The sequence below is a fragment of the Glycine soja genome, chromosome 2 (genome assembly GCF_004193775.1).
Source record: "Glycine soja cultivar W05 chromosome 2, ASM419377v2, whole genome shotgun sequence".
NCBI classification, from domain to species: Eukaryota; Viridiplantae; Streptophyta; class Magnoliopsida; order Fabales; family Fabaceae; genus Glycine; species Glycine soja.
In genome coordinates this window covers 24,444,769-24,516,857 of record NC_041003.1, presented here as the reverse complement: position 1 = coordinate 24,516,857, position 72,089 = coordinate 24,444,769, and the positions used below count along the sequence as shown (strand labels likewise).

At 39.7% G+C, this 72,089-nt stretch overlaps 2 protein-coding genes across 2 annotated transcripts; both read left to right on the top strand.

Annotated features, from left to right (window-relative positions):
* Positions 1-34,781: 34,781 nt before the first annotated feature.
* LOC114391533 (uncharacterized protein SYNPCC7002_A1590-like) lies at positions 34,782-56,861 on the top strand. The gene is made up of 7 exons (XM_028352532.1): positions 34,782-35,121; positions 35,778-35,968; positions 36,053-36,098; positions 36,766-36,820; positions 36,924-36,975; positions 37,066-37,182; positions 56,612-56,861. The coding sequence occupies exons 1-7, from the start codon at positions 34,944-34,946 to the stop codon at positions 56,681-56,683; spliced, it is 711 nt and encodes a 236-aa protein (XP_028208333.1). The 5' UTR covers positions 34,782-34,943; the 3' UTR covers positions 56,684-56,861.
* A 3,220-nt stretch (positions 56,862-60,081) lies between these two features.
* On the top strand, positions 60,082-61,809 carry LOC114371337. The gene is made up of 2 exons (XM_028328805.1): positions 60,082-61,470; positions 61,559-61,809. The coding sequence occupies exons 1-2, from the start codon at positions 61,060-61,062 to the stop codon at positions 61,733-61,735; spliced, it is 588 nt and encodes a 195-aa protein (XP_028184606.1). The 5' UTR covers positions 60,082-61,059; the 3' UTR covers positions 61,736-61,809.
* Positions 61,810-72,089: the final 10,280 nt, after the last annotated feature.

Here is a 72,089-nt window from a genome sequence, read left to right as displayed (position 1 = left end):
GGAAAACGTCGGAAAAACCGGAAAAGACGCGATCTACGAACTTTTAAGTGAAAGGTTCGGGAGTTGTATTTACGCACGGGGAAGGTGTTAGCATCCCATACGTCCGTCACAAGGGACGACAGCCTTTAATCGAATGTGCAAACATGACTTTGATTTTTACGTTCCCTTTTATGTCCTTATATCCTTTATATCCTTTTTATATTTTTTTCTTTTTTGTGGTCGACAAGGGTGTTTCCCTTTGCTCCTACGTATTCCTCAATTAGGGATGAGAAAATCAGACCTACGTAGTTCTTTCTTATCAAGTGATTCTTTTTACTTAAGTGGTGATCATTTTAAGGCGTTGGACCTTAAAAATGATCCATTTTACTTAGTGAGAAATTGAAATGACAAACTTCAAAAGCCTATTTTTTTATGGACGAGCTTGACTAGGCGAGTTGATTTTAGCCTTAGTTTCACTTTAGTTATTAATCAATTCGATTAAGAATGAGAAATCCCAAAGAGAAAACGCCCGATTGATTTTCCGCTTTATTTTGCTAAAAGATTTTTTTTTTATTATTATATTATTTTTTTACCTCTTTTTGATTTCCAACGTGGTTACGGCACGACCGAACGGTCGGAATTCATTTTAACCGAAGTTAACGGATAATACAATTCAAACGTTCGGTGGAAATTTATTTTATTTTTAAGTTAACCGAGAAAAGACTTAAGTAAAATGGCTTAAGCACGTCAAGAGGGGGTATGAAAAGTAAACAAAACGAGAATAAAAATGCACGGAACACAATGTGGACCACTACGGGTACATAGAATGAATCGAAAAGCTTGATTCGAGGTACTTACCCGTTGAAGATCGAAGAACGATGAAGAACGAATGAAGAACGTCGAAGAACGATCGAAACCTTCGCGAAATTCTTCACGGAAAACGTTACGGAAACGTTTCGGAAGCGCCTCGACTTAGATTTTCTTCACGGAAACAATTTTTCCAAGCAAATTCGAAAGAGAGAGAAGTGCCTAAGGGGCTCAACCCTTTTCTTCTTCACTTCCTCCCTATTTATAGCAAAATAGGGGAGGTGGTTGCCGCCCAGCTCGCCCAGGCGAGCCAGGTTGCTTCCTCCAGAAGCAACAGCCTTCTGGAGGAATATTCTGGAGGGCCCAAGTGGGCCTGGGTGCTATTTGCACCCCCATTTTTACTAAGTACACCCCCCTCTGCTTTTTTTTGGTGATTCTTTTTCGTAAAGTTACAGAAACTTACGAATTTCGTAACGATACTTGTTTTCTTTCCGTAATGTTACGGAACCTTGCGGATTACATAATCATCCCCTTTTTGACTTACGGAATGTTACGGAACCTCACTTAATTATGCAACGATGCTTCCATTTGATTTCCGGTGTGTCACGGAAACTTACGGATTGTGCATCAATATTTTTTTGGTTTTTCGGCATGTCCTGGAATTTCACAAATTGCCTAATGATGGATGCCAAGCACCTCACAAGGACTAAAGAAAGGTCGCATGTCATCAAGCAAAGGTCCCCGGACGAAATTAGGGTATGACAGTTGCCCCTCTTTACTTGTCTTTTATTGGAGATAAAAGGGAAGTAAAGATAAGACACTAATTTCGTTCCTCTCGATTTGACGAGAGTCGCTGGTGACCATAAAATCTCCACATGCAAATGACTTGTTGTTCCCGGAATTTTCACAAATTGCCTAATGATGGGTGCCAAGCACCTCACAAGGACCAAAGAAAGGTCGCATGTCATCAAGCAAAGGTCCCCGGACGAAAATTAGTGTATGACACTAATTTCGCTCCTCTCGGTTGACGAGAGTCGCGGGTGACCATGACTTGTCGTTCCCGGAATTTCACAAATTGCCTAATGATGGGTGCCAAGCACCTCACAAGGACCAAAGAAAGGTCGCATGTCATCAAGCAAAGGTCCCCGGACGAAAATTAGTGTATGACACTAATTTCGCTCCTCTCGGTTGACGAGAGTCGCGGGTGACCATAAAATTTCCGCATGTAAATGACTTGTTGTTCCCGGAGGAACAAAAGGTGCAGAAGACTATGTCAGTCTCTGCATGCTATCAAGCGTTCTGTCTTACATATAGCAAAAGAATGTTTATACGGATAACCACTCGGGTATTTCCGCGTATCATCGGGCCCACCGCCTCTGGATGACACAAGGGTGCGGATAACCGTAAGGTATCTCTGCGTATCATCGGGCCCACCGCCTCTGGATGACACAAGGGTGCGGATAACCGTAAGGTATCTCCGCGTATCATCGGGCCCGCCGCCTCTGGATGACACAAGGGTGCAAAATGACCAAATTTTGTCTCTGCTTGTCATCGGGCCTGCCGCCTCTGGATGACAAAAGGGTGCGGATAACCGTAAGGTATCTCCGCGTATCATCGGGCCCGCCGCCTCTGGATGACAAAAGGGTGCGGATAACCGTAAGGTATCTCCGCGTATCATCGGGCCCGCCGCCTCTGGATGACACAAGGGTGCGGATAACCGTAAGGTATCTCCGGGTATCATCGGGCCTGCCGCCTCTGGACGACAAAAGGGTGCGGATAACCGTAAGGTATCTCCGCGTATCATCGGGCCCGCCGCCTCTGGATGACACAAGGGTGCGGATAACCGTAAGGTATCTCCGCGTATCATCGGGCCCGCCGCCTCTGGATGACACAAGGGTGCATGTCACATGACCTCAGGGTCAGTATGACAAAGATTATGGGGCGGCCGACAAAAGCAAGGCTCTTGCTCCTACGTATCCTCCAATGAGGAACTCAGACCTACGTAGTTCTAGATAATTTGTGAGACTTGAAAAGTCTCCATCGGAAAATGCTGACATCTCCGGAAAGGGCATAGATGACCATATTGGCCTCTGCTCGTCAATCACACTTGGGGTGACTGAATGACGAGGTGCGGATAACCGTAAGGTGTCTCCGCGGGCTACCAGCTCTTGGGTCATGGCAACAAAAGGCGGTGTGGTCGACAAAAGCGAGGCTCTTGCTCCTACGTATCCTCCAATGAGGAACTCAGACCTACGTAGTTCTGGATAATTTGTGAGACTTGAAAAAGTCTCGGTGTTTTCTTCGCTAAAAATGCAAACATGCTAAGTAAAGAGATAAATATTCCAACTGATTAGAGCAGCATACGCTTTTTTTGAGTGAAAAACAATGCGTTTACCGGGGAAGGAGAGTCTGCTGATGAAATCCCCCATAACCTTAACTGAGATTTTGGATGTTAGCATTTCGTTTCTAAATGAACATTTAGAGGAAACACTGGGTCCGACAAAAATAGAAGAAAATCACTCAAAGTGTATCAATCTCGCACAGGTAAGTGTTTCATCCTAATTCCGAACCATATATATTTCATGACTTGACTTTGCAAATTATTTCCTATCAAATAAAAAATTACATGCGTGATCATGGATCAATAGGACTTCCCTTGGGAATGGGTTTTCTTGATGGGTTTTTCGGCTTTTGTGTGTTTTTGGCTTTTGATTTTTTTGTTGGCTTTTTCTTTTTCTGTTTTTGTTTAGTGCGGGGCGAAAAAGTCGCTAGCGCACGGGATTTTGGTTGGTAATCAAAGGGAGAAGACCATTTTAGGTCGTGGTTTCCTTTCCTTCTTTTTGTTCATTTGGTGACAATTCTGTATTGTTCAGATATTGTCCGGTCCAAAGACCTTTCTGCACATTTCTTCTGTTTTCCTTCGATCCCTGATCAGGAGCTTTCTTTCCTTCTTCTTCTTCCTTTTTTACTTTCTCCCATTCTTTGATTGGGAATTTTCTTTCTTTTCTTTTTGCTTTCTCCCACTCTTTGATTGGGGAATTTTCCTTCTTTTCTTTTTTTGCTTTCTCTTTGATTGGAAATCTTCCTTCTTTCCTTTTCTTTGATTGGAAATTTCCCTTCTATTCTTTCCGCTTCCGAAGGTAAGGATTGACATTCTCACCCTGGGTCAAGGTTTATGGTGAGTCAGGATTTTGGCTCAAAGCTTGTAGAATGGCTAGACATGATACATGTCAGGGCTTGGTTTGGTTCAAGGATAAAAGGGTTGCCCCACATTATTTCCATGACACAAATGCAAAAAATGATGATTTGGAAATTTTATGCAAAACCGGTCATGCATGCGCCTATGCGGACGCTCAAGTGTCAAATTTTTATGGTCATGTGATGCTAGGGCTCAGGATTCATTTCCTCTATTTTAAATCAACCCAATGTTTCCAAAATATGTTCTTTTATCAATTTGTGCATTCCTCCAAGTCCATTTCGGGCGTTCGGGGAAATTTTCACAGCATTCACCCTTCAGGTGTAGACACATTTTTTTTCTTCAAAAATCGGTTATGATCAATGAATTTTTTTTTTTTTTTTTCAAAGAAAAGTTGGAAATCATCTCTTTTCAAAAGCATGTCGGTTTTTAGCTGGACAACTTATTTTCTCTTTTTCCACCTTTTTCCTTACTTGCTTTCTTTTTTTCCTTATTTGCTCTCTTTTTCTTTACTTGCTCTCTTCTTTTCCCTTTTGTTCTCTTTTCCATTTCATTCATTTCATTTTTTTTCTTTTCTATTTTTATTTTTATCATGATTTTTGTTTATTTTACATATATATTTTTTGGACGATGTTCCTAAACGAAGAACTCTACACGGTTCCAGAATTTCAAACATCATCGATAGTAATGATATATAAACACTAACGCAGCAATCTAAAAAAATGTATGCGCTGTACAAATGACAATCGAAACAACAAAAACAAACATTAGTCTCTCAAGTCAAAACAATAACATAGAATAAAAATGATAAAAGAAATATGAAAGAAAACATGAATCTGGGGATCTCCCAGTCACGTATCTCCACTCCCTCCCAAGAAGTCAAGCAAATCGGCCATCTCCTCGTCCTCGTGGGCCTCTTCTCCATCGCCGGGAGCTTCTGGGGGTGCCTCTCCTGCTTGGGCCTCAGGCCAATCTCCGGGCCATGCAACCTCTGCCCTGAACTGGTCTGGAGTAGGGCATGAAAAAGAAGCGAAGCCCTGGCTCTGCATGCTAAGGCTCATCTGGTACAGACAATCATGGGTCTGTACATGTGCTCGGTGGTTGGCCGCCTGCTGGCGAACCAAATGCCGTAAATACTGCTCCATGTCAAATGCCCCAGCCTGGCCAGCCTGATGAGGTGGTGGTGGCGCGCCTGTGGCCTGTGGAGCATCACCCTGAGCCTGTCTCTGGGTACAGTACTTCTCAATAAAAGCCCGGGTGATGGGCGGCCGAATCACCTTGGTAGGTGCAACGGGGACTCCGAACGACTGGCAGAGTCCTGTGATCAGTGCGGGAAATCCCAGGGCCCTGTTGGACTTATCTGGGTCCAAAGGGTGCCTAGTAGGCGCCATACCTGCAAAAATATAGATGGCATCAGCGATCAACTGAGCCGCATGGATGCTCATCCGTGTCAGGATGGCGTACACCAGCTGACACTTTGGCATGGGAAGGTCGGAATTATGATCGGTGGGCAGGATGTTGCTGAGGAGCAACGTCATCCATATCTGGGTCAGGGTGGTCATGTTGGTGCGCATGATTCGCACTCGCCTCCCTGCAGCAGTCCGGGCAAAATCCTGCCCCGGTATACATAGCAGCTGGGCGATGGCCTCCTCATTGAACCCATCAGACCGGTTCCTCCTCTGGCCATACTCACATTCCTGGCCCTCTTCCAACACCAACGGATATCCCAGGAGCTGGCCGATAGCGTCGGCATCAAACGGGATCCACTGACCCCTTACCCAGGATCTCATGTCACGCACGCCCTCCTCTGTTGGCCAAGCATTGGCATAAAACTCAAGGACTATTTCTGGATCGAACTTGGCCATGGGAGTAACCAGTGATGCCCACCGCCGGCGCCCTATTTCCTCCTGGAAATCAGTATACTCGTCGTCCCTGAGCTGGACGCGTCGCTCCCGGAGAAACGACCATCCCTTGATGGCCTCGAAGCGCTGCTGGTGTACAGCGCTCCTAAAGCGGTGACTGTCGTACTCCGGAGCGGAACTAGTTCCTTCGGCCGCCTTGTCCTTCCTGGACCTCTTTGAGGCAAGCTTCCTCGGGGTCATTCCTGCGAAGGCAAACATTTGGGAAAGTTAGATTTTACCAAGAAATGCTACCCTTAAAACAAAAATGGCATACAACCCCCTCCAATAAATACAAACATCAATGTAAATTTAGAGCAACCTTATGCGCATACTTCTTCACGAACGTTCACTTGCACAAGACATTCTTATAACTAAGAAAAATGCACCCATATACAATCAAGGCACCTTCGTTACCTAGATTCTTTACATGTACTTCCAAGGTGTATTTGTTACCTACATCACACACATTTCCTTTGCTAAATTCACATACATGCATACTCTAAACACTTTGGCTATCAAAAATTGCATACGTGCACATCTTGGTATTTCTAATACCTATACATACACAAACTTCATGATGAATCTTGACTATCGACACAATAAGGTGCTACATTTCATGCTCTCCTTTTTTTCAAGTATTTTTACTACCTAAAGCCGCATGCAAATTCAAGTATATTTTCTTTTGCTCACTAAAATTGTATTCAAATTAAAAGGTATTTTTGTAATGTATTTTCTGCAACATATTTATAGATTTTTGTGAGACATTTTGATTACCAAAAATCCTATGGACATACATCCAAGTATTTTGCTATCATACCCAAAGTGTAAATTGCCAAAGGTATTTTGCTACCTATTCTAAACCTACACATTCATGACGAGCAAAATTCCTAGCCATCTAGGCATAGGGAAAATATTGTAGCGTGGCCCATAGCTGATTGCTGGCCAAAAAGGATAGCTTTACCCAACATGCACCTCCTCTTGTGTTCTTTTGCATAAAAACTTCGGTTCCTAGGCCTGGGATATATGTGGGGCAATTACTATAGCCTTTTTCAGGAATGAATACATGTCCCAAAAAAAGAAAATGTGTACAAACCAAAACGCCCCATGGGTTGTTTCCTTACAAAAGTCATGCGCTAATGCCATTGAGGCATTTCACCGAACACTTGGTGGGCGCGCGTTTAGGTAACAATAGCAAGAGAACGGGGACAATGTGGCATGTCCCATTGTTTCAAAATGCATTGTAGGCCTAGGGCCATCCCATACAAACCCCTAATTCAACCTAATCAAGCAAGAAAACAAACCAAAATTGCCCCATATATTTGAGCATATTCCCACAATTTAGAGCACCAAAAGGAGATCAAAATACACCAATGAAAAGCTAGAAAGCTTAGGGATGGAACACTTACTTGTTGGTGATGAACAAAAGCGCAAAACTGAATCAAAAAATGCGAAAAAGGATGACCCTAGGGTTGCAAACTCGTCAATCCCGTGGGTATGGCTTTTGAAAGGGGGGAAAAGAAGTTTTTGAATGCAAAAACGTCCCCCCTTTCGTCATTCTTATAATTTGGTGCAGGGGTGGCTCGCCCAGGCGAGCTCAGCTCGCCCAGGCGAGCTAACCTGCACATTTTTTTTTTTTTGAGAGGAACATTAACCATGTCCCCTCCTTCTTTTTAGCGTCTTGCTTAACTTGAACTTACTTAAGTTAGAGTTAGGCATTGATTACTTATTTTCAAAACAAACAAAAAGTAAAAGAAAACTGCGAATACAAAGGATACGGGGCTGCCTTGCAGCGACGTTCTCCGCTTGCGTAGTGTGGAGAAAGGGGCGACGATCAGTCGGTCGTGACCCCATCCTCACTTGCATCCGTTCCTGTGTACCTGCAAGTAAGAAACAACATAGTGTGGCCAATCTCGACCGCATCGCTGTCTTACCTTGATTGGTTTCTGCTGTTCATGTTCCGTCTCTACCCCAGAAGGTAGCTCAAGATGATCCCGCCCCTGTTTTACCACAACAATATGCATGCATATGCATATGCGTATGCATGAATGTTTTCAAATGCAACAAATTTGAGCGAAAGTTGGTTTAGGTTCAATTTTAATTAAGCGCTTGGGGCATCCCATGAACTGACCGGAAGGGCTCAGGTGATCACAAATTAACGCAAGGTTTGAAACTAACGTGAGGACTACAGCCTCGAATCCACGTCCATTTCTTTGAAAGATTGTAACGAGAGATACAACAGACAGGAAATCCCTGGGGGAAATCCAGAAAACGCATAAAGATAAAGAACATGCAGCGACATCCTTAATTGCCCCAGCTTCTAAGCATAATATTGTTTGACGACATCAGAGTTCACGGGTGAAGGTAGCTCTTCGCCATCCATGTTGGTAAGCACCAGGGCTCCTCCGGAAAAAGCCCTCTTCACAACAAAAGGCCCTTCGTAGTTCGGGGCCCATTTCCCTCGATGGTCCTTGATAGCATGGGACATTTTCTTTAGCACAAGGTCTCCCTCATGGAACTTGCATAAGCGTACTTTCTTGTCGAATGCACTCTTCATTCTTTGTTGGTATAAGCGCCCATGACTCATGGCCGTTAAGCGCTTACCCTCAATGAGGTTGAGATGGTCATAGCGCGTTTGAGCCCACTCTGATTCCTTTAATCCGGATTCTGCCAAGATCCTTAATGACGGGACTTCTACCTCAAACGGTAACACAGCCTCCATCCCATATACCAATGAGAACGGCGTTGCCCCAGTTGACGTTCGCACTGAAGTCCGGTAACCGTGTAACGCGAATGGGAGCATTTCGTGCCAATCCTTGTATGACACGGTCATCTTTTGGATAATCTTTTTGATATTCTTATTGGCCGCTTCCACGGCTCCATTCATTTTTTGCCGGTAGGGTGTGGAATTGTGATGCTGGATTTTAAACTCCTCGCACATTTCCCCCATCATCTTGTTATTCAGGTTGGTGCCGTTGTCCGTGATAATCTTCCTTGGCAAACCATATCGGCAGATGATCTCTTTCTTAATGAACCTGATCACTACATTCCTCGTGACATTGGTATATGAAGCCGCCTCGACCCACTTGGTGAAATAATCTATCGCTACGAGGATGAAGCGATGACCATTCGAGGCCTTGGGCTCAATGGCCCCGATGACATCTATTCCCCACATGGAGAAAGGCCAAGGGGCGGACATGACATTCAGAGGATGTGGTGGGGCATTAACATTATCTGAGAATGCTTGACATTTGTGGCATTTCCTCACATAGACACAACAATCACTTTCCATGGTAAGCCAGTAATAACCTGCTCTTAGGATCTTCCTGGCCATAGCATGCCCGTTGGCGTGCGTTCCAAACGAGCCCTCATGGACTTCCTTGATCATGTGATTTGCCTCCTTGGCATCCACACACCGCAAGAGTGTCATGTCGTGATTTCTTTTATACAGTATGCTTCCACTCATGAAGAAACCGGCTGCCAACCTTCTCAATGTCCTTTTATCGTTGTCGGCTATCTCTGGCGGGTATTCTTTGCTTACGACATATCGCTTGATGTCGAAATACCAAGGCTTTCCATCCCGTTCCTCTTCCACTTGGCAACAATGCGCGGGTTTGCCACGACACCAAAATTCAATGTAGGGTAGATCCCCGTGCGGTGTTAGCTGGAACATAGACGCCAACGTAGCAAGTGCATCCGCCATTTGATTTTCCTCGCGGGGAACATGATGGAAGGAGATCTCATCGAAGGTCTTAGCCAATTCCTTGATATAGGCTTTGTAGGGTATCAGCTTGGGATCTCTAGTTTCCCATTCCCCTCTCAGCTGATGGATTACCAACGCTGAGTCGCCGTACACTTTGAGTAGTTTGACATTGGAGTCAATTGCTGCCTGGACGGCTAGGGCACATGCTTCATATTCGGCCATGTTGTTGGTGCAGTCGAACCCTAGCCTGGCTGTGAAAGGTACACATTGATTGTCCGGAGAGACCAACACTGCCCCAACGCCATGACCTAGAATGTTTGACGCTCCGTCAAACCATACAGTCCATTTGTCCCGATCTTCGTCCAATTTTTCCTCGAACAAGGCCATGATGTCCTCATCCGGGAATTCAGGATGCATGGGCTGGTAGTCGTTAAGAGGCTGTTGAGCCAAATAATCTGCTAAAGCGCTTCCTTTTATCGCCTTTTGGGTGAGGTAGACTATATCAAACTCAGATAGCAGGACTTGCCACCGGGCGATTCGTCCCGTGAGAGCTGGCTTTTCAAAGATGTACTTAACCGGGTCCATTTTGGATATCAACCTGGCAATATAATTCAAGCGCCCCAGGAAACCTCGGACTTGCCTCTCTGTACGGGGTTCTGGCATCTCAAGGATAGCCTTCACTTTTTCGGGGTCTACGTCTATCCCTTTCTGGCTTACTATGAAACCAAGCAATTTCCCTGATTTGACCCCAAAGGTACACTTAGCGGGGTTCAACCTTAATTGATATTTCTTAAGCCTTTCGAACAACTTCCGCAGGTTGACAAGGTGTTCTTCCTCGGATTTAGACTTAGCAATTATGTCGTCCACGTAGACCTCGATCTCTTGATGCATCATATCATGGAACAAAGCTACCATGGCCCGTTGATAAGTTGCCCCGGCATTCTTGAGTCCAAAGGACATCACTTTGTAACAGAACGTCCCCCACAGGGTGACAAAAGTAGTCTTTTCCATATCCTCAGGCGCCATCTTTATCTGATTGTAACCAGAGAAACCGTCCATGAAGGAAAATAAAGCGAAATTGGTCGTGTTATCCACGAGGATATCAATGTGTGGTAAAGGAAAATTGTCCTTGGGACTGGCCCGATTCAGGTCCCGATAATCCACACACATTCGTACTTTCCCATCTTTTTTAGGAACTGGTACGATGTTGGCAACCCATTCTGGATACCGAGCGACGGCCAGAAATCCAGCGTCAAATTGCTTCTTCACTTCTTCTTTTATTTTCAAGGAGGTTTCGGGCTTCATCCTTCTCAGTTTCTGTTTTACCGGGGAACACTCGGGATTTAGAGGTAATCGGTGCTGTACAATGTCAGAACTCAAACCGGGCATATCTTGGTATGACCAAGCAAAGATGTCTTGGTAGTCTTTTAGCAGGATTATTAATTCTTCACGGATAGGTGCGGTAATACCTGTACCTATCTTTACTTCCCTCTTTCCACTGCCAATTCCTAAGTCTACTAGCTCTGTTTCTTCTTGATGAGGCCCCGTTTCTTGGTCCTCATGGGCGACCATTCTTTCTAGTTCTGGGGGAAGTCCCACATCCTCGTTTCCTTCATCTTCCGTTTGATTCATTTCTTGCTCGAAGTCGATGGGCGGGTCCCAGGTATTAGTACCTTCGGGGGACTCGTCATCGGATCTGCTGTTTCAGAAAAAGAAGTAAACATGCAAATGAATGAGAATGGGTAGAGACATAGGAACAGATGAAGAAAGATCCTTGTATTATAAATTCAAAAACAAAAGACACAAAGCCTTAACAAAAGGAAAAACTCTAAAGCCTAGGCCCAACTATAGAGCTTTTAAAACCGTAAAGGTTTACATTATGCTCATTGCGTAAATGCCGGGGCGTTCTTCCACTCGCCAATTTCCCAGCTGGAAATCAGGAGGGCATGGTCGTACCAAATCCAAAGTACTCGAAACATCATCTTCGCATATCGCGAACACTTGACCTTTGTCTCCCAGACCCGCGCTTATAAAGCTTCTACTTATGTGGCAGGGCGGGCTTCCTTCACTTTCTTGTCTCCAACGCGAGCTTTGACCACTGTTCTTCCTTCCCGCGATGCTTCTTTTCATGTCCGCCTGAGTGGGCTTATAGCCTAAACCATACTTCCCACGATTTCCTTGGGTATTTATCAGGCTAGTTATGCCGCCGTTGTCTTTGCCTAAACCCATCCCGGGTTCATAACCGTTCCCCAACATAACTCGGGCCATCATTACCGCTGCATCGGACAGACAAGGCTGCCCAAAGAGGGAGTCCACGGAGGAAATGCTGACCACCTCAAAAGACTGGAAAGCAGTTTCTAACGATTCTTCTGCGGCTTCCACATAAGGCATGGAGGATGGGCAGCTTACCAAGATGTCTTCCTCGCCTGACACGATGACCAAGTGCCCCTCCACTACGAATTTCAGCTTTTGGTAGAGTGTAGAAGGCACAACTCCCACTGAGTGGATCCACGGGCGCCCCAACAGACAGCTGTAAGGGGGGTTAATATCCATTATTTGGAAGGTGACTTGACAGGTGTGAGGGCCTATTTGTACTGGGAGATCGATCTCTCCCCTAACCTCTCGGCGAGTGCCGTCGAAGGCACGAACCACCATTGAACTTGGTTTTAAGTGGGAAGCATTGAATGGTAACTTCTCCAAAGTGCTCTTAGGCATCACGTTTAAACTGGAACCATTATCGATGAGCACCTTGGCTACGATATGGTCCATACACTTGACTGATACGTGTAAAGCCTTATTATGCCCTCTCCCCTCGGCGGGGATTTCTTCTTCGGCGAAGGCAAGATAGTTGTTGGCAGTGATATTGTTGACCAGCCCTCCGAAACCTTCTACCGAGATATCTTGGGCCACATGAGCCTCGTTCAGAACTTTTACTAGCAGAGCCCGATGAGGCTCGGAGCTCATAAGTAACTCCAACAGCGAGACCCTGGCTGGGGTTTTGTTGAGCTGTTCGATAACCTTGAATTCGCTCTGCTGAATTATCCGAAGGAACTCGCTGGCTTCCTCTAGCGACACCTCCTTTTTACCATCCTTTTTCTCCGGGGGGCCCTTTGCCGGAATATCTTTATTCGAAGCGTGGGGTGCTTCGCCATCTTGTTCCTCCACCACTTTTCCTTTTCCCTTGACGTCCGCGGGTTGGACTGGTAGGTCCGGAGGCGCGAACACACAACCACTACGGGTCACACCACTCAGTCCCGTGATATTTGTTACTTTAGCTGATAGCGAGCTGACGTCAGTGGCTTCTTCTTCCTTCTCCCTCGGAGGTGTATATCTCCACGGGACCGCGTGGCTATTTTGGTACGGGAAAGGAATAGGTTTGGCTACTAAGGGGTGTCCAGGCTTTTGCGAAGCCGCGCTTTTAGTGAAGTATATCACCAAGGGTTTGGGCTTCGCAATACCGCTCCCCTCCGTAGATTGCATGCATATATGCTGCTCTTCTTTTCCTTCAATGCCGACTTCCAGTCGACCTTGATCTATCATCCGCTGTAACAATTCCTCTACTCCCAAACACGTCTCCATGTCATGCAGCTCGCCAGAGTGTAGCAGACAGGAATCCTCCTTACACCCACTATGGGGAATCACACCTCCTTTTTGTAGGGCCTCAAAGATAAACCTCCTAGGGGTTGCCACATCCCTTAAAGGTTTAGACCTGTGCGGCCTATCAGACTCAACTGCATTAACCGCTCCCCCTCCATGATTGGCGAGCGGGTTGGTTCTCACATTGGGCCGATCCTCTTGGAAAGTTAGCCATCCAGCATCCATTAAATGTTGGACCTTGTATTTAAGGGCCAAGCATTTTTCAACGGAATGCCCTGGGACACCCCCATGGTACTTGCAGGTCGCGTTAGGGTCATACCACTTCGGGAAAGGGGGTTCGAGAACCCTTCCGGGAGTTACCACGGCCAAATGATTGGCGATGAGGGATGGCAAAAGATCTTCGTACGTCATTGGGAGTGGGGTGAATTCCGGAAATGGCCTCGGAGGGAAGTTCCTTGTCGTGTTGGAATTACTAGCCGGTCGAGTCGTGTTCGGAGTTGGGACTTGGGGAGCTTCCCTCTGGGTGGGTGCCTTAGGCTGCACGGGTGTTGAACTAGAGGCGTTCCCAGTATGAGCCGAGAAGCTTGGGTGATGTTGCGCGTACTGATGGGTACCATGAGGTGTTTGCTGGGGTTTGACCCACGCGGGTGTTGAAGAGACGGCATGGGCATCTCCTTCCTTCCTTTTTGCCCCTGTTGCCCCGATTCTTTTGGCATTCGCATTTGCGGAGGAAACGTAATCAAACTTTCCTCTTTTCAATCCTACCTCGATTCTTTCCCCGGCAAACACTAGATCCGCAAAGCTGGACGGCATGTAACCTACTAGCTTCTCATAGTAGAACACTGGCAGAGTGTCTACCATCATGGTGATCATCTCTCTCTCAACCATGGGAGGAGCTACTTGTGCCGCCAAATCCCTCCATCGCTGCGCATATTCTTTAAAGGTTTCACCCTCTTTCTTGAACATATTCTGCAGTTGAGTACGATCGGGAGCCATATCAGAATTGTACTGATACTGCCTTAGGAAGACAGTAATCAGATCCTTCCAAGTACGGATACGGAAAGCTTCCAAATTAGTGTACCACACTACCGCGGCTCCGGCCAAGCTATCTTGAAAGAAGTGTATTAATAGCTTTTCATCTTTAGAATGGGCGCCCATCTTACGGCAGTACATCTTGAGATGATTTTTGGGACAAGTCGTCCCTTTATACTTGTCGAAGTCTGGCACTTTGAACTTCGGGGGAATAACAACAACGGGTACTAAGCAAAGATCCGTCATGTCTGCGAACGGATAATCCCCAAATCCTTCCACGGCCCTCAATCTTTCCTCAAGGAGATCGAGCTTCCTCCTTTCTTCAGTTGCCGGAGGCGGCCCTTCCGTGGACAAAACTATTGGTGGTGCCGCGATGTTGGGTTGAGGCAACGTGCCTGGTGCCGGCCCTTTGGGGATCGGGGGATAGAACTCGACATCCCTTCGAGCATAGTCTTGAGGGTCTTTGTGGACTTCGTCGGGCTGCTGAGGAGGCTCTCTTTCAAGGACGGGAGAAGCAATGTGGCCCGCATCTTCTTGCAAGACGGGTGGTGAATAGTTGGGCGGCAATCCATAAGGGTAAGCCGCTCGGTTGTATCCCAGGTGAGGGCTGACATCATGCCCCAGTGTGTCCCTTCCCCGTCCTACTATGTTTGAGGGAGGATGGTGCACAGTTTCCAAGAGAGTCGGGTCTGCTTCGGCAGCCGAACTGACAGCGGCGGCGGTGGCCGCGTTCTTCTCTATGAGCTGCTTCATACTTAACATGGCCTCCATCATAGAGGCCATTTATTCTTTCAGAGCCGACATGTCAGCTTTCATCTGTTCCTGCGTCTCCTCTTGATCACCCATCGTTCTAGATTTGGATCTGGTGCGATAGGGATACCTTGCGGCGCGTTTAGTTATGGTGTTTTTTCCCTAAAAAACCAAACGTGAGGAGTGGGTAAAGAAAGAAAATGCATGCTAGAGATGAAATGTAGGAGTGATTTGCACAAGCTTTTTTGGAGTAGAAACATGGGACCAACTCATTTTATTTCAAAAAGGAAGTCGTATCTAGTCAAGGTCTAAGAGACCATACAAGTTTCCTAACGATTTCTAATTATGTGGGCCATTAAGTCTATCATATGCTGACAATAGCCGAGAAGCCCATGAATCTCTTCGGGGGCGGAGTAGGTGTCTACCATCGCCTTGGCCTTGGCTAACAAGCGGGGAAGTTCTTGACTCCCGTTCAAGGTAAGAGCAAACCGATCCATCCACATGGTTGCCTCTTGGTGTAAAGAGTCGATCACCCTTCCTCTAGCCTCTTTTTCCGCGTCTACTTGAGCATACTCGTCCGCGATTCTATGCTCGTGGGTCGTGGCTAGACCTAACTCTTCTTGGTACTTGGCGATGATAGCTAGCATGTTGGTCTCCGTCTCGCATAAACGCTGAGACAAGCTTCTTTTGGATTTTGAACAAGCAATTAACTCCTCTTTCAGAACCATGCTATGTGCTCGCGACTGGTCCCTTTCTTCCCTTCGCAACTTGAGTTCACTATTGCTACCCCATAGAGCTCCGCGAAATTTATTCCGGCCATACTCTTCCTTGCGAGCCCTCTTGGTCTCTTGTTCAAGGGCTCTTGCGGTAATCGCATTCTCTTCCCGTAACCCGGCACACTCCTTCCGAACGTGTGTAGCGGCCAACTTGAACTTCTCCTTGGCAAGTTTCGCCTTTCCTAACTCGCTTTTGAGAGCTTGGACTTCTTCGTCCTCTTCCGGTGCTTCAAAACTCTCTTCGCTGACGACTTTTAACTTGGGGAGCCAATCTAAACCTCGTATATGAACTTTCAGCCATTCGTGGTACCCACCAATGATGCCATTACGAATGCCTCTAAGTTCTTGATCTTTCCTTAATGGGGTTTCCCATGCCTTATGGATTCTTTGTATAGACTTGGAATTTTGTGCGCCGAAATCCCTCACAAGGAAAGGAGACATGCTTTCTTCCGTCGGTGCTCCCCTCATGGGGTACCCTAGTTGTCTTATAGCGAGCGCGGGATTGTAGTTAATACAACCCCTCGTTCCTACCAGCGGAATGTTTGGGTATCCTCCACATGAGAAAAGGACTCCTTCTTTTCCTTCCTTCCATCGGGGGAACCAACTGATTGTTCTACCTCCTATCCCGGCCAAAAGCTGGTCCCAATCTATTCCCCTCTTTTCAGTACACGAGCGATGGCTCAGGAGCGGACATGGATGTCTTGTGTCTTGTTGGAACAAGTGCGAAACCAACCAAACACAGAGGGCGGGCAAGCAACAGATGATCCGTGCGCTACTCTTTTCGCACCTTCGGTCAAATGTGTCAAATAGATCTGCCAAGACAGCTACCACCGGACTTTCCTTGCTATGGTGGTAGGCAAGGAAAGCGTCGATTGCTGCTAGGTCCACCAAACCATCCACGTTTGGAAAGAGGACGACCCCAAAAATTAGCAAAGCTAACACATCCATAAACGGGACCCAATCTCCTTGATTGGCCATACCCCTCGCCTTGTCTTCTAAGTACCTCCATGGTAGGCCCGCTATGCCGTTCCGAGTCTGTTTTATGCTGTCCAAACCTCTTGCTGAATCCTTGACCACAGTTGCAATTCTGCTCAAAGAGGGGAGACACCCGGATGAAAGATATGGTTTTCTTCCCCCGAGAGGACATCCTAGAATTTCCTCAAATTCTTCAATGGTTGGTACTAATTGGAAGTCTCCGAATGTGAAGCATCTCAAAGGCTGGTCGTAGTATTGGGTGAGTGATGCAATGGCTTCTATGGATACCTCTGCTAAGGTCAACTCTAAGATCTTTCCGTAAGTCTTGCGGAAAGCTTGCATTTGGAGAGGTTCCATCAACCGCCCTAATTCCTTGATGCTGGTGGTATCTAGGCTTTTAACCTTGACTTGGTAAAACCTCTTGCCGGTTTGATTTGTCCCCATGCTTACTAAAGTGAGACAAAAAGCTGGTGCAAATCAAAACTCCGATATCTCATGGGTGGAATGGATGAATGCATGAAGGAATGCATATAACACAGATGCAATCTAGGAATGCGGGGGTCCGGGGAATTTATCCCCTTCCTAGATACGACGTCTAGGGGTAGCAAAATGCCCCAACATACGTTTTTAAGAAGGCGACACGAACCCTCCGTTGGTTTGTTTACAGAAGGGATCAAGACAGAACCCATATGCGATGCCTATGCAAAAGACACAATGCGGGAATGTACACAGTATGACAATATTCACTGAACATAAGCAAAAGGGTATATGGTACTTATGCATGGCAGTTGTGAAAAATGGCACGCAGCGTATTCGCTCCGTGCCCCTATTTAAGGGACCTATAAGGGAGAGAACTAACTAGGCATTTTAGTGATAACCCCCCAAGGTAGTCATATCTCTTTTGATAGTTTCTAGAGGTATTATCCTCTTCGAAGAACATATTGTAGCAGTAGGGACTACTAGCAACAATAAGTTTTCAAAGAAAAAAGCTCTAGATGAGGGTTCACTGTAATCAAGCAAGTCGGAGACCTAGCATGATCACAGATTCACCTCCACTCCTTATGTTCCCACGAACCCGGGTATAGGGCCCTTTTTCACTCGCAGTGTGTGCAAATAGTGTTGGTGTTTGTGTGCATCAAATGAATAAATATTTACCTCATGCATACATTTTAAAACGCACTAAAAGCAATACAGAGCTTATACACATAAGAACATAATGAAGGAAAACTAACAAAGGGATACGTCATGGTAAAACATTGCACAAGATTAAATGGCCTAACTCTCTAAAAACAGTCCCCAGTGGAGTCGCCAACTGTCGCAACCTACCCTTCGGCGGGAGGGCGACGCGTGACTCGCGGGATGCGTGTTCCACGAAAGGAATGCGCGCAGAGTCGCCACCAACGTTTATTTGAGGAAAACGTCGGAAAAACCGGAAAAGACGCGATCTACGAACTTTTAAGTGAAAGGTTCGGGAGTTGTATTTACGCACGAGGAAGGTGTTAGCATCCCATACGTCCGTCACAAGGGACGACAGCCTTTAATCGAATGTGCAAACATGACTTTGATTTTTACGTTCCCTTTTATGTCCTTATATCCTTTATACCCTTTTTATATTTTTTTCTTTTTTGTGGTCGACAAGGGTGTTTCCCTTTGCTCCTACGTATTCCTCAATTTGGGATGAGAAAATCAGATCTACGTAGTTCTTTCTTATCAAGTGATTCTTTTTACTTAAGTGGTGATCATTTTAAGGCGTTGGACCTTAAAAATGATCCATTTTACTTAGTGAGAAATTGAAATGACAAACTTCAAAAGCCTATTTTTTTATGGACGAGCTTGACTAGGCGAGTTGATTTTAGCCTTAGTTTCACTTTAGTTATTAATCAATTCGATTAAGAATGAGAAATCCCAAAGAGAAAACGCCCGATTGATTTTCCGCTTTATTTTGCTAAAAGATGTTTTTTTTATTATTATATTATTTTTTTACCTCTTTTTGATTTCCAACGTGGTTACGGCACGACCGAACGGTCGGAATTCATTTTAACCGAAGTTAACGGATAATACAATTCAAATGTTCGGTGGAAATTTATTTTATTTTTAAGTTAAGCAAGAAATGACTTAAGTAAAATGGCTTAAGCACGTCAAGAGGGGGTATGAAAAGTAAACAAAACGAGAATAAAAATGCACGGAACACAATGTGGACCACTACGGGTACATAGAATGAATCGAAAAGCTTGATTCGAGGTACTTACCCGTTGAAGATCGAAGAACGATGAAGAACGAATGAAGAACGTCGAAGAACGGTCGAAACCTTCGCGAAATTCTTCACGGAAAACGTTACGGAAACGTTTCGGAAGCGCCTCGGCTTAGATTTTCTTCACGGAAACAATTTTTCCAAGCAAATTCGAAAGAGAGAGAAGTGCCTAAGGGGCTCAACCCTTTTCTTCTTCACTTCCTCCCTATTTATAGCAAAATAGGGGAGGTGGTTGCCGCCCAGCTCGCCCAGGCGAGCCAGGTTGCTTCCTCCAGAAGCAACAGCCTTCTGGAGGAATATTCTGGAGGGCCCAAGTGGGCCTGGGTGCTATTTGCACCCCCATTTTTACTAAGTACACCCCCCTCTGCTTTTTTTTGGTGATTCTTTTTCGTAAAGTTACGGAAACTTACGAATTTCGTAACGATGCTTGTTTTCTTTCCGTAATGTTATGGAACCTTGCGGATTACATAATCATCCCCTTTTTGACTTACGGAATGTTACGGAACCTCACTTAATTATGCAATGATGCTTCCATTTGATTTCCGGTGTGTCACGGAAACTTACGGATTGTGCATCAATATTTTTTTGGTTTTTCGGCATGTCCTGGAATTTCACAAATTGCCTAATGATGGATGCCAAGCACCTCACAAGGACCAAAGAAAGGTCGCATGTCATCAAGCAAAGGTCCCCGGACGAAATTAGGGTATGACAACTGTTTTTACCATAGAAGTAGTTTATTTCTGTTTTTAACCATTGATTATCAATGTTGTTCCAACAATGCCTTACTTCTGAATAAAACTCTGTCTAATAAGCAAGTTCCCTAAGTTTGATACTCGGATCACTCCGTTTTAATTTTAAATACTTGACGACCCGGTCAGTATTGGAGAAAAAGGAACCATATTGGAAAATGAACAGGTACATATACTCTGGTGGAAGAAGCTGAGTATTGGTGGGAGAATACTCGCCAATGCCTAGATGTTGAAGGTCAAGAGGTGACCTGGGATGTCTTCAAGAGGGTATTTTTGGAGAAATAATTTACCGAGGATGTTAGGAATAAGAAAGAGATGGTGAGGTACTTTCCCCATTATCAAGGGAGAGATGGTGAAAGTTCGAAGTGTGTGAAGTTTCTGAATGGCTTGCGACTTAAAGTGAAGCAAACTGTGAATTATTAGGGTGTCTATCAGTTTCCACTCTTAGTTAACATGTGCCAAATTTGGGACTCTCGAGATAGAGCAAGCTATTATAAGAGTATAGGTCCAATGAAGATCAATAAGAATGGACCTCAACATCGGGGAAAGCCGTACTCGATCCCTCCTAAGCAATATGGTAACTGCCCCAACAATCAGAGGACTGTTGGCAACGGGGTTGGCATGGGGTAGTGGTAGCAAACCCAATACTTTCCCCACTCAGATCACTTGTTATAGTAAGCCAAGACACATCTCCTCAAATTACCCATACAAAGGGATAATCTATTTTAATTGTAGACAAAGGAGGCATATTCAGAGAGATTGCCCATATCCCAAAAAGGAGCAGAATGGTGGAGGCCTGAATGACAAAACTGGACATCCGAAGGCCACGAGAAGAGTCTTTACCTTTAATGGTGTTGAAGCTTTGAAATCCAAAGATCTAATCCAAGGTAAGTGTTTCATAAATGGGGTTCCTTTACTTGTATTATTCGATTCAGGGGCAACCTTATATCCCATTTGTGTGTAGGAAAACTTAAGCTTCCTGTGTCTTCTTTAAATAAAAATCTGATTGTAGAAACCCCAACTAGTGGTTCTGTGTTAACTTCTAATGTGTGTTTGAGTTGTCCTATGGAAATTTCTGGTAGGACATTTGTGGTTGATCTGATTTGTTTGCCTTTGAGCCAAATTGATGTTTTTCTGGGAATGAACTAGTTATCTTCCAACCATGTCTTGTTGAATTGTTTTGATAAAACTGTTATTCAATGGTTCTGGAGTGAGTGAGGATTTGATGTTCATCTCTGCCAACCAAGTTGTGACATCTTTAAAAGAAGATGCTCAAGTGTACATGATCTTGCATAACCTAGAAATAGGGACAAAGGTTTCCATGTGTGACCTCTCTGTTGTTAGAGAGTTTCCTGAAGTATTCCCTGGGGACATATCCGGTCTACCACCCGAGAGAGAGATAGAGTTTTCCATAGACCTGGTACCTAGTGTTGGACCCATATCCATAGCCCCTTATAGGATGTCTCCTATAGAGTTAGCTGAGCTTAAGAAGCAGTTAGAGGACTTGTTGGAGAAGCGGTTTGTGAGACCCAGTGTGTCTCCATAGGGAGCACCAATGTTGTTAATAAAGAAGAAAGATGGGACCATGAGGTTGTGTATAGACTACCACTAGTTGAATAAGGTGACGATTAAGAGTAAGTACCCTTTGCCTAGAATAGATGACCTTATGGACCAGCTGGTAGGGGCTTGTGTGTTTAGCAAGATAGACCTTAGGTCAGGTTACCATCAGATTCGAGTGAAGTCTGAAGATATACCAAAGACTACTTTTAGGACCCATTAAGGTCACTATGAGTATCTAGTCATGCCCTTTGGTGTGACTAATTCTCTAGGCGTGTCTATGGATTACATGAATAGAGTCTTTCACCCTTACCTTGATAGTTTTGTGGTAGTATTCATAGATGATATTTTGGTATACTCAAAGACTAGAGAGGAATGTGAAGAGCACTTGAGGATTGTGCTCCATACCCTTAGGGACCGACAACTTTATGCTAAGTTGTCAAACTGTGAGTTTTGGTTAGAGAAAGTTAGTTTCCTAGGGCATGTGATATCTCAAGGGGGTATAGTTGTAGATCCCTCTAAGATAGAAGTTGTTCTTAAGTTGGGGAGTCCTAAATCTGTTTTTGAGATTAGGAGTTTTCTGGGCTTGGCAGGATACTACCGGAGATTCATAGAAGTTTTCTCCAAGTTAGCTTTACCTTTGACTAAACTGACTCGTAAGGGTCAAGCTTTTGTGTGGGATACCTAATGTGAGCATAGTTTCCAAACCCTTAAGGAAAAATTGACGACCGCTCCAGTGCTAGTTTTGCCTAACCCGAGAGAACCCTTTGAGGTGTATTGTGATGCATCAAAGATGGGTTTAGGAGGAGTGTTGATGCAAAATGGCCAAGTAGTGGCCTATGCTTCTAGACAACTTAAGACTCATGAGAGGAATTATCCCACCCATGATCTGGAGTTGGCTGCTGTGGTTTTTGCCCTTAAGATGTGGAGGCACTACCTGTTTGGCTCCAAGTTTGAGGTGTTTAGTGATCATAAGAGCCTTAAGTACTTGTTTAGTCAGAAAAAGATGAACATGCATCAAAGGACATGGTTAGAGTTTCTTAAAGATTATGATTTTGAGCTTAGCTACCATCCTGGCAAAGCCAATGTGGTGGCTGACGCCTTGAGTAGGAAATCCCTACATATATCTTCCTTGATGGTTAAAGAGATGGATCTCCTAGAGTAATTTAGAGACCTTAGTCTTGCATGTGAGGTTACTCCTAATAATTTGAGATTAGGGACTTTGAGGATCACCAGTGAGTTACTAGGAGATATCAGGGAAGGCCAGAAGACTGATCCTTTTCTAAGGACTCAGTTAGAAGCTATGAAGTCAGGAAGAGATAGTAGTTTCAATGTTGGATCGGATGGAGTCTTGAGACTTCAAGATAGGATTTATGTTCCCAATGTGCCTGAAATTAGGAAGATGATCCTAGAGGAAGGACATAGGAGTAATTTAAGTATCCATCCTGGTGCTACCAAAATGTATCAGGATTTAAAGATGATGTTTTGGTGGATCAACATGAAGAGAAAGGTTAGTGAGTTTATGTATGCATGTTTAGTCTATCAGAAGGCTAAGATAGAACATCAGAGACCTTCAAGGAAGTTACAACCCTAGGAGATACCCCAATGGAAGTGGGACAGTATTTCCACGGATTATGTTGTAGAACTACCTAGGACCCCCAGAGGTTTGGATTCTATCTGGGTTATTATTGATAGACTAACCTAGTCTGCTCACTTTATTCCCATTAATATCACATTTTCCTTGGAAAAGTTGACCTCCCTGTATATTAGTGAGATTGTCAGATTACATGGTGTGCCATCTAGCATAGTGTCTGATAGAGATCCTAGGTTTACCTCTAGATTTTGGGGGAGCCTGAACAGAGCGTTGGGGACCAAGCTTAGACTAAGTTTAGCCTACCATCCTCAGACTGATGGCCAAATTGAATGGACCATGTAGTCGCTGGAGGACCTTTTGAGGGCGTGTGTCTTAGAGCAATAGAGGAGTTGGGAGAGTTTTCTATCGTTGATAGAGGTCACTTATAACAATAGTTTTCACTCTACCATTGGCATGGCTCCCTATGAAGCTTTGTATGGTAGAAGGTGTAGGACACCTCTATGTTGGCTAAAGCCCGGAGAAGACCTCACCTTAGGACCTGAAGTGGTACAACAAACCACCGAGAAGGTCAAGTTGATCCAAGAAAGGATAAGGACTGCTCAAAGTAGGCAGAAAAGTTATCAGGATAAGAGGAGGAAAGACCTGGAATTCGAGGTTGGTGATCATGTATTCTTGATAGTCACTCCGTGGACTGGGGTTGGTCGAGCATTGAAATCCTGAAAACTCACACCTCGTTTTATCGGTCCTTTCCAAATTCTTAAAAGAGTCGGTCCTGTGGCATACCAAATTGCATTACCCCCATCTCTTTCTAATCTTTACAATGTCTTTCATGTGTCACAACTCTGTAAGTATATCCATGATCCATCACATATGGTCGAATTGGATGACGTACAAGTGAAGGAAAACTTGACATATGAAACATTGCCTTTGAGGATTGAGGATAGACGAACAAAGCACCTACGAGCGAAGGAGATTCCATTGGTCAAGGTGATCTGGGGAGGTGCATCAGGAGAAGATGCCACGTGGGAATTAGAGAGTTAGATGCGAGCAGCCTATCCATCCTTCTTTGAGTCAAGTAAATTTCGGGGATGAAATTTCTAAAAGGGTGGGAGAGTTGTAACACCCAGAAATATTTATAGTTATAAATTGATGTTTAATTGTATTTATCTTGTTATTTGACTATATGGTTGACTAGAATGATTTGAGGTATGACTTGAGTTATTCGTGTATGAATTTCTTGATGTGGATGCTGAGATTTGTGGAGTTTTGTTGAACTAAGTTGAAATTATGAGATTTCAGAATTTTCCCAAACCTATCCCAGTAAAATCACGATCCAGGATTCGTTAACCATTGGATCATATTCTGATTTTGTCTGGAGCTTCCTAAGACAGGTTTGCACAGTCTGACCATTGGGATTTGGAAAATAATAACTTTTGATGTCTCGCTAAGCGAGAAGGGCGTGCTAAGCGCAATTCCAACCAAAGAGGGAATTGCGTTGAGCGAGCAGGGGCGTGCTAAGCGAGGCATAGTGCAGTGGAAGTTGCGCTAAGCGCAAATTCTCACGCTAAGCGAGATCTGCAGGTTATAAATACGTTCTCAGCGTGAAAAACACGACTTTTCACTCTCCTCTTCTAAAAAACGTCACCCAAACCCTAAAACCTCATTTTCCACCACCCAAGACCACCGGTGGCCGCCCTGAGCCATTGTTGCTTTCCGTTGAACCCCTACACCAATAGGAATACTTTAATCGGAGCAGAATCCATAGAATCCTCCTCAAGGATTCGGTGGAGAAAATCCCCCAATCCTCCATTTCATAGTTTCTCTAAGGTAATCTTGATTTCTAAACCCTTCTCCTAGTTAATTTTAGTTCCTCTTAGTCGCTCTTGTGTGTTGGGTACTGTAATAGAGTGTTTTTAAACTTCCTTTGAAAAACCCTAGAGAATGAGACATTGTAAAATTTATCTTTTATAACATTGATGTTATTTTTGTGACTTTCACTAAGCCTCGGTCACATTGGTGTGATGAAAATTTCAAAATGATGTTCCCTTTAAGTTGCAGAAGCAAGCTTCATGATGATGAATCAAGTATGATTCAAGTAGTTTTGATGATGACAAAAAGCCCAAAAGAATGATGTCAAGATTGAGTCAGCAAGTTCAAGATCAAGATTAAAGAAAATACATCAAGAAGAATCAAGATTCAAGAGAAGAAACCAAAAAGCAACAAGTCAAGAATTCACAAGGGAAGTATTGAAAAAGATTTTTCAAAAACCAAACATAGCACAATTTTGTTTTACAAGAAAAGTTTTCTCAAATTTTTTTAAGTTACCAGAGTATTTACTCTCTGGTAATCGATTATCAATTACCTGTAATCGATTACCAATGGTAAAGTTTGATTTCAAAAGCTTTTAACTGAATTAGCAACGTTCCAAATGTTTTTTAATGGTGTAATCGATAATAATATATTGGTAATCGATTACCAGTGTATCCGAACGTTGGAATTCAAATTCAATTGTGAAGAGTCACATCTTTTCATAAAATGCATTGTGTAATCGATTACATGGTTATGGTAATCAATTACTAGTGACAAGTTCTGAATAAAAAGTCAAGAGATGTCACTCTTCCAATGGTTTTCTCAAGATTTTCTCAAGGTTATAACTCTTCCAATGGTTTTCTTGACCAGACATGAAGAGTCTATAAAAGCAAGACCTTGACTTGCATTCAAATAACTTTTTTACAACTTTTAGAATCTCTTGAACAACTTTTGAGAAATCTTGAAACCTTTACAACTCATCTTTCTTCTTCTTCCTTTTCCAAAAAGTTTTTTGAGTTTTTTGTTTCCCAAACCTTGTTCTTCTACAGAAAACAAAAGTGTGCTATATCTTTTCATTCTCTTCTCCCTTTGCCAAAAAGAATTCAATAAGGACTAATCGCCTGAATTCTTTTTGTGTCTCTCTTCTCCCTTTTCCAAAAGATCAAAGGACTAACCGCCTGAATTCTTTTGTGTCTCCCTTCTCCCTTTTCAAAGAATTCAAAAGGACACAGTATGAGAATTCTTTTGATTCTTCCATTTCCCTTAAACAAAATATTTCAAAGGACTAACCGCCTGAGATATCTTTTGTTTCCCCTTTACAAAGATTCAAAGGACTAATCACCTGAGAACTTTGTCTTAACACATTGGAGGGTACATCCTTTGTGGTACAAGTAGAGGGTACATCTACTTGGATTGTTGTAACTGAGAACAAGAGAGGGTACATCTCTTGTGGATCAGTTCAAGTGGAGGGTACATCCACTTAGTTGTTCAAAGAGAACAAGGGAGGGTACATCCCTTGTGGATCTTTGCTTGTAAAGGTTTTTACAAGGTTGAAAGAAATCTCAAGGACTGCAGGTTGCTTGGGGACTGGATGTAGGCACGGGTTGTTGCCGAACCAGTATAAAATTCTTGTGTTTGTCTTTTTCTTCCCTACACTCTTTAATTTCCGCTGTGCACTTTAATTATTGCTTTTACTTTTGGTTAAGTTTCTATTTCTTTTCTTTACTTTCTTAACTTAGTAGTAAAAGCCTAATTAAATCTAGTAACATTAAGAAGGATAAGTTTTTTAATTAGTCAAGGCACATTAATAATTAATTCAACCCCCCCTTCTTAATTATTCCGAGGCCACTTGATCCAACATTAATAAAATCCGAAACATCCTTCAGCCCTTATGTTTTGACAGGGGTATTTGACTCCAAACGTTGTTATTAACCTTGTTCCTAAAATCTATACTAAATTTCCTTCAATTTGGTATATAGAACCTCACATTTGGACTGACGAGCGTGAACGAGGGGGAATTTTGAGCAACACACAGAGGAACTAAAGGAGAGCTCGCAATAGGTGAGGGGAGTTCATTATAGTTACAGTTTTTAATGCCATAGTTAGGGGTCAGGGAACCTAACTATGGGAATGTATGCCTATCCCTGTTGCATGCTGGTTTTCAAGAAAAATAATGTTTTCGACTAATGGGATACAACATATATATCATTGCTTAATAACCTTAATGTTAGACTTGTGTGGTCTGAAGACCTAGGAAGTGTGAATCTCAGGCATGAACTATAGATTCATGTATAAGTGGAATGTGACTTATTGTTAATGTTGATATGATGTCATGAATTGATATGAGGTGATATTGATGTTTGTGATGATGTTATAGATGAATTGTGTCAATATGGGTTGATGATGTTATTGATGATTATGTTAATATGAGAAGATGTTTTTGTTATTGATAATGCCATTGAGAATGAAATAACATTCATGTTGAGAGTGATGCTGAGACAAGATGCTGATGATGTTGAAATTACATTGTGATGATGCAAGTTGTGTATGTACATGGGGGGTGCATTGACCTTGTCGGATGTCCCTAGTGGGGGGAAATAGAGTGCTTAGAGAGTCTAAGCATCTTTTGTGGGGGATGGCTTAGGATCTTTAATCTATCCATGGTCAGTGTACTTGATGATGCCATGTTTCATACATTGCATGTTGTGTATGTACATGGGGGGTGCATTGACCTTGTCAGATGTCCCTAGTGGGGAAAATAAAGTGGTTAGAGAGTCTAAGCATCTCTTGAGGGGGATGGCTTAGGATCTTTAATCTATCCATGGTCAGTGTACTTGATGATGCCATGTTTCATACGTTGGATGTTGTGTACATTCATGGAGGGTGTTTTGACCTTGTCGGATGTGATGCAATCCTCCCTAGGAAGGGACCAGTCACTAGAGCCATGAGCAAGAGGCTCCAAGAGGATTGGGCTAGAGCTGCTGAAGAAGGCCCTAGGGTTCTCATGAACCTCAGGGTAGATTTCTGAGCCCATGGGCCAAGTTTGGGCCCAATTCTCTTTGTACATATTAGACTAGGATGTCATTATATTTTATCCTTGTATTTACGGCTCCATATTGTAGGTAGGGTACCCTAGAAATATAGGATTTTTCAGCCCTTGTATTTTAGGGCACATAGACTAGTTTTTGTATTAGGGGTAGTTTTGTAATTTCACATGCACTAAGTGAATATTTGATGTGTGTGGTTGGAAATAAATTTAATTGAATTGGTAGAAGCCCAATCCAATTAAATTTTAGAGGGGGAGGTGAGCATTTGCTTACTACACCCCATTGCCACATCATATAGTCACACTTTGTGCATGTCCTACATGCTTTACATGCCTCATGACACCTAAGCACACTTAGTGGAGAATCTTGGAATTGATCTTGGAATAGTGGGCTGAACCATATCTGAAATTCACTAATCATAATTAGTGAAATTTTGGCTCCACAAATTCAATTTCAAATTCAAGTGAAATTTGAATAGAAATTCAAATTTCCCTCGAATTTTGTGTGACACTTAGGCTATAAATAGAGGCTATGTGTGTGCTATTTTTCAACTTTGATCATTTGAATATTAAACTTCAGATTTCAGAGCTCTTTTAGAGCACAAATTTTCGTGCTCTTCTCTTCCTCTCCCTTCATTCATCTCCTTCTTCTTCCAAGCTCTTATCTATGGCCTCCTATGATGGTGAGCTTCTTCTAGACTCATCTTCTCCTTGAAGTGGCGTCTCCTCTCTCTCTTCCTTCTCCATTCCACTGCCATTCATCTTCCAAGAAGCAAAGGAATCCATTGATGAAGAAGATCCTAGGCCTACAAGCTCTAATGGAGCTTACATCAGTATGACAGTGTTTAAAAGGCACAGAGCGTGTTCGCTTCATGCCCCTATTTTAGGGACCTAAATGGGAGGAACTAAAAGGCTTTTAGTGATAATTCCCAAGGTGGTTATATCTCCCTAAACGGTTTCTAGAGATATTATTCCCTTGATATCAACACTATGACGGTAGGGACTACCAGTGACAATATATCATTGAAGAGAAAAACTCTAGATGAGGATTCACTGTCATCAAGCAAGTCAGAGACTTAGCATGGCCACAAATTCACCTCCACTTCCTATGTTCCCATGGACCCAGGTATAGGCCCCCCTCCTTTTTTCAACTCCCCGTGTGTGCAAATAGTGTTGGTGTTTGTGTGCATCAAATGAATAAATATCTATCTCATGCATACATTTCAAAAACACACTAAAAAGCATCAAAGAGTTATATACAAGAACGTAAGAGAAATAAAAGGAAATCGACAAAAGAGGAAGTCATGATATTGCACGAGATTAGAAGGCCTAAATCTCTAAAAATAGTCCCCAGTGGAGTCGTCAACTTTCGCAACCTACCCTTCGCCGGGAGGGCGACGCGGGGCACATGGGTGCGTCTTCCAAGGGAGGAAGGCGTGCGGAGTCGCCACCAACGTTTATTCGAGGAAAACGTCGGAAAAACCGGAACGTGTGGTCTACGAACTTTAAGTGTGAAATGTTCAGGAGTTGTTTTTTACGCACGGGGAAGGTATTAGCACCCCACGTGTCCGTCGCAAGGGACGACAACCTTCAATCAAGTTTGCAAATATGACTTCAAAACTACATATTTTCCCTTTTTTATGTTTTTATGTATTTTCCCCTTTTTATGTTTTTTAGCTTTATATGGGTCCTTTGTATTTTTTTATCTTTTTGTGTTTTTTATGATTTTTTGTGCCTTTTTATGCTTTTTACTTTTTTGTGGTCGACAAGGGTGTTTCCCTCGCTCCTACGTATTCCTCAATTGCGATGCGGAAATCAAACCTACGTAGTTCTTTTAGAACTAAATGTTGGTTAAGTTGTTTTTATCTTTTTTCGCAAGATATATTTTTAACCGAACAAAAGTCGTTTAAGGCATTGGACCTTTAAATGATCTTTTGATTTTTGAAAAGGAGAGAAACATTAAGGTGTTGGACCATTAATGATCTCATGGAGGTGAAAGAAGAGAAACGTTAAGGCATTGAACCATTAATGATCTCTTGGTTTGTTTGAAAAAGGGTGGTCGACAAAAGCAGGGATTTTGCTCCTATGTATCCTCGATTTGTGATGAGGAACTCAGACCTACGTAGTTCTTACAAAAGCGATAAAGTTATGTGTCAATTTTATGCTTTGAATGGTCCATTTTAACCAATAAAAGCAAAGAAGACCGTTTTAAGGCGTTGGACCTTAAAACGGTTTTGAGTGACTTTTGCGGACAACGCTTGGTTTGTGAGTTGATTTTAGTCTTAGTTTCACTTTGATTATTAGTCAATTCATTCAAGGAAACTTTTAAAGAAAAACGTCTTGATTATTTTATTATTATTTTTTTGAAGATATTTTTATTATTTTATTATTATTTTTTGAAGATATTTTGATTATTTTATTATTTTTTTGAAGATATTTTGATTATTTTATTATTATTTTGCTTTTTTTATTTAATCGACGTTACAACGTGAACGATCAGGTTGAATTTTATTTTAATAGTGATTAAACAAGATTACAACACAAATGATTGGTTGAAATTTATTTTATCAATTATTAGGCGAGATAACGGCTTAAATAAACAGTAAAAAGCTCGTTAAAAGAGGAAAAAAAGAAAATCGAAAGTGATCGAGATGAAGATGAAAACAAACAAAAACAAGAAATAAATTGAAAGTCTCGGATTCGAACACTTACCGATTGAAGACCGAAGAACGGACAAAGAACGGTGAAGAACGACGGAAAATCTTCACGGATTTGCTCACGGAAATGTCTCGAAAGCGTTATGGAAGCACCTTGGCTTGGATTTTCTTCACGGAAACACATTTTTTTCACCCAAAATAGCTTAAATGCATAACATATGGGTCATAGATCCTTGAAACTTAGCCTCCTCCTCCTATTTATAGGAGAAATGGAGAGGTGCTTGCCGCCCGGAGGCTTCTTGAGGAAGATTTCTGAGCGCACCCCAATTACTAAGTTCACCCCCCATTTTCGTACTTTATGGAAAAGTTACGGAAGCCTTATGGGAGCGTTTAGGACTTGATTTTCCTCTTTTTTCTCTTCCCATTCACCAATATTAAGTGAAATATGCTAACTCAAGGTTTTCAAAATTTTTACGGAAGTCCCAAATGCCATTTTTTAACAAAATGGAGGTGGTTGCCGCCCAGAGACTTCTTGAGCAAGATTCCTGAATGCACCCCGTAATTGATAAGTTCACCCCCCTTCTAGAATGTTCTGAATGAAGTTTCCTGAGTGCACCCCCCGTTTTTGTGTTTTTGGCTGTTTTCTTTCCGAAATGTCCCAGAACTTTAAGGATTCCATGGCAATGGGTATTAAACATTTTGAAGTGGTCAAACGGAGGTCGCATGTCGAAAAACAATTGTCCCCGGATGAAATTAGGGTATGACACTAGGCATTCGCAGATAATGTCAATGTTCCACCTGTGGAAGCAATGCCTTCCAAGATTATTTTGATGTTGCCAAAGAATCAAGAGTCAAGAAAGTTCCAAAGAATTAAGAGTCAAACAAGTTTCAAGAATCAAGATCAAGATTCAAGAATAATCAAGATCAAGATTCAAGATTTAAGAATAATCAAGATCAAGATTCAAGTAAAGAATCAAGACTCAAGATTCAAGAATCAAGAGAAGACTCAATCAAGATAAGTATTAAAAAGAGTTTATCAAAACATTGAATAACACAAGAATTTTTCAAAAAGAAAAATCTTTTACCAAAGAGTTTTACTCTCTGGTAATTGATTACCAAAAGGCAGTAATCGATTACTAGTAGCCAGTATTGTTTTCAAAACTGATTTACAAAGCAGTAATTGATTACCATAATCATGTAATCGATTACCAATGTTTTAAAACGTTAGATTTCAAATTTCAAGAGTCACAACTTGTGATAAAAAAATTTCAAATTATTTCAAACTTGTGTAATCGATTACAAAATACTTGTAATCGATTACCAGTGTTTCTAAACGTTTTGATTTTCAAATTTAAACATGAAGAATCACATTTGTTGATGTGTAATCGATTACACTATGATGGTAATCAATTACACTATGATGGTAATCGATTACCAGTGACAGATTTCAAAAAATAAATTTCCAAAAGTCACAATTCTTAAGGTGACTTGTTTCTGAAGATTTTTTCAAAAGTCACAACTTTTTAAGTAACTATTTTTCACAAAAGTCACAACTCTTAAAGTGACTAGTTTTAAAGAAATTGCCAAGAGTCACAAACTTTAATTTGAGTCATCAAATGATTAGAAATATGTGACCATGACACGAATTTAAAAAGACTAATTTCCTTTCATGCATAACAGATTTCCTTCATCTTTCTAAAAGTTTTTGTTCAATACTTTCTCTTTCAAGAAAAGTTCATTGACCAAAAACTTGTGCTATTCTTCTTCTTCATTCCTTCTCTCTTGTCAAAAGATTCAAAGGACTAACCGCCTGAGAATTCTTTTGTTTCTTCCCTTCTCCCTCTTGACAAAAGATTTCAAAGGACTAATCGCCTGAGATATCTTCTGTTTCTCACAAAAGATTTCAAAGGACTAACCGCCTCAGATATATTTTTCCCTTTCCCTTTAAACAAAAGATTTCAAAGGACTAACCGCCTGAGATATCTTTTGTTTCCCCTTACAAAGATTCAAGGGACTAACCGCCTAAGAATTCTTTGTCTTAACACATTGGAGCGTACATCCTTTGTGGTACAAGTAGAGCGTACATCTACTTGGGTTGTGATACTGAAAACAAGAGAGGGTACATCTCTTGTGGATCAGTTCAAGTGGAGCGTACATCCCATCCACTTGATTGTTCAAAAAGAACAAGGGAGCGTACATCCCTTGTGGATCTTTGCTTGTAAAGGATTTTACAAGGTTATTGGAAATCTTAAGAACCGGTGGTTTTCTTGGGGACTGGATGTAGGCACGGGTTGTTGCCAAACCAGTATAAATCTTATGTTTGTCTTCTTCTTCCCTACACTCTTTAATTTCCGCTGTGTGCTTTTATTTCCGCTTTACTTTTGTCTAAGTTATTGTTTCTGTTCTTTACTTTCTCATAACTTAGTAGTAAAGCCTAATTGAGTCTAGTAACATTAAGAAGGATAAATTTTTAATTAGTCAAGACACGTTCATAATTAATTCAACCACCCCTTCTTAATTATTCTGAGGCCACTTGATCCAACACCACTTGTGCCTTTGAAAGTCTTGGCAGAGCCCTAGGCATTCTCTATGTGGGGAATAGATGTGATTGGGGCTATTGAGGCCAAGGCTTCGAATAGACGTCGCTTCATTTTGGTTGCGATCGACTACTTCACCAAATGGGTTGAAGCTGCTTCATATGCCAGTGTGACAAGGAGTGTGGTGGTCAAGTTCATTAAGAAAGAGATAATCTGCCGGTATGGGTTGCCCAAGAAGATTATCACAAATAATGCCACCAATCTGAACAACAAAATGATGAAGGAAATGTGTGAGGATTTCAGGATCCAACACCATAATTCCACGCCATACAGGCCCAAGATGAATGGGGTAGTTGAAGCTGCTAATAACATCTAAAAGCCAAAACTTCTTCTAAAACATCTTCAAGCTTTTTCTTGAGCTTCAAGCTTTAGCCTTGGAATGTTCCATCTTGCTACTCCTTATATCTCTAACACCCTCAAAATTACTATTACTATTACTATTAGAGATTTTTTTCCGACACTCAACATAATTTCTTCTACACCCAACATAATTTTTAAAATTCCAACCTTACCTCTATTTACTTCTTCTTCTTCTTCTTCTTCTTCTTCTTTGTTCCTTGGTTATTTGTTTCTTCATACACCATTCATTTCCATTTTCTTTTGCTTGAGCTACTCATTTCATGTTGTGGTTGGTTTGGTCGAGGTGCATTATCGCGGTGGTTTGTTCGTAGTTTTTAGTTGTCGTCGTGGTGGGTGTTGCGGTGCAACGACGAAGGATGTTAGTTTTTTTCATCTGCAACTTTGATATGTGCTAATCCGTAAAAAACATACAGATTTGCAGTTTGTATGAATCATATAGATTGACAATCCGTAGGGTTCATACGGATTGGCAATCCGCAATGTTCATATGGATTGGGAATCCATAAGAACCATACGCATTGACAATCCATATGAACCTTACAGATTGTCAATTCATATGAATCATAGTTATTTAAATATGTTATAATTAAACAAATAACTACCTCTCCAACCCAAACTCTGGCTGCCACATGATCAGCATATGACGTCAACAATGATGTATCTTAGGGCCCGCCTGGAAATCCTCTGCATCAACACCTACATGATTCGTAATTGGCTTGTAAGGCTCCTCATGAACATCGTCAGCAACATGATCCACTTGGTCAATATCCTCAACAAAAGTTGCAGCTGCCCGTTGTCTGCGTGCCGATGCTATCGGCCTTCGACGTTGAGGGGCTTCTTCCTCATCACCAGTAATCTATCTACCTAAGGCTCTTCCTAAAACTCTACCTAAAACCCGACACAATCATCAGGTTCTAAGCATAATCTACAAATTTGCACATTAATATCCATTAATGTTATCGTTCAAATAATAGTTGAGTTTTATATTTTATAACAAAAATGTTTTTATTCTATTACTAAAAAACTAACTAATAGAATAACTAATAAATCTTCTAAAACCCTACCTATTATTAAATGTAGTTTATTTTAACAAATGTACGATCCAGACGGATTGACAATCTGTATGATCCATACGGATTATGGATTCCTATTTTGCATAATCCGTATGGTCACACGGATTCCCATTTCGCATATCGCATATGGATTGTCACTCCGTATGGAGTAAACGAAATCAAAAAAATAAAAAACTCACCGTCGAAGATATAGCAGGGAAGAGACTCGTGAAGGAAAAGATACTCTTGGAGGAAGCACGAAGGCGGAGAAGAAGTGCAAGGAAAAGAGGCAAAAATGTTGGGTGCCCAATAACAATTGATGTATATTAGCTTTTAAGTAAAGGACAAATTTGAAATTTCATATATAATGCTGGCTGGGGAAGAAAAATTAATGGTGGAGGAAGAATATCCCCTTATAACCCAGCAAGGAGTTGTCACGTGAGCACGTGCGCCCATTCTTGGCTCACGTTTTGTGACCACGTCTTCATTCTTTCTTCCCAACTCTTGCACTGTCCCGTACCAGCGCTATCTATCCATCTGGACTCAACAGTTTGGTGGATGGCTTCTTCTTCTTCTTCTCTGTTTCGTTCCATTCCCATTTCCTTTCCACACACCCAATGCGCTCTCAAATCCCCGCGCCTCTCGCTTCGTGCTTCGGCCACTCCGAGCCAGAAGGCTCGGTTCGTCGCTCGCCGCAAGGAGTCCGTTTCGGTTCGGCAACTCCAACGCCCCCTAAGTAATGTTAGAGTGATATTGGTTAATTATTTTCCTTTTTTTCATGCTTTGATTAATTAATTAATTCAGTTGCTTGTACAATCGTCATGTTTTAGTTCCTACATCCAGAAACTAATCCTTGAGGTCCTTGCGCACATACACTCTTAACTCGTTTTAATCCTGCAGTGCACATACACATTCTAGGGTCTGTTTGGATAAAAATCTCCATAAGCACTTCTAGGAGAAGAAAATAAAAAAGGAAAAATGAAATAAGTTTCTTTGCATGCTAAAATTAGTTTATGCATAGGTTAAAAGTCAACTTTTACAGAAGCAAATATGAGAGAACTTTTATAATTTTGCTTATGCATAAGTTAATTTTAGCTAATAGAGAAACTCATTTATTTTTTATTTATTTTCTTCTCCTGAAAGTGCTTGTGGAGAATTTTATCCAAACAAACCCTTAATCTGTCTTAGTCTCTACAATTTTGGATGGCATGGACTAAAACAGATTAGAATGTGTATGTAACTAAAACGAACTAGTTTGTAGGTGGAAGGACTAAAACATAAAGATTGTGTGTATAAAAACTAAATGAGTAATTAAGCCTTTTCTTATTTTATACATTTTTACTTGATTTTGAAAAATTGGTAATTTTATTGGATTTTATGATGTGTGTGCAGTTGAGTACATGCGGTTACCAGCGAGTCAGTATTCAGTGTTGGATGCAGAGAGGATTGAGCGGGTAAACGAAAACACGTTTAGGTGTTACGTTTATAGGTTCAAGTTCTTCAACTTTGAGGTTTGTCCTGTGTTGTTGGTGAAAGTGGAAGAGCAACCTGATGGATGTTGCATCAAGCTCTTGTCTTGCAAGGTGTCAAACTCATGCACTTGTGTTTCTGAATTTGGTTTTTAGTGTTTAATTGTTTTGATTTCTTGGTTTGGCTTTTGGTGACAGCTTGAGGGCTCGCCAATGGTTGCTGCACAGAATGACAAGTTTGATGGTGAGTTGTTTGATGCGTATCAAATGTGCATAGTTTTAAATTGTAGTTATGGTTGTGGTTGTTGTTGGTGTCTCTCGATTAACAGAATTGTGGGCAATGCGGCATTGCTGCAATTGCAGTTGCAACTTGCAAAGGGGTTGTGAAGACATTAAAATTGCAATACTGCAAGCTTCACTTGTTATTGTGTAGCACAATTTATAACTATGATAAATGTCTATAGAAAGTGAATTTTTTTTAAAAGGATTCCTTTTGTGAGTGTGTTAAGAATAAATGATGCTGAATCCTTATACAACATCTTCTTACTTACTAAATGAAGAAAGCATTGAATGGATTATAAGTTTTCAAAATATTAAAAACATTAACTTTTATACTCAATGCTTTCTTTATGAAGTATTAGGAGGGTATTGTAGGAGGATATAGGAGAATGTCAGGTTTAACTTGTTTATATCAGCTGTGTTATACACGGTTTCTTGGAAACTGTTGTTCTTGTCAAATTATTTGTCAAACAAAGCAAAACATGGAACTACAGTGTGAATTGCTAAAATGGTATCGAAGCAGATCAATGCTTATTCTGCTCAGTACTGTTTTTTATTGTAGCTTAGTGGCTATTTATGAAAGCAGTACATGTGATGATTATGAAACGATATGTATACTTCCTTGTTTACAGCAGAAGCTGAGGCAATTTTCTTGTACTCTTCTCTAGGAAAGGAAAGTGAAAACATGTAGGGTGTCATGCTGTTTGGTTTATGCTACTTTCAGGAATGCCTTTTCAATACTTTAATATGGTAATGCAGCTCTAATGGTTAACCGGATATCATGTGATAGCAATGCTAACAGGTCATTGATGCAGCAACTCACATCAGACACTATAATTGAGGTAGTACTCTATTTCTATTTCATTTTCTTGTGATTCTATATTTGTGGGATTCCAGTTAAAGGTGTCATTGGATTGCTATGTGGAATCCAGGTAAGCATTGAAATTCCTTTTCCTTTCCAAGCAATACCAAAGCAAGCAATTGAATCAGCTGGGACTCAAGTCCTTGAACAAATACTCAGGATTATGCTTCCCCGTTTTATGTCACAGGTTTGTTAAAGCTTAATAAATTATGTGCAAATTTGATTTTTAAGATATGTTTTTCCTCTTTGGATAAAAGAAGAAATTCATGTGAAGAGAAAAAAATTACAAGGAAATGGGAGGATAAGGAGCCCTAATTAACATAGGGAAAAACAAAAAACAAACCAATCAAGCAAAGCTGCCTAATCATTGACAGATGGGCCCCAAACTTGAAATGCCTAATATTTATCCGAAAAATCAAAATGTTGTTTTGCAAAAGCCTCCTTCAAAATATGATAGTTAGGATCAAAACAAATGCACCAAGGTGTAGCAGGTTATACTTGCACATTGGCACAGAAATGTTGCCTCTTAAACAAAGCCGCGAAAGCTAATCAACATAAACTGGTCTAGGGACCAGATTTTCTAAATAAGAATTTCCAAAAAGAAACAAAAGCAAACTGTCTAAAGAACAGGTATGGAGCTGATTATGAGGAAGCAACACTCATATATACATCTAAGAAAGAGTCTTATGCAGTCTACTAACATGCAACAAGTTGCTAGAATTAACTCTATTAAGAAGAAATGCAGTCCAAATAGTAGACTGTACCCGTGAGGGAGCTTTGGACCTTTGAAGGAGTATATCAAGAAGGAAAGGTGTTAAAAAAGAATTAGTGAGATTGGAAAAAAATTATTTCTGCAAAATCACTCCAAAACAGTGTTACATAGATGAACCACAAAAGGTGCAGGAGGAGGTCCAGGATTTCTTTTCACAAATATTCCAGGAACCTGATCACAGTAGACCTAGGCTGGATGGTATTAATTTCCAGACCATTAGCCAACATCAGAACAATATCCTGGTGCTTCCTTTTCAGGAGGAGGAAGTGAGGCTAGCTATTTGGGATTGTGGGAGTGAGCGGTGCCCGGGGCCCGATGGTTTCAAATTTAAGTTCATAAAGAAGTTCTGGCACTTGTTCAAACCCGATATCCTTCGCTTTTTGGATGAATTTTATGCCAACGGTGTTTTCCCTAGGGGTTGTAATGCATCTTTCTTAGCATTAATCCCCAAGGTGATTCATCCTCACACCTTGAATGATTACCGGCCTATCTCCCTTATAGGTTGCATGTACAAGATTGTGGCGAAATTGTTGGCTAAAAGAGTGAAGGTGGTAATGCCATTTATTATTAATGAGACCCAATCTGCTTTCATTGAAGGGAGACATTTACTTCATAGTGCACTCATAGCAAATGAGGTGATAGATGAGGCCAAGAGGAGCAACAAATCATGCCTCGTTTTCAAAGTGGATTATGAAAAGGCATACGATTCGGTTTCATGGAATTTTCTGATGTATATGATGTGGAGAATGGATTTCAGTCCGAAATGGATAAAATGGATTGAAGAGTGTGTCAAATCTGCATCTATTTCTGTTTTAGTGAATGGTAGCCCGACAGCTGAGTTCCTACCGCAGAGGGGTCTTAGGCAAGGAGACCCATTGACACCTTTTTTATTCAATATTGTGGCTGAAGGTCTAAATGGTTTGATGAGGAGAGCAGTGGAGGAAAATCTGTACAAGCCCTACCTAGTTGGTGCAAATGGTGTGCCCATCAGCATCTTACAGTATGCTGATGACACAATTTTTTTTGGGGAAGCAGCCAAGGAGAATGTAGAAGCTATTAAGGTGATCCTTAGGTCATTTGAGTTGGTTTCTAATTTAAGGATCAACTTCGCTAAGAGCTGTTTTGGTGTGTTTGGAGTGACAGATCAATGGAAGCAAGAGGCGGCCAATTATTTGCATTGTAGTTTGCTGGCTTTTCCATTTATATATCTGGGTATACCCATAGGGGCCAACTCGAGGCGATGTCACATGTGGGACTCAATTATCCGTAAATGTGAGAGAAAGTTATCGAAATGGAAGTAAAGGCACATTTCGTTTGGGGGGAGAGTGACATTAATAAAGTCAGTACTAACATCAATACCTATTTATTTCTTTTCTTTTTTCAGGGTGCCTCAATCAGTGGTGGATAAGCTAGTGAAAATATAGCGTACATTCCTATGGGGAGGAGGGCCTGACCAAAAAAAGATTTCGTGGATTAGATGGGAGAAGCTGTGCCTACCGAAAGAAAGGGGAGGGCTTGGTATCAAGGACATCAACACTTTCAACATGGCTTTACTAGGCAAATGGAAGTGGCATCTCTTACAAAACCAAGGAGAGCTTTGGGCTAAAGTATTGGAATCAAGATATGGCGGGTGGAGGGGTTTGGAGGATGAAGCAAGGGCAGCCAACGAATCAACTTGGTGGAGGGATTTAAAAAAGACTACCCAACAATCATAATGCAGTAGCTAATCATAATTCTATTTTCTGTTTTATCGATTTTACAGGATATACATTCTAGAACCAATGAGCTGTAAATAGTACAGGACTATGAGCTGTAAATAGTACAGGGATATGCTCTCCCTCTCTCTTTTAGTTATTCCATCTTATCCTTTTAGGTCATTCCTTGTATTCTTTCATATATAAGTTGTAATCATTGATTTGCTGAATACACAGAAATTTATTCCAATCATTTCATTTTATTTTGTCTGTTCTTTTCTGTTATGGTATCAAGAGCCTTTTAAGGTTCCATGGCCAGCAGCTATGATTCTGATCATGAGGAGACTCCTCCTCCACCTCCCCTTTTCACTGACCCAAGTTAGACACCTTCAAGCCCATTTCACATCCACCCTAGTGAGAGTCCCACCTCAGTCATTGTCTCTCCTCTTCTTATAGGAAACAACTATCAATCTTGGTCCAGATTCATTCGGATGGGCTTGATTTCCAAGAACAAAATGGGCTTCCTCAATGGTTCTATCCCTGTGCCAGCATCGACTGACCCTGAAAGGAACTGTAGAAAAAAAATAACACAGCAACAGAGAATAAAAGAGATCAACAATAGAAAAATTGTATGTAAGTATGGTGTATAGTATTATTCACGATTTGATGTTAACACCCTGCTTGAATAGCGAGAGTGCCCCAGAGCTAATGCTCCTTTTCTTTTACTATTTTGCAGATGTATTTTCAAAAGTACCCCCCCTGCAACATGCTCTCTCTCTAATACCTCATAACCGCATCACATGGGTCCCTTGTCCACCTCACCAACTAATTTTTCCCTTTCTACCCTTGACCCCACTTTGTTTCTTCTAGTATATACTTTCCACTGAGTAGCAGGCCTATATTTTCCCACTAATTCAGGCCCATTAGACAGCACCCTATCACTGCCCTCCCCATCAGCTGCAGCCTTGTCCTCAAGGCTGAAAAAGGGAAATTGACTTCTCAGCACATCTTTTACCCATGTAGTATCTTCTTCGGCTCGACCCTTCCATTTGACTAAAAATTGCCTTGTCACGGATATCTCTAGTGGCCAAAATAGCTTCAGGCTCCTCCACATCTGCATCCTCAACTCCTAATTCAGCAGGGAGTTTTGGTTCCACCTTATAACTACCAACAACCTTTTTTAATTGAGAAACATGGAAAACAGAGTGAATTCTTGCAGATTCGGGCAACTTTATCCTATAAGACACTGCACCAACTCTCTCCAATATGAGATAAGGGCCAAAATACCTCGGTGCTAACTTTTGGTTTATCCTTCTAACTACAGTTTGCTGCCGATGGGGTCTCAACTTCAAAAAGACTCATTCTCCCACCTCAAAGGTCAAATCCCTCCTCTTTCTATCTGCATATTTCTTCATCTGCTGCTGAGCCCTAAGCAAGTGATGCTTAAGTTGCCTCAAAGCTTCATCTCGGTCTACTAACTCGGTAGCCACAGCTTCAACCCTTGTTTCTCCTTGTGTAAAACGAATTATGGTGGGAGGTTTTCGACCGTAAACTACCTCAAAAGGTGTAGTTCGAATAGATACATGGTAGGAAGTATTATACCATAATTCAGCCCAAGACACCCAATACGACCAGTTTTTGGGCTGCTCTGATGCAAAACAATGCAAATAAGCCTCAAGACATCTATTCACCACTTCGGTTTGGCCATCCGTTTCCGGGTGATAAGAGGAACTCATCTTCAAAACTGTTCCTTGTAGCCGAAATAGCTCCTTCCAAAACAAACTAACAAATAGAGGATCTCGGTCACTAACAATGGATTGTGGTACTCCATGTAACCGGACAATCTCTTTGGTAAACACTTCGACTATTTTCTTGGCTGTATAAGGGTGCTTGAGGGGTATGAAGTGTCCATACTTTGATAATCTGTCCACAACAACAAAAAGTGCTTCAAACCCCTTAGATTTAGGAAGACCAGTGATGAAATCTAGGGAGATGTCTTCCCAAATTTGGTCCGGAATTGGCAATGGTTGCAGCAGTCCCGCAGGGGACATCGCAACATATTTTTGCCGCTGGCAAGTGTCACAGCTTCGCACAAAGTCTTGTATAGATCTCTTCATCCTAACCCAATACAAGTTCCCCGCTATTCTGCGATAAGTTCTGAGAAATCCCGAGTGCCCCCCTGTTGGAGATGAGTGAAACTCTTGCAATAACAGAGGAATATACACTGAGTTTGCAGCCAGCACCGACCTGTTATGGTAAAACAAGTTCCCTTTTTACAAACTGAATTTCGGATGAACATTCAGGTCTTGTGACAACTCTTCAATGATTCTTTTTAATTCTTCATTTTCTCTTACTTCCTTTTGAACCTCTGCTAGCTGCAACCAAATCGGAAAAGTGGTAAGGCTCCTCAATTCACTATCTCCATGCAGCCTTGATAAGGAATCAGCTGCTTTATTCTCCAAACCGGGCTAATACACTTCCTCAAATTGGTAGCCTAACAACTTGGCTAGCCAATTTTGTTGATCAGCTGTAGTAATTCTCTGTTGCAACAAATATTTAAGGCTCTTTTGATCTGAATAAACAACAAACTTCCTTCCCAGCAGATACGGTCTCCAATGCTGCACCGATAACACTAAGGCCATCAACTCTTTCTCATATGCTGACTTCGCTAAATTTCCTTCAGATAAGGCCTTGCTGAAATAAGCAATCGGTCTTTTCTTCTGAACCAAAACAGCCCCAACTCCTCTTCCCGAAGTATCACACTCAATCTCAAAAGGTTGAGTAAAATCCGGTAGAGCCAAAACCGGAGAAGTTGTCATCACCCTTTTTAGTTCCTCAAAGGCATGCAAAGCTTCTGGCCCCCACTTAAATCCTTTTTTTGTGAGTTCGGTCAAAGGCTTGGCTATTTTCCCATAGTCCTTGACAAACTTTCTATAGTATCCTGCAACCCCAAAAAACCCTTAACTCCCTTCACACTTTGAGGAATTGGCCAATCTACCACACTCTTTACCTTAGCCGGATCTACCGCTACACCCTTCTCCGAAATAATATGGCCAAGATATTCCACTTGAGTATCACCGAAAACACATTTCTTCTTATTGGCTACAAATCTCTTTTCTTGTAACACCTTTAAGATTTGCCTTAAATGCTGCATATGTTCACCTCACTCTCTACTATATACCAATATATCATCAAAAAAATACTAGAACAAACCTTCTCAAAAAGGGCTTGAAGATTTGGTTCATAGTTGCTTGGAATGTTGCCGGGGCATTTGTCAAACCAAATGGCATGACTAAACATTCATAATGCCCTTCATGTGTCCGGAAAGCGGTCTTTTGCACATCCTCCTCCTTTACCCTTATTTGATGGTAGCCCGATTTCAAATCGATCTTTGAGAAGTATTTGGCACCATGGAGCTCATCCAACAACTCCTCTACCACCAGAATAGGAAATTTATCCGGTATGGTTGTTTTATTAAGTTCCCGATAGTCCACACACATCCTCCACGCACCGTCTTTCTTCTTAGCTAATATGACAGGGCTAGAGAAAGGATTTGAGCTGCACCTAATAATGCCCTGCTCCAACATATAGTTCACGTGATTCTCTATCTAACTTTTGTGATGAAAAGGGTATCTATACGGTCTCACATTGACCGGAGAAGCCCCTTGATGCAACTCTATGGAATGAACATTGTCCCTCTTTGGTGGTAATCCTTCTGGTTCTTTAAAAACTTCCTTATAATTAGCTAGCATGTGGTTTAAATCCTTCTGTTCCTGCGCCTTCAATTCACCTCGAGGAGTCATATCAGATTCTATTTCACCAGCTTCCAACAAACTATGCAGGGAAGAGTTTGAAGATTCAGACAAGGCTTTAATGCCTTGTAGTTCCACCATTTTCCCTTGCCAAGGGAAACTCCAAATCATGCCCTTCCAATCAAAGGTGACTTTGCCAAATCGTCTCATCCACGCTGCTCCCAAGATCACATCATGATCTCCCAATTCCAACACAAAGGCATCTATTTGGGTCAAGAAATCACCCAATTCTAACTCCACATTTCTGCACTTTCCCATGGTCTTTACTCGGTGACCATCGCCCAATTTCACTCCTACTGCCGTTGTTGATTCCACTATTAATCCCAACGCCGTGGCCACCTTTGGGTCAATAAAACAGTGACTTGCCCCACTGTCCAACAATACTTGAATTTGGACCTCACCCACCTTCCCTTTAAGTTTCATAGTAGCCGGTTGACCCCTGGTGTTCATCATCTCTTTAGTTTCAAATAACCCCAAAGCATTACATTCAATAACTTCCTCCTCTTCATCTTCTAACACTTCTACGACAATCACTTCCCCTTCTTCATTAACCTTTTCATCATCTCCTAGGATAAGCAATCGAAGTTGCCTCTCCTTACACTGATGCAAAGGATGAAATTTCTCTCCGCAACGAAAACATAAGCCCTTACTCTTCCGATCCATCAATTCAGAATAGGGCAAATGCTGAACCCCTCTGCTGCGGGGTCCTCCTTCACGATCCGAGTTGGCACGGTGGTAAAAGCTTGAATCTCCCATGGAGTTCTGACAGTTCGAATTGCCTCCTAGGTGAGAGTTACTCCCAGACTGGGCAGATTTTTGTGGAGAAACAGGCCCCGTAACACTGCTGCTGCGATTTGGGCCTGGGTTGTAAGTTGACCCAAATCCACTCCTTTGACCCGACTTAAAACCCGATCCCGTTCTCCCCCTTTCATACAAATGATATGACACATCTCTTTCCTTTGTCCATCTTCCAAAATCACTCAGCCTCTGCGAACGAAAACCCCTTATCTCCACCTCAATATCCCGCGCCATTTTCATGGCTTGAAGCCGGTTTTGAGGATTTATGGTTTGGACCCTTACCTGAATTTCTGGTTTGAGACCTTCAACAAAATATCCCAAATATTGTTCCTCCAGCAAAACGATTCACTTGAGAAGAGAGGAATTTGAATTCAGATATGTACTCTTCCACGTCTCCCTCCTGGTGCAAGTCTTTCAACCCTTCAAAAGGATTATCACACCTTCGGCCTCCGTAACGATCAACCATCATCTTCTTCAATTTACCCCATGTTAGATTATCCTTTGTTTCTTTCAGTAAGTTGAACCAATGGATGGTAGATCCTTCCATACATATCTTTGCCAAACGGATCTTCATATCCTTCGAAGAGCCATGTATCTCAAAGTAGGTCTCAACTCTTGTGATCCATCCAACCGGGTCACCACCATCAAAAGACAGAAGTTCCACCTTCTTGACAGCCATTCTGAATTCAGAGTTCTCATCCGCTGACGCCGATGAAATCCCTTCTGAAATCGGTGGGTTTCGCATTCTAGCAAATTCCTCCATCATCACCTTTTGGAACTCCTCCATCCTCAGTCGGAACGATTCCTCCAGCATTAACATCCGTCCCTCCAAAGCGTCAACCCTCTCGTTCATTCTCGTAGTCATGGACCGGAACCATGCTAGCTCCTCGTCAATATATCTGGCAGGTCGGACCAGTTGAAAGGAACAACAGAAAAAAAATAACACAACAACAGAGAATTAAAGAGATCAACAACAGAAAAATTGTATGTAAGTATGGTGTATAGTATTATTCACGATTTGATGTTAACACCCTGCTTGAATAGTGAGAGTGCCCCAGAGCTAATGCCCCTTTTCTTTTACTATTTTTCAGATGTATTTTCAAAAGTACCTCCCCTGCAACATGCTCTCTCTCTAATACCTCATAACCGCATCACATGGGTCCCTTGTCCACCTCACCAACTAATTTTTCCCTTTCTACCCTTGACCCCACTTTGTTTCTTCTAGTATATACTTTCCACTAAGTAGCAGGCCTATATTTCCCCACTAATTCAGGTCCATTAGACAGCACCCTATCAGACCCTCTGTTTCCTCACTGGGAGCGTTGCAATACACTTCTCATGTCATGGATACTCAACTCTGTTTCTCCCTCTATCGCCCAAAGCATCATTTTCTTCGAAAATGCTGCTGCAATCTGGACTGACCTTAAAGAAAGGTTCTCTCAGGGAGATTTGCTATGTGTGGCTGAGTTGCAAGAAGAAATCTACTATCTCAAGCAAGATTCTGCTTCAGTTACAGTTTACTACACCAACCTCAAATCGCTATGGGAAGAACTAGACAACTTCCGTCCTCTAGTTCCTTGCACATGCTCTGCCAAGGAATTTCACCAACAAGATTTCATCATCTGCTTTCTCAAAGGCCTTGATGAGCGCTTCGCCATGGTATGCTCGCAGATCCTTTCTCCTGGATCCCTTACCCTTTACAAATAGGGTCTTTTTGATGATTATTCAGCTTGAACAACAACATTCCGCTACCACCTCGACTTCCCTCGACACCAATCCATTTGCTAACACTGTTTCTGGCAGAGGCCACGGCACTCCATAGTCAGGGAGGGGGTGGGTGGGGGGCAAATCAACCTCTTTAACTCGAAAATGTGACCACTGTGGCCGCGTTGGTCACACCAGTGATATTTGTTATCAGAAGCAAGGGAACGCCGTTCCCAAATGTGAGCATTGCACATGTTTTGGCCATTCGATGGATGTCTGCTACGCAAAATTTGGATACCCACCTGGTCACCCAAAATATCCGGGTTGACCTCGCCTTCCCAACAAGAGTGGGAATTCTAGCAGTAGTAGCGGTGGCGCTGTCAACAGCATTGCAAGCGATGGAAGCAGCACAAGGATGGGTATGTACCAGCACCCCACACGCCCAATTTCAACAACTGATGGCTTTACTCCAAAAGACCTTAACTGGTGGTGCGAATACAAATGAAATTTCCATTCGGGCCAACCTTAGTCACTCTAGCCCAAATGCTCTTTCTGATTTGTTTGGTACCTCTTTCATTTTTTCTGTCAACACACACTTAGCACAACTAAATCACACAACACACCCTGGATTATAGATTCAGGGGCCACGGACCATATCACTTGTTCCTTACATTATTTTCACACTCATTCTAAAATAAGACCAATGGATATTAATTTACCAAATGGACATGTCGTTAAAGCTCACATTTCTGGCACAATTTATTTTTCACCTAATTTTGCCATCCATGGTGTCTTATATGTCCTTGAATTTACATTTAATCTACTGTCCATTTCTAAGTTAATTTCCAATCTTAAATATTCTATACTATAACCTTTTCTCATTACTCTGTCGAATTCAGGAAATGAACACATTGAAGATGATTGGTTTGTCTAAATTAAAGGAGGGATTATATCACTTGGAAATTAAAGAGAAAGAATCATCCTCACAACTACCTTCTATCATCAATGCAAGCATCAACCATACCAATGATTCTACCCTTTGGCATTTTAGACTAGGACATTTATCTGGAAATCGTCTCAATGTTTTACATCAAGAGTACCCTTTTATTTCTAGCAAATTTAATGAAATTTGTGATATTTGCCATCTAGCAAAACAAAGAAAATTACCTTACTCTTAGTACTAACTGAAGTTCTAAAATCTTTGACTTAATCCATATGGATATTTGGGGCCCTTTTTTCTAAAAATTCTATCCATGGTCACAAATATTTCTTGACCATTTTGGATGATCATAGTAGATACACTTGGGTGGTTTTATTAAAGTCTAAGGCTGAAGTCAAAATACATATAGAAAATTTTCTTGCTTTAGTTAAAAATCAATTTGAAACAAGCATCAAATGTATATACTCCGATAATGGACCGAAATTTTTGCTAGAAGATTTTTTCTCTTCAAAGGGCATAATCCATCAAACCAGTTGTGTTTACACACCACAACAAAATGGGAGAGTTGAATGCAAACATCAACATATCCTTAATGTTGCTAGGGCTCTCATGTTTCAATAAAAAATTCCTAGCAATTTTTGGTCTTATGCTATCAAGCATGTTGTTTTCTTAATTAATCGCGTTCCTTCTCCCATCATTTTAAATAAAACCCCATTTGACCTTTTATACAAACAAAAACCCGATTTTTCAATGCTTAAAGTTTTTGGTTGTTTATGCTTTGCTACAAAACACACCCCACAACACAAATTTGATGCCAGATCTCAAAAAGGGGCCTTAGGTTATGAAAATGGGACAAAAGGGTATGTTATTCTTGATACAAGCAACAAAAAAATCTTTATTTTCAGAAATGTCTTATTTCATGAAATGCAATTTCCCTTTGACAAAACCAGCCCACACACTACCTCCATTGGCCTAGATACAAACTTCCTACCTACACCACCCTTAGGCCAAGCCACATCTTTTGACCAGACTACTTCTAACCGCTGGACAGATTCACCATATCCATTGAAACTAACCCTCCCACGCCACCTCCAACAACAAATGATATCTCTCCTCTATCCTTAACTCTAGAATTCTCAAATCCATCTCCTTCCTCTCCTTCGCCTAATCCCTCTCCTTCGACTTCATCTTCTCCACCCAATTCGCCACCACCTATCAATCCTCCACCTTGCCAATCAAGTCGACCTAGCCAACCACCACCTTATCTTTCTGAGTACAAGTTTGATCTCCCTCCTCTCAAATTGGTTCAATCATCTTCTACCTGCTCATATCCGATTCAAGCCTCCTTCACATATGATTGAATTTCTCCCTCTCATCATCGTTACATCATGTCTCTGTCTTCTGAGTCTGAACCCATCAGATTTGATGACGCCGTCAAACACCGTTGTTGGAGAGAAGCCATGAATCGTGAAATTGAGGCTTTAATAATGAACCGGACCTGGGATGTTGTTCATACCCCTCCTCATGTTCGTCCCATCGGATGCAAATGGATTTACAAAATCAAGAGGTTACCCGATGATATTGTTGAGCGGTACAAAGCTCGCCTCGTTGCAAAGGGCTTTTCTCAAATCGAAGGTGCGGACTACTTCAAAACCTTCTCCCCTGTGGTTAAAATGTCAACAATCTGTGTAGTCCTTGCCCTTGCCTCCATCAATCGTTGGACTCTTCAACAATTAGATGTCAGCAATGCGTTCCTCCATGGGGACTTATCTGTAGATGTTTACATGGAGATCCCTCCTGGACTACATGGATTTAGTCCCTCTCAAAGTTGCAAACTTCACAAATCTCTCTACGGGTTGAAATAGGCAAGTCGCAAATGGTATGAAAAATTGTCTAATTTGCTCTTGACCTATGGATATCGACATGCCCATGCTGACCATAGTCTTTTTATCAAAGGCTAGTCATTCTGAATTTACTGCTCTTATCATTTATGTTGACGATATTGTTTTAACTAGTAATTCTGCCCGAGAAATCAGTAGCATCAAACAGATCCTCCACTCTAATTTTCACATTAAGGATTTGGGGACATTTAAATATTTTTTGGGAATTGAAGTGGCACATTCTCATCAAGGGATTTCTCTATGCCAAAGCCAAAGGAATATTGTCTTGACCTTCTCAAGGATTCTGGCATGCTTGGATGCAAACCGTCTTCTACACCCATGTACAGTACTCTTCGACTTCATGCTGATTCCTCCGGCCTTCTTGCTGATCCACTTCCATATCGAAGACTGGTTGGTCGCTTAATTTACCTCACAATCACTAGGCCTGACATAGCTTTTGCCACACAACAATTGAGTCAGTTCATGTCCAACCCCACAAAAGCTCATCACAATGCAGCGATAAATGTCCTCCGTTATCTCAAAAGCTGTCCCGGAAAAGGCTTAGTCTTTCCCAGAAATTGCAACACTCAAATTCAAGGTTTTAGTGATGCCGATTAGGCAACCTGTTTGGATTCTAGACTCTCTATAACTGGCTACTGCTTCTTCATTGGTAATTCTCTTGTTTCATGGAAAATGAAGAAACAGAATACCATCTCCCGATCCTCTTCCGAAGCTGAATATTGAGCTTTGGCAACTGCCACTTGCGAGTTGCAATGGCTTACTTATCTCCTTAGAGACCTGCGGGTTCCTCGCTCAATTCAATCTATTATCTATTGTGATAATCAAAGCGCTTTACACATAGCTGCCAACCCCGTTTTTCATGAACTGACGAAGCACTTGGATATTGATTGTCACCTTGTTAGAGAAAAATCTCAGGCAGGACTTATGCGACTGCTTCCAGTTCCCTCTTCAAATCAATTGGCAGATATTTTCACCAAAGGCCTCCCACCTTGCCTCTTCACTGTCAATTCATCCAAGCTGAAGTTAGCTGATATCTACCTACCTCCTGCTTGTGTGGGGCTAACAGAAGAAGATCATGATTCTTAGCTAACCACAACATAATGCAGTAGCTAATCATAATTCTATTTTCTGTTTTATCAATTGTACAGGATATACATTCTAGAACCAATGAGCTGTAAATAGTACAGGAATATGCTCTCCCTCTCTCTTTTAGTTATTCCATCTTATCCTTTTAGGTCATTCCTTGTATTCTTTCATATATAAGTTGTAATCATTGATTTGCTGAATACACAAAAATTTATTCCAATCATTTGATTTTATTCTGTCTGTTCTTTTCTGTTAGAGATATTAATAAACCATGTAACACTGCTCCAGAAGGGTCAAGGGAACAAAACAATTGTTTGATAAAATGTCAAACGAGAGTTTAAGTTTCTCATGAAGCTTCCATATACTTGACTTGTAGACTTAACTAAAACTTTATGAACTTACCTCATATAAAAATATTTTAAAAAAATTATGATAATATTCAAACATAAGGTAAAAACCTATCTCAATTCACAAATATAATAGAAACACACAAACATGGACTTGCACACTCATACAAGAGTGCTGTTAAAATGTCACTTACTATACTTATCTTAGGAGTTGCATCCTGTATATTAGAAGGATATAATGGTGTTTGTCTAGAATGTTGTACTCCATTTAAAAGAAAAATAGCTTAGTTCTTATTGTTTGTGCAAATCCCTCTACAATAGTTGTTGATTGGAAATAATAAGTATAATTGGAGGCCAGACATTACAAAGTTGGCCTTGGTAGTGAGGTGGGACATGTAGCCCTGCCCTGCAAGCCATATTCTGGCATCTAAAGCCCAAGTATCATAGTCATTTTTGTCCAACTTGTCAGTGGAGAGAGGGGAAACTACCATCATTGGTGAAAATAAGGGTCTCAACCTTGAAAATGTACTTAAAACCAGCAGGGGTGCTAGATCTAATCATGGGTGATATTGGGTAATTGAGCAGACAGCCACACAGTTGTCGAAAAAGGCTCCAAGGGAGGGGAGAGATCTCTACATATGTCAGCTCATCTGTTGAAGATCTTGGGGGAAGATTTGGCGATAGGAGAATTGGGTGAGCAGCATGGTGCAATAGGCAGTGGTTGTAAAGGATGCTTCAAGCATAACTGAGGCTTCAATGATGATGGAGTAGATCTGAATAAAGATAGTGTGTGTGCATGTGTGCCACTGTTTGGCCTGAGGTTACCAGGGAAAGGCTGAGTGGGAGAAGCTGATCCAAATCTAGGTGGCACGCGTTGAAAACGACCATTGGCTGGCTGATAGAAGTGAAAATGCTACCAGAAAGATGTCACTACAGAATGCTAGAAACCAAAGTGAAATGCAGTCTACAAGATTTTGTTTTAATCAAGTGGCAGTGGTCAACTATGATGAGGATAACTTCTTGTTGGGTTGTAGATACCATGTTAAGAGAAAAGAAAATGAGAGGTGTATGATCAAATATATGATCCACTGGACCACAGAGACTGAATAATATATGCAAAAGAATTATAAATACTGGATCACAAATATCCTAATTGCCAAAATAGCATGGTTTGGTTAAGCTATACACCGAATGTAGGCACTATATACTTGATTTCTAAATATGAAGCATCGACTCTGACACGGATGAACTTCAAGACACAACAAAAAAAGTCTAAAACACTGGACATAGGGACACATCATATATATATATATATATATATATATATATATATATATATATATAGATCAGCATAACACAAATTTAAATTGATAATTAAGATTTATATATTCATCTTAAAACAAATTGTTAAGCTTTATAATTTTCATATGATAATAAACTTCACAAAAAAGGTACTAAGAGCCATAATATTCCACAATGCAAAGAATTTAAGAATAAAACTTCCTAAATTCTTTAATAAAGATTCTCACACACACATTATATACACATACACATAGAGTATGATTATTATGTGAATGACAATCTTATATGAGAATGAGAATAGTTAATTTCAATCATTGGATTGAAATGAAAGATTTAGATTAAAAATATTTTAAATTCAAATTAAAACCTCATGTAATCATAAAATCTCTAAAAAATTAATCAAATATCTAATTTATCACGTCCAAATATATCTTAAACCTATCATCACCATTATGATCATCAGTCCACCACCATCGCCATGACCGTTGTATGTCACCACCAACATGATTGCGACAGTGGCAGCAACAACGATAATAGTCATGTTGGTGGCGATGTGGTGGTCATGGTACGGCTGTGGCAATAGTTATGACGGTCATGGTGGTGGTTGCGGTGACGGTGACGCTCGTGATAGTGGTGGTGGTCGTGATGATGATGATGATGTGCTTGAGATATTTTAAAATATGGTTGAAATTTTGTTTGGCAAATCTTTTAGAGATTTGTTAGTTATATGACATTTTTAGTTGAATTTAAATATTCTTAATCTGGATCTTTCATTATGATCTAATGGTTGAAATTAATTGTTTTCATTCTCATATAAGATGTCAATTCTCATAATAGTTGTACTCTACGCACATGCATATACTAAAAGGAACCATCATTGAAAAGAAAATTGCAAAAAAACAATTTGCTAATATTAATTTATTTAAGCTCTTCCCCTTCCTTCTTGGTCATCATCATTGAAAAAACAACTTCTAATTCTGGTTATAAGAGATAAATTAGCAACTTCAACAATTTCATTCTAATCAAGTGATCTAAATTCATCTCTTGCAGTCCCACATTTTAGTTTCCTATTGATGGTATTGTGGGGAATTTCATGAAAGGAAACAAAGATTGCTATGAACGAATACTAGATCCTTTGCCTGATGAGTTGTCATCTTATTTCTTTTTATAGAATTAATGAAAGAGTATGTGCTCCAATTTCTTTCACAAAATGAAGATGAACATGGTTGCACAAGTAGCTTAAGGGCAATCTTTTGAAGTATTAGTGTATAAGCACCTTGAACTAGCCACCAAGATTTTGCATCCATTTGACCTCTATCCCTAAAAGAGTCAACATCATCAAATAGTCTTCTCTTCCATCCAAAAAATTTGCAAACTCCACATTCACATGTCTCCTTACATCTGCATCAACGAAGAACCTTTTAAAGCATTTCTTTTTTTCAAGAGTAAGTTCCATATCTTGATGTGGGGAAGTCTATGTGAATCTTCACTCAACCATTCATGACTATAATATCTACAATATAAAAAAGATATGATCATAAATTAGTTTAAAAAAATAAAATAGACATTGAAAATTGACAAATTATGTTTAAGGATATAATGTATAACTCTAGGTTTAAAAAATGTGTTAAATAATGAAGAGGTGTGCTACTCTTAATCTAACGGTCAATTAATATTGAGTGTACTTTCTCATAAAAGGTTGATTTTTCACTTTCTACCTTTCTTTCATATCAATGTATGACTTTTCTGACTTTTTCAATCATTGAATCCAACATTTGATTTATCAAGTGAAGTGAAGTCGCATTTGTATTTGTTTTTCTAAGAACATCATAGATAAGAGTAGTGAAAGAAAGTATATAATCAACCTTCTGCCTCCAAATATCATCCAACAATGTCTCTTTCACATTTTTTTTTCCAACATCCTCCTCCTTAAGAAGACCATTGCTAACTAATACCATTTGCTGGAGTCTTTCGTTTTTTTTAAATTTTTTTTTAAACCTCTTGAGCATTACTATAGTGGAAGCAAATCTTCTAGGAACAACAAAAAACAACTTCAATCAATTGAATAAATTAAAACATTAATAATCTCATAAAGTGACTCATGATAAAGTTTTTAATATATGCGACATCTTGCACAATTTTTGTGATCCAAGAACATTCTTGGTAAACATCTAATGCCATTAGAAACATCAGTCCACTCTCTATGATGGAAATAAAAGAAGTCTGCCAAGAGCATGGAAAAAAGCAATGTTGTTTAACAAGAATGATCTTGGATCACAAAAATTATGAAAGATACCATGTATATTAAAAACTTTATCATGAGATTATCAACATTCAACTTATTCAACTCATTGAAGTTGTTTTCTCTTACTCCTACAAGATTTGCTTCCACCATGGTAATGCTCAAGTGATTTAGAAATTTTGAAAAAGGACTCCTAGTTATTAGTGAGCAATGATCTTCTTACAAGGAAGATGATATTGGAAAGGAAAAATTTGTGAAACAAACATTGTTGGATTTGGTGGCACAAGGTTGATTATATACTTTCCTTTGTCGGACCTATCTAATGATGTTATTAGAAAAATAGATGTGACTTCTCTTCACTTGGTAATTGGTATATGAAATGTGGAATTCAATGATTGAAAAAGTGAGAAATGTCATATATTGATATAAAGGAAAGGTAGAAAGTGAAGAATCAATATTTTGAGGCAGTGCACTCGATATTAATTGACTACTACACTAAGAGTAGTACACTTCTCCATTGTTTAGCTCATTCTTTAAACCCGAGGTTATACATTATATCCTTAAACATAAGTTATTAATTTTCAATGTCAATTTTTTTCCCAACATTTCTATAGCTTATATTAATTTATGATCATATCTTTTTTATATTATAGTCGTGAATTGCTAAGTGAAGATTCACATAGACTTCCCCCACATTAAGATCATGAAACTTACTCTTAAAGGAAAGAAATATGTTCTTTGTTGACGCGGATGTAAGGAGACCAGTGAATGTACCGCTTGCAAAGGGTTTGATGATGTTGACTCTTTAAAGGATAGAGTTCCAATGGATGCAAAATATTTCGATCACTTGATGAGAATGAAATTCTTGAGATTGCTAATTTGTCTCTTACAAACGATGATGACCAAGAAGGAAGGGGAAGGACTTAGATTGATATTAGCAAGTTGTTATTTTTCTTTTCAGTGATTGTTTCTTTTAGTATTTTTTGCGAGACTCTTTATTAAAGAACTTAGCAAGTTGTTTTCTTAGATTCTTTGCATTAATGTGATGCCTCTTAGTATGTTTTTTTGTGAGGCTTATTATCATATGAAAATTATAAAGTTTAACAACTTGTTTTAAGATGAATATATAAATCTGAATTATCAATTTAAAGTTTTGTCATGTTGATCATATACATATATATATAGGACATGTCCTACTTAACAACTTACTTTTCATGGTTGAAATTATCAGTTTGCACTTGGCAGAATTCTGTAAAATTGCAATGTGCTTCTGGACTTGTGACTAACATTGATACGACTTATGAGGCATTAAATTATTAGTATGAAGCACATTTCAAAGTGACTTCTATTTTAAGTTTGGGTTTAGGTTTGGTCCAACATGTGACCAACCCAAAATGTTTGTCTTGTGACCTGACTAGAATTTTTCATTGGGATTGTGTGCTGGAAAGGAAGGACTGATCCAATGGGTGCAGAGTGTTGTAAATTTTTCGTACATTTAGCTTGATTGTTTTACGATTATGGTTTGAGTGGCTACTAGTATTTGTGTTTGATTATTGTGTGTTTCTCTTTATTTTGCCTCATGGACATGAGCCTTTTGTTCTGTTGTATATTGAACCATGTGTAATTCTTCGTGTAGTCATCTTCTCCCCGTTCTCTGTTGTGCAACTGGTTATGACAACACATAAAATCTGGTTGTTTATTTTAATAATACAGAATAAGGAAATAGATTGTTTGCCATAGGTATTGCTTTCGCAAAACTGAATTCATATTTTACATATCGTCTCCTAAATGGTGCTATTAGCAACCTATCATATCATACATTCTTCTTTTTCTTTCCTAAGTAGTCTACTGCTAAACAAGACCTAAAGTTGCTGACAAAAAGCATGACATTTCATACCTCATTTTCAAACCATTTTTGTCTTTCTTCCTCTTATTTGTTTCTATATGCATTTGAAGTTGAGATATTTTGATCAGATTTTCATATTTTATTTCTTCGTTGTCAGATTTTACTTTCCTATCGCTGTAACTAGTATTTTCCTTGAGTTGGTTTATATAGTTTGCCTTTGTGCTTGATTGTTTTTTACTTCCCCTTCTAATTTGTAACTAACTTATTTTTCCAATATCAATGATATTATGCAAATCAAGCCAAATAATTTTTTTGGATTTGTTATCATACAAATTCTTGTTTTTTAGAAAGAATTTAAGTTATAACTTTTTAAAATACTCCTAAAAGGCAAGTGGGTGTATGTTAGCCAACCCTATGTGGATTTGCGAAAATACATCTACTCAATCTTTTAGAAAGAATATTTTAGCAAGATACATTTTGGGTATATTTTAAGAAAATTGAAGTTTTAACTTGTTATAATACTTCTATAAACACAAGTTGGTGTACATTAGCATATCCTAATTATTGGAAAAAATCTAAGTCTCATGACAACTATAGATATTGTTACAATAGAGTATATAAGTGGAAGGACAACCCTCACAATGAGTTAAATTTTGTGGTTGAGTTAGGTCTAAACTCATATTTTAAGATGACATTAATGTTTATTCTATATTCATTAAAACGGGTCATCTATCATATTATCCATACACCAAGTCCAAAAGTGTTGGACGTGTATTGAAAAAAACTCAAGTCTCATATCAGCTAAAGATAAGATTACCATAAAGTATATAAGTGAAGAACAACCCTCACACTCAGAGCTAATTTTTGTAATTGAGTTAATCTAAACTCAGATTCTAAAACTAATCATGTATGGTACTAGTGTTTTATATAACCGAGCTGTGTTTTTAAGATTGAAAGAAACTTTTTTAGGAATACTTTTTCATTGATTTCATTCCGGTCCGTTGGTTCTTTATAAATTATAGATTCTAAAGAGACTGACTTGTTGATAGAAGTAGCAGTAGCTATAGTTTATGGTTCAATAATGAACTGCTTGCTACATATAATTTTGCTCAGATTTTATATATTGAACAATTTAAGAATTTGATTTGTTGTTATAAATTTGTCTTAAGCAGCTTGAGAAAGATTATCAAGCTTGGGCCTCTGGAGATACCTCAAGGCAGCCTCTTGGGACAGGTGAAATCTGAAATAATGCGTCATGGCAATTGCCACTGGCGCTGACCTTAAATTGCTGTATAGTTTGATAGGTTCTACAAATATTGCTTGTAGTATGTGCATTAATGAATTCTTGGTTTGTTAACTGAATATATATTATTATTATTATTATTATTATTATTATTATTATTATTATTATTATGTGAGAGAGAGACGGTTTTTAAGAAAATTATTGTTTGTTACAATATTCCTGTGATGTTGCTATGTATAGGTAATGCTGTCTCAATGTTAGAATTAAAAGGAATTTGAATGATTCAAGAATTTTGTATTTGGGTACTCAAGGGTCTGATTATGTTTTTCATTTTCTGTTTTTGCTTTTTAATTATAAATGTTACCTTGTTTTTAATTTGTTTTGTTTTCTCAAAATAGACACAACTAAACCCTTAATTATGAAAATCAAATTGCTATGGCAAATGACGAAAATAAATGAAAAATAAATAATGAATAAATTACACTAGTTCCTTCTAAGGTTGTGAAATTATTTTTTCTTTTTACTTTTTTAACATTAACATTAACTTTGTTTATAGAGGGCTGCGTAATAATTAAAGTGTTATTGTAATGTAAAAGGGGTGTTAACATATATTTTTAAGTAATTAAGAGGGCTTAGCTAAGAAAAGAAAAATAGGAAAAATTTGTGTATACATGACATTTCAGGAATAATTAGTGTAATTTACTTATGAAAAAATAACAAGAAAAAGAGCATACAAAATTAAAATGGTTTGACTAATTTTACCTGTATCTACTAGTATGAAATTGATTTTATTTCTTTTTGAATAATGATTACAAAGAGTCTCAAACTTATTAAAATGAACATCTCTTTTTATATCCTAACCTACAAGATAACAAATCGATTCATAATATAAAGAAATACACAAAGAGAATAGACCAAGATACTTTTGATTTTTTATTTTTGTTTTTGCAAACATGATTCTAATTTATATATGATATATGCTTATGCTAATTTGAATTGATTAATAATACACACTAAATATAAATTAGACTTTTTTTTTCTTTTTTATAGGTAAATATTATTTATTCAAACAGGTACTGGTAACCTAAATGGTATTCAAGTAGTTATTAGAATTATGGATTTTCAGTTTATGGGGGGCAATATGGGATCCACAATAGGTGAGAAAATCACCCATTTGGTAGAATATGTTATTAATCAACTTTTACCTCTTATTCTCGTATGTGCATCATAGGGCTCTACCCCTACTACATCCCAAAATGACTAGCCTCCACCTTCTACTTTCACTATAGACCTTTGATGTAGAAGTGTGGCACAACTAAAGACTAAAAATGGATCAAGGTGTGAAAGAGAATGTGAGGACTCTAGTGTCAAAATTCAATGTCCCAAGAGATTCATATAAAATTCATAATGAAGAATTTACTTAAAAAATGTGTCATCTTGAAATTAATTAAGATTTAGTGGGGAATTGGGAATTTATAATTATTTTTTTCCTTTTTTTAATAAAGATATCATATTTATAGCATTAAGATTTATCTTTTCTTTCCTTTTATCATTTTCTTTAGGCATCTATCAGTTTGATAGAAACCTTTTTTTTGCTAACATAAGCGAAAAAGACAACAAAACAACAAAGGAAAGACAAATAGAAACTTAGTGCCTCAAGAAAGGCACTTTCATCTTATCTGCCAAAAGCGCAACCATCATATCAAATGGAGGCCCTAACTCTACCAAAAAGCTTTGCATGAGCAGGTCAACAATCTGATTATCTTCCCTCAGCATGTGGACAAATTCCACCTTCTAGTCCTCTTGGACAATGTCCTTAATAGATTCAATGATAGTTGCATATGCATGGAAGTGAATCGGACACACACAACATCATGGAAGTGAAGCTCCCAAGCTATTCTCTAGCCTTGTAGAATTGTTGCCTACTCAACATGCAAGATATTGATTGAACTAATATCTCTATAAAAACTCTAACCCAATGGAAACGTGAGTCATGGATGAGACCCCCCATTACTAGTAGTCCTTGGGTTACCGCAACAACTCTCATCAACTTGCAACATGACCTGGTCACCAATTGAATGCAAACAAGTAAGGGGTGATGCTAGGTGCACCCAACATTATTGCTAGTGTACCCAACATTTTAAGTGAATGGGCAAAAATGCCCTTCACTTAAAATTTAAACCTTGTAACTCCTCGCACTGTTCATGCATCCGTACAGTTCTTACCTTGCGCCGCATGCTTTTCTTCTCTGCGCATTCAATGACCTTGGCCTCTTCTCTTCTAGAGCGTGAGCATTGGAGGACATCTCCGGTGGTTGGTGGTTCATTTTTCGCGCATCAGTTGGTTCCCTTGAGATGTTTCTGCAACCTCTGCCGTCGAGGTAAGGTTCTCCTCCAACGTGAATGGATGTTGCAGGGTTGAGGATTGTGGTTGGTCCGTATAATGCATACGGATCATGTGATCCGTATGAGTTATATGGATCATATGATCCGTATAACTCATACGGATCACATGATCCGTATGCGTTATACGAACTTATTTGTTAAATAAGTATGCTTCATAAGATCACTTGATCCGAAAATGGCATATGAATCAAATAATCTGTATGAGTTATACGGATCATGTAATCCATATAACTCATATGAATCATCTAATTCGTATGTTATTTTTAATTAATTAAAAATTGAAAATAATTAGTTTATCTATAATTTTAAATATAAAAATTTAATATAGTTTTAAAAATAATTATTGTTTGAAAACTTATGTTTTCAATTATGTTTATAAATGGTTAGTTTATTTGTTAGTTTTTTTAAAAAAACAGGTATTAATTTTAATTGTAAATATATTAATTTTGTACTTGTTTACAAATATTTTATTTGTATGAAATATAAATATTTAATTTTATTGTTAGGTTGTAAATAATTATTGTTTATTAGATAAATGGAAAATATAGTTATTGTTTGCATTTTGACCAAAATATGTATGTATGTGGAAATTTCCAGATTATGGTTAGAGCTAGAGGTTTAAGTCGTGCCTTAGGCAGAGTTATAGGTAGAGCCCTGGGAAAAGAGGATAATCGTCATTCAGATGATGTTCCCCAGTGGCGAAGGCCCACAGCATCCGCACGTAGGCAACGGGAAGCTGTCGCTGTTGCTGAGAATGCTCCTTACGTGGATCATGCAACTGAAGATGGATTCCAACATGCTGAAGAAGTTGTTGATGATGCTGAGGGTTTTACAGGTGGGCCGCGTGACCCATTAGTGCTAACTGCCTATGGTGACCATGTAGCAGTCATTGTATGGAATGAAGAGGTATTTATAGTTTATAATAAATTATATTTTCTTAAGTATTTTATTATTTTTAAAATTGTTAAAATTATTTAAATTTTTTTAGGAACATCCTGAATTAAAGCTATCCTCCCATGGAAGGAAGGTTCAGAAATTTGGGAAGCCATCTCCTGAAACTGAAGGCTAGTCGCTGCCACAGGATTAAGTCCTTTAATCGAATGTTCAGTGGACATTGGTGATCGGGGACTTATATCCGCGATTGTGGAGAGGTGGCATAAGAAAATGAGTAGTTTCCATCTTCCTGTTGGAGAGGTGACCATAACCCTCGATGATGTGGCCTCTCTGCTTCATCTTCCCATTATAGGCGCATTCCACAGCTTCGAGACTCTTCATGGCGACGAAGCGATCTTGATGTTGGTGGAGTTACTTGAAGTCTCTGGAGAGAAAGCTAGAGTTGAGACAGTACAATGTCACGGGGCATACGTACGCCTATCGTGGCTACGAGAGATTTATCAAAGTAAATGTGAGGTCGAACATTGGACTGTAGTAGCTCGTGCTTATTTGTTGCATTTGTTAGGTTGCACTCTTTTTGCTAACAAGAGTGCAACATATGTTCATGTGGTGTTTTTGGATGCTTTCCGAGACTTGAGTTAGAGTGGAAGCTAGGCATGAGGAGTTGTCGCCCTAATGCATATGTATGATAGTTTGAATGATGCTTGTAAGAGCGACAACCGACAGCTTGCTGGATACATCACACTATTACATGTAATTATTGTCCATTATTGTAATTTAATTGTTTTTAATATGTTGTTAATATGTTTTTAATATGTTCATTTGAAATTTGTTTTATTTTGATCTAATTTGTGTAGTATTGGATTTATGAGCATTTTCCCTCTATTGCTGAGGCTTTTATGGACCTAGACTATGATGAAAGGTCACCACGTGCCTACTGGTGGACTTCTACGAAGGCTTCTACAAAGTCAATACCAGCATCGACGTATCGAAAGTGTCTAGATCGACTGATGACTACTGATGTTTGCCGAATGCCTTATGGTGACCACTGTGTAGTGCGAGAGTTTGATCTAATTTCATGCTTTTTAGGACATATCCGATGGGTCCCATTGTCATCATACACCGACCAGAGAGGGTGGTGCGGCAATTTGGATATGTTCAGACCATTCCTCCACACACTCCGGGTTCAAGGTTATCCTTGGAAGATATCGATGACATGTGGATGCATTTCTCTGACTATCTTGCACCAGTGGGGCAGATTTGTGTTGTGCTAGGACAATGTGCATCAAATTACATCCATTGGTTCTACATGATTTCGCATCCATTCTTGACACCGACACAGCCCGGGGGTCTAACCAAACATCCTCCTATGATGCAACATGACACATATGTGGAGCCAGATATGCCTGAGGTCCCAGTGGCACCAACAGCTATGGAAGAAACACCTGCACATGCCCCTTTTGATGTGGAGCAGCCTAGACATGCAGTGGTATATTATTTATTAATGTTCTTTTAAATTTCATTTAATTGAATTTTGAAATATGGTAATACCTTATCGGTTGTTTTCAATGTCATAGGTGGCTTGCCAAGCAATCGCAGAATGGTTGAAGCGTTTGCTCAACCTAAGGATAGCCATTGCAGGCACAAAAGTACACGATATCATGGAAGACTGCTTAAGGATTGCTAAGGGTGTCACTGCAGAGTGCAATGTTTATGTCAGGTTGCGACGAAGGCGGCGCACGGATCAACCATAGACGTCATCCATTTTTTATTTTAAGTTTTAGACTGTTTATAATTTTCTTGTATTTGACAACATTTTTATTTTACCAAACTTTTTGTAAATGTTAACTTATTTTGGTTTATAATTTTAAGACTATGTTTTTGCCGATGAAAATATTAGGGTTAACATTAAAAAATTATTTTAAATTATGTAACCGTAAAACGTATCAGTAGACCCTAGTGATGACGTCACAATAAACTCTTCAATTCTACACCAAAATAATTAATTTTAACGTAGCAAAGCTAGTGATAATTACGTGAATATGTAGCCTAACAATTATATATTAATGTAGAACATTACAAAGTCATTAGAAGCTAAATGTTCAGTCTTCAGTTATGTCAACATAGTATCTTTTCAACATCATCAAATTTTTGTACTGATGCATTCTACTAATATATGGAGTTGGCCACTGCTTTGCTTGAGGATGACAATTCCTAGACCATAACAATGCTAGAGTTGGTAAAGGACAACGGTCTTTTAAATAAACCTGTTATACATGCACAAACAATTTTAAGTTATTATAACACAAATAATTGCATAAAGTAAAAAATAGGATTATCTTGAATCTACCTGAACAAAATGATTGTCATAGATGTGACCAATACATATTATGTGATGCACAAAATAATCTATTGGTGGTTGACTTCTAAGAGGAAAGAACGTCATGCTTTGTTGCAGAGACAATGATACAAGGATTACATTATACCTTGATGCAATGACATATCCCATCTCGGTTATATCCATCCACTTATCCATAGTAACATGAATCAAACAAATATACACATCATATTTATTTAAAGTTAATTCTTAAAAAACAAAACATAAATTACATACCATGGATAATCCATCAACAAGTAGGGACCTCCTTAATTCCTCGAATCTGTTTGTGCCACCAAAGAGGTTGATATACTCATATGACCATTTGCCAAGTTCTTTAAGCAAATGGTTGCGCACTAAGGCCCAAGAATCTTCACCCATACCTAATAAAGTAGCAATCACACGATATCCACAGTTATCATTAGCTTTGACATCCACAATGTTTTCAATGAAATCATGAATGAACGGATGAAATTGATCCAACATTGCCATGGTCCTTCTTGGAATGGCTTGGTCAGAAGATGATGCACTAGGCTTTACTGAAGAATTATTATATTGCATAGAATGTAAAGCATCAATATACTCCTAGTAAGATGGATCACGCTTTGTTGATCTTTGGTTTCTGTTCATCGGTTTCTTCTGTGCACCTTTAGTGTTGACCTTTTCTGGAGGATGACACATAGAGTTTTGATCAGGGTATGAAATTTCCTGAAGTTTACTCTTTAGAGTTACTTTGCCACAAACATCAAGTTCCTCAAATCACTTGGATATTGTTTCCATCTCTTCGGTTATGGTCACTTGTGGCTCATATAGCCCTTGGTCTGAAAAACTTAGTCTCCTCCAAAACATATGGATTGAATCAAGTGAGATACTACCAAGAACATATTTAGATAGCTCACATGCACAAGGAAGACTGTGCGTAGTTCTCATCACACACCCATAATGAGAAGGATTCTTGCCAGCATAATGTACACGCTGATACTCAGCAGCAATCTGATTTAAAGCATACCTTTAAACCATGCCAAGAAGCCTCTTGTATAAGGTAACTTTAAAAACATGTCCAACCATATGTGTACTTGTTTCAAAAGATGCTTTAATTTTAGTATGTTGCAGCGTGATCATGTTGTTCATGGCATCTGTTGGATCAAGTGGCCTCAGAATAATTAAGAAGCGGGGGGGGGGGGGGTTGAATTAATTATTAATGTGTCTTGACTAATTAAAAATTTATCCTTCTTAATGTTACTAGATTTAACTAGGCTTTTACTACTAAGTTAAGAAAGTAAAGAACAGAAACAATAATAAACCAAAAGTAAAAGTGGCAATTAAAAGTACACAACAGAAATTAAAGAGTTTAGGGAAGAAGAAGACAAACACAAGATTTATACTAGTTCGGCAACAATCCGTGCCTACATCCAGTCCCCAAGCAACCAACGGTTCCTGAGATTTCTTTCAACCTTGTAAAACTCTTTACAAGCCAAAGATCCACAAGGGATGTACCCTCCCTTGTTCTCTTTGAACAACCAAGTGGATGTACCCTGCACTTGAACTGATCCACAAGAGATGTACCCTCTCTTGTTCTCAGTATAACAATCCTAGTAGATGTACCCCTACTTGTACCACAAAGGATGTACCCTCCAATGTGTTAGGACAAAGAATTCTTAGGCGGTTAGTCTCTTGAATTCTCTGTGAAGGGGATACAAAAGATATCTCAGGCGGTTAGTCCTTTGAAATCTTTTGTAAGAAACATAAGATATCTTAGGCGGTTAGTCCTTTGAAATCTTTTGTCAAGAGGAAGAAGGGAAGAAACAAAAGAATTCTCAGCCGGTTAGACCTTTGAATCTTATGGCAAGAGAAAGAAGTGAATGAAGAAGAAGAGTAGCATAAGTTTTTGAAGAATTAACTTTTCTTGGAAGAGAAAGTATTTAAAAAAATCTATGAATGAAATTTGTTAATCATGAAAGGAATCAGTCTTTTCAGTTTTTGAAATTCGTGCCATGGTCACATATTTATAATCGTTTGATGACTCAAGTTAAAGTTTGTGACTCTTGGCAATTTCTTTAAAACTAGTCACTTTAAAAGTTGTGACTCTTTTGAAAACTAGTTACTTCAAGGTTGTGACTTTTGAAAAGTCTTCAAAAACAAGTCACCTCAAGAATTATAACTTTTGGTAATTTATTTTTTGAAATCAGTAATTGGTAATCGATTACACATCAACAAATGTGACTCTTCATGTTTAAATTTGAAAATCAAAACGTTTAGAAACTCTAGTAATCAATTACAAGTATTGTGTAATCGATTACACAAGTTTAAAGTGATTTGAAAATGTTTTATCCCTAGTTGTGGCTCTTGAAATTTGAAATCTAACGTTTTAAAACATTGGTAATCGTTTAAATGCTCATGGTAATCAATTACAACTTTGTAAATCAGTTTGAAAAACATTGTTGGCTACTGGTAATCGGTTACTACCTTCTGGTAATCGATTACCAAAGAGTAAAACTCTTTGGTAAAAGATTTTGTGAAAAATTCTTGTGCTACTCAATGTTTTGAAAAAAAAATTTAGTACTTATCTTGATTGAGTCTTCTCTTGATTCTTGAATCTTGATCTTGATTGTTCTTGAATCTTGATTCTTGAAACTTGATTGTTCTTGAATCTTGAATCTTGAAACTTAATTGTTCTTGAATTTTGAATCTTGAAACTTGAATGTTCTTGAATCTTGATTCTTTGAAACTTGATTCTTGAAGCTTTTTGACTCCTAATTCTTTGGAACTTGCTTAACTCTTGATTCTTTGGCACCATCAAAATAATCTTGGAAGTCATTGCTTCCACAATCTCCCCCTTTTTGATGATGACAATCATGAAATCAAGAGGATACATACAAGTTTTGTTCTACCGTTCACTCATCTCTTTCTCCCCCTTTCTTTTTGAATTCATGCTTAATTTTAAAACTTTGAAAATATAATATCTTGATTTCTAAAATACCTATTTTTCTCTCCCCTTTGGCAACATCAAAAAGGCCAAAGTGCATAAAACATGAATAATTTAAAACATACAGAAAACATAGTTTGTAAAACAAACATAAATGATTCTAAAACATACATAAAGTATAATTTGAATAAAACCAAATTGAAACGCAAACCACTTAGTCATATAACACAAGCCATAAACAACATGTTCAGTCATACTAAGCAAATATTAAAAGAAATACTAAGTGTTCAAATGTCATAATTATATAGCCAAATACAAGGCTTTAGAAACAAAATATAGTAATAATCTAAATCTATGAGGATGGTGGTGGAAGATCAAAGCACTGACGAACAAAACTAACATCCTCCTCAAGCTTGGTGATACGTGTATCCATCCCTGCAAATCATGCATCCATGGCATCAATACGGCTGTCCAGCGAGTCAAAGCGCTCTCCGACAAAGGTGTGGAGTCCATCCAGTCAGTCAAGAATGTAGTGCATGAGAGATAAAGAGTCATCTCTCTGAGAATGTGGTGATGGAGAACGGTCTTTAGCGGCTTGTACTGGAGCATCCTTCTTCACCTAAGAGTCATCCCTCTCTTTGCGGTATCTGAAGGAAGAGACTACATTTGCACCAATAGAGAAGGATCTCCTGACTTTGACAAAGGGCTCAGAGTCAAGAGGGACATTAAAATGTTGAAGAAACAAGGTAATCAGATGGGGATATGGGAGTGGAGCATTGGATTGCAGTGCCTTATGCATGCGATATCTCACAAGATGGGCCCAGTCGATTTGTCGACCGGTTAAGAAAACCCACATGATTATCAAATCTTCCTCAGAAACCTGTGCAAGGTTGGAAGATCTAGGGAGTAGGATGCGCACAATCAAGTAGTGCATGATGCGGCATTCAAATGCCAATGAACTGGCAAGAAGCCTTCGGGTCATATCCGCTTGGTTGGTGCAAACCATCCGGCAGGCATTAGACACAAAAATCCAAACTTCCACTCATCATCAAGTGTACCCTCAAATGGTACAGCGTCACTGGATAATTGAGTGAGTTCAAAGAAAAGGGATTGGTCTATGACCATCTTAATCCCATAAACTTCGGAAATCAAGGAATCTTCTTGAATTTCCAAGTTAGAATAAAAGGCTTTAACCAATTCAGGGTAAAAAGGAAGTTTCATGGAGATAAACTGAATTAAACCAGAATTTTGAAATGCTTGAAAGCAATCAAACACTTCATCATCAAAGAAAGCTAAGTCTACGAACTTAGGGTCGATAATGGAACGAGAAGAGAAAAGAGAATTGTACCGGATATGTTGTTCTTCCGAGGAAAACAATGTAGGAGATGATATGGAGGGAGGAATTTGAGATGTCTGCGCTTTGGGTGTTTGGTGGCTTCGAGTTCCAGTGACTGCAGATGAAGTCACAACCCCCTTTCGCTTCTTCGATGGTTCTACCATTTGGAGGTGTTTTTGGAAGTTTTAATCGGTGGAGATGAAAGAGAATGAAAAATGATGAATTTTGGGCTTTGTGGGGCGTGATTTGGTTGAGAATTGAGGGAGAAATCGAGTTATGAAGTTTTAGGGATTTTGGGGTCGAGTTGCTGCAGAAATCACATTCTCGCGGTTTCTAAAATTTCGAATTTATAGACACAGACACTCTATAATCGATTACCAAACACTTCTTCTAAAACAACAAAAAAATCAACACTTACCAAGATGAACATAGAAAGTTTTAATATATCAAAAATAATTTTATATAATATAATGGTTTTGAAAAAAAACATGAGCAATCAATCAAATACTTCTAAACATATTGATGAGGACATGTTCAAGAGCAAGGGAAAGGATCCACTTGAAGGACTTGGAGGACCTATGACAAGGGCTAGAGCAAGGAAAGCCAAGGAAGCTCTTCAACAAGTGCTGTCCATACTATTTGAATACAAGCCCAAGTTTCAAGGAGAAAAGTCCAAGGTTGTGAGTTGTATCATGGCCCAAATGGAGGAGGACTAAATGACACCACTTTGTCTCAATTTTAGAGTGTTTAGTTTGTCTAAATAATGGCCCAATCCTTGTAAAGTTGGCTGACCAAAAATATGTTTTGGGTTAATCAACTAAAAGGGCTTTAGTTAGGTTTAGTTCAAGTTGTAATAAGGGCCCAATTGGCAACCTAGGCATCAGCCTTTTGGGAGACCAAATGGTGGCTGACTTGTTGGCTGTTGGGGGTGACTTTTGGTTGCCACAATTTCAGTTACACTCAGCCATTAAGTTTTTTTTAATTCCCTAGGTTAATGGCATTAAGTTATTTTAATTCTAGGTTAGTGGGTCATTACTAAAATCTGCTGTAAAGCTTCTATATAAGCTGAACCATTTTATCAATAAACACAAGTTGAGTTTTATTCAGAAAATTAGAGTTTATCTCTTTTATCTTAGTGAGAGTGATTCTCCTAAATTCTTGAGTGATTCAAGAACACCCTGGCTGTATCAAAGGACTTTCACAACCTTTGTGTGTTGCCCTCGCTGGAAAGAGTGATTCTTTCCTTCCTATCATCTCCACCCTTGTTCTTTCAAACCACAATTCCAGAAAATCCACCTCTGCCCAAAATTATCTCGTGACCATAACTCCCATTTTACACACTCAAATTAAGTGATTCTTGACCCTAAATTGAATTTCAAAACGAGACCTTTCACCTCGTTTTGGAATCACCTCATTTGGAGCCCTGTAGCTTCCGTTATTGCCATTTCTATATTTCTGTCCAGCCACCACTTAACCTACGTTTTACCATCCCATTCATCCATTTTATGCCAGAAACCACCTTATTAAGACCCACGAAATTAACCACCTTATTTTCCATCCTTTCCTTAATCAATTTCCGCATTTTCCATCAAGGTTTAATCCTAGACGATCCTAAGTCAGCCCTTGTGCTATCAAGGTTCATATCATTTGGTAATCAGAGCTCAGGTTCTAGGATCAACACTTCCTTTACTGGAAATATTGGGTAACATCCTTCTTTATTCTCTTTGCCATTTATATTACCTTCTTATTCATATATATTTTTTTTTAGGCTGAACCATTGCAAAAGTTAAGCCTTTTGATCTCTTTGTTAAAAAAAAAAAAGCAGAATTTCGTATAAGCAAAATTAAAAAAAAAAAAAATTGGGCTGAATGGTTCATGCTTGAAGAACTTTAAAAAAAATCTCTTTAAGGTAATATATTGGTTGCATGAAGGATTGTTACTTGAATTCCTAAATTCTGAATTTTATTTCCTTCATTTGTGCCTAAAAACATTGTTAGCCTTTTTCTTGGTTAACCTTTTCCTTGTCTCTCTAGCCTTACCTTACACATATTGGTGAATTGTTCTTTGTTGTGGCCATAATCTCTTGAATTACCTAAGAACTCAAGGGGAATTAGAGTGGTAAAAGGCAAGAGTGTTTCATTAGAGAAAAGCCATAATTGTGTGATACACTTGAGTGGGTGAGGTATTCAAACAGCAACTATAATTGTCTTGTTACGTTTGATTTGTTTTTTTGAGATGTCAGGTACTAATCCTAATGATGGAGTGGGGCTTTCGCAATTCCAAATGCAAGCTTTGATGCAACATTTGGAGAGGTTAATGAAACAACAAGATGATGCGCTCCATGAGAGGTTGGATCAAATGGAGAATAGAGATCATAATGAAGAAGAAAGGAGGAGAAGAGGGAATGATGGTGTTCCTAGAAAAAACCGAATTGATGGTATTAAACTCAACATTCCTCCATTTAAAGGAAAGAATGATCCGGAGGCCTACTTGGAGTGGTAGATGAAAATAGAGCATGTTTTCTCATGCAACAACTATGAGGAGGACCAAAAGGTGAAGCTTGCCGCCACGGAGTTTTCCGACTATGCTCTTGTGTGGTGGAACAAGCTACAAAAGGAGAGAGCAAGAAATGAAGAGCCAATGGTTGATACATGGACGGATATGAAAAAGATCATGAGGAAGCGGTATGTGCCGGCTAGTTACTCAAGGGACTTGAAATTCAAGCTCCAAAAACTAACCCAAGGCAACAAGGGGGTTGAGGAGTATTTCAAGGAAATGGATGTGCTCATGATTCAAGCAAATATTGAAGAAGATGAGGAGGTAACTATGGCTCGATTTCTTAATGGTTTGACTAATGATATCCGTGATATTGTTGAGCTGCAGGAGTTTGTTGAAATGGATGATTTGCTTCACAAAGCAATCCAAGTGGAGCAACAATTAAAAAGGAAGGGAGTGGCTAAGAGGAGTTTTACCAACTTTGGTTCTTCTAGTTGGAAAGACAAAGGTAAGAAAGATGGGGCTGCTACTTCTAGTAGTTCCACACCTATCCCATCAAAAACTCGCTCAAAGTCCCAAGAGGAACCCTCTAAAAGGAGTAGAGATGTGAAGTGTTTCAAGTGCCAAGGCCTAGGACACTATGCTTATGAATGCCCTAACAAAAGGTCCATGATTCTTAGAGATGGAGAATATATAAGTGAATCCGATGTTGAAGAGGAAGAGGAGAGTGAGTACATAGAGGAAGAGGAGACTCAAGAGGGAGATTTGTTGATGATTAGGCGGTTACTTGGTGGTCAATTGAAGCATGAGGAGGAGAGCCAAAGAGAAAACATCTTTCACACTAGATGTTTAATCAATGGCAAGGTGTGCATGGTGATCATTGATGGAGGTAGTTGCACCAATGTGGCTAGTGCTAGATTAGTGTCAAAGCTAAATTTAGCTACTAAACCACATCCTAGGCCATACAAACTTCAATGGCTTAGTAAGGATGGGGAGGTGCAAGTGAGGCAGCAAGTTGAAGTGGACGTTTCCATTGGGAAATACAATGATAAGGTACTTTGTGATGTTGTTCCTATGGAGGCCAGTCACTTACTTTTGGGGAGACCATGGCAATTTGATAAAAGAGCCAATCATGACGGTTACACCAACAAGATCTCTTTCATGCACCAAGACAAAAAGATTGTGCTCAAGCCATTGAGTCCACAAGAAGTGTGTGAGGATCAAAAGAAGATGAGAGAAAAAATTCTTCAAGAGAAAAGAGAAAAAGAAAAAGTGAGCAAAACACTTGAGAGTGAGAAAAAGAGGGAAACACTTGAGAGGAAAAAGAGTGAACAAAAGAAGAGTGAAACACTTGAAGTGAGGGAGAGCTATTTAGCCACAAAAAGTGAGGTCAAGAGGTTGTTTCGTGCTAAACAGTCACTATATATCTTGTTTTGCAAAAATCAGATTTTGACCACTAACACTTTTGATGATTTTGAAGTGCCTTCTAGTGTTAAAACTCTTTTGCAGGATTTTCAAGACATGTTTCCACCAAATGTGCCAAATGGACTACCACCTTTGAGGGGAATTGAGCATCAAATTGATCTCATTCCGGGAGCTTCTTTGCCCAATAGGCCAGCCTATAGAAGTAATCCACAAGAAACCAAAGAGATTCAAAGACAAGTGGATGAACTCATTAGCAAAGGTTGGGTAAGAGATAGTATGAGTCCTTGTGCTGTCCCAGTGATTTTGGTCCCTAAAAAGGATGGGACATGGCGCATGTGTTCCGATTGTAGAGCCCTTAATAACATCACCATTAAATATAGGCATCCTATACCCAGGCTTGATGATTTGCTTGATGAATTGCATGGTGCATGTTACTTCTCTAAAATCGATTTAAAAAGTGGATACAATCAAATTAGGATTAGAGAAGGGGATGAATGGAAAACTGCTTTTAAAACAAAATATGGTTTGTATGAATGGTTGGTTATGCCTTTTGGCCTAACTAACGCTCCTAGCACTTTCATGAGATTAATGAACCATATCTTGAGAGAGTTCATAGGAAAGTTTGTTGTGGTGTACTTTGATGATATTCTTATCTATAGCACTTCACTTGATTTGCACATTGATCATTTAAAATCTGTCTTGACTGTGCTTAGAGAAGAACAATTGTATGCCAATCTTGAAAAATGCATCTTTTGTACTAACCATGTTGTGTTTCTTGGTTTTGTTGTGAGTTCAAAAGGAGTGCAAGTGGATGAGGAGAAGGTTAGGGCTATTCAAGAATGGCCTACACCTAAGTCTGTGACCGAGGTGAGGAGTTTTCATGGCTTAGCAAGTTTTTATAGACGATTTGTGAAGGATTTTAGCACATTGGCAGCACCTCTCAATGAAGTGCTCAAGAAAAATGTTGGTTTCAAATGGGGAGAGAAACAAGAAGAAGCTTTCAATGTTCTTAAGCAAAAGCTAACTAATGCCCCCATACTTGCGTTGCCAAACTTTCAAAAATCTTTTGAAATTGAGTGTGATGCTTCAAATGTTGGGATTGGGGCTGTGTTGATGCAAGAAGGCCATCCAATTGCTTATTTTAGTGAAAAGTTAAGTGGTCCTACCCTTAACTATTCAACTTATGATAAGGAGTTGTATGCCTTAGTACGTGCTTTGAAAACATGGCAACACTACCTTTATCCCAAGGAATTTGTCATTCATAGTGACCATGAGTCCCTCAAATATATCAAGGGGCAAGGCAAGCTTAACAAAAGGCATGCGAAGTGGGTGGAATTCCTAGAGCAATTCCCTTATGTTATCAAACATAAAAAGGGAAAAGGTAATATTGTAGCCGATGCTCTTTCTCGGCGTCATGCATTACTTTCTATGCTTGAAACAAAATTGATTGGTCTTGAATGTTTGAAAAGCATGTATGAAAATGATGAAACTTTTGGAGAAATTTTTAAAAATTGTGAAATTTTTTCAGAAAATGGTTTCTTTAGACAT

Coding starts and splice junctions, on each gene's coding strand:
- LOC114391533 (XM_028352532.1), top strand. CDS start 34,944: ATGGCTTCTTCTTCTTCTTCTCTGTTTCGTTCCATTCCCATTTCCTTT. Junction 36,099..36,765: donor ACAGAATGACAAGTTTGATG/GTGAGTTGTTTG, acceptor CCTTGTTTACAG/CAGAAGCTGAGGCAATTTTC. Junction 36,821..36,923: donor GGAAAGGAAAGTGAAAACAT/GTAGGGTGTCAT, acceptor ATCATGTGATAG/CAATGCTAACAGGTCATTGA.
- LOC114371337 (XM_028328805.1), top strand. CDS start 61,060: ATGCTTTTTAGGACATATCCGATGGGTCCCATTGTCATCATACACCGA. Junction 61,471..61,558: donor AGCAGCCTAGACATGCAGTG/GTATATTATTTA, acceptor TCAATGTCATAG/GTGGCTTGCCAAGCAATCGC.